Raw genomic sequence first — 72,089 nt, forward strand, 5'->3', positions numbered from 1 at the left:
GTCTTATCAGTGATTTATACTGTGTTAAACAAATGCATTTAGCTTAAATTTCAGTATGTTTCTATTTTGTTTAGAGAAAGAATATGAAATATTCTATAATATTCTACATCCTTAATGAAGTACTTGAACATACTAGTATTTTATGTACTTTAGATCTGTAGCTTCTCCACTTGTACTTGTACTTATACTTGTATTCTTTCTTACATGTTTTATATACATACATACATACATACATATATTTATACTACTGCTACTACTAATTTGAGTTTTTCTCATTCACGCTTGAATCCAATCCTGTTATGAATTTTCTCAGAAGACAAACAACTTTACCTTCTCAACAAGTCTTAGAAAACCAGTAAGAACATAGGAGTTCTGGTGTGTGTTTGACCTTTCTTACTAGTTGCTGGAACTGCAGAATAGCCTCTTCACCAATAACATCGGCAAAGCATTATTTGCACTTTTGAATTTTTAATTTAGTTTAATTAATTAATTTTTAATGCCCTCTACAATCATAGCCCTATAGAGATTTCCCATAACCATTTTTGGGATGGTAGACTAGAGTTATGGAAGCTGGCTAAGCTGTGCGTAGTGGCAATTTTTCAGAATAAGTCCGCATTACTGTAAATGGATTCCTTGTTCTGAAGGACATTTTCTTTTAATATATTTCATGCCTGTTAAAAATTGTAAACAAAACATTTTAAACTGTGCATTTGGGTATTCACATCTTCAGGAATAAACCCTCTGAGTCGCTATCCCCTTAAAGCAATGAAGCTTTCAAATGGATAGCTAAATAAATTCCAAAGTCCATTAAGCAGAGTAATTTACAGTGTTCTTAGGTTTTGTTCATGGAATTACATTAGCACAGTTTTCTGTTTGGCTTTGAGGAAAAAAAAAAACCTCATTATCCTAAGCAAAACGAATATGTTGGTAGGTGATGGTAAACAAATTGGACTGCTTGGATTTTTTTCTCTCTAAAGAATGTATTCATTGTTTGTATTCCGTGCATTAATTTTGAAAGAAACATGGATCTTTGCAAATGTCACAAAGTATTGAAAATCCTCTGAACAAAATGGCTGGAGCTTTTTTGCTTACTTGTCAAAAGTGGACTGATTGTAGATATGTTTTTGCAAATGGGGAAGATTCATAACAAAGTGGTATTATTTAGGGAGTGTTAGAAACAGAAACAATACAGAAGAAACAAACTGAATCTAGTTATGTTCCACCTACTCCTTAATAAGACACATTGTGTGCATTTCTGTTTATCTATTTTCTTACACCCACATATAGCCACACATTCATATGCATGCACAATAATTTTAGTTACGGAAACATTGCTGCATTAAATACATTGTATTGTTTTTATCATTTAGTGAGCACTTTTTTATTCCAAGGAATACACACTGGATTGGCATCTTCCCAAATAAACTGATTTAGTATCATGAATTCAGTAATAACAGAAAAGCCAAAATTTTTGAATAAACTTATTAATCCCTGGAAGACTATTTTCATCCGTCTAATTCATTCACACATTTAGAAAAGAGACCTGAGTTTTAGTGAAAATAAAATAATAACATGATACTAAATAACAAATAATAATTTAGTGAAAATAATAGCAAAATATATCAAAATAATATCAAAACCTAGCAATGTTCATGCTTTGAAAATAATTTGGAAAAAATGCTTAAAACCAAGTTTGAACATGTGCTGAGTAGCTAAAATTAACCATTAATGTTATCCTTTTTTAAAGACTTCTACAAGAGCATGAAAAAGATGTGGCTGCTTTATTTACTTGATTTTATCCCACTTTTATTAATTTTTGTCGACAACTCAGGGCAACGAATATATTAAGATGTCTTCCTCCTGTTATTTTTCCCATATCAATAGCCCTGTGAGGGGAGTTGGCTGAGAGAGTGACTGGCCTAAAATGGCCCAGTCAACTATCATGCTTATTATTATTATTATGGTTGTTTACACAGTCAGCCAACTGCTTAGATTGGATTTAGAATTTTTATCCACCTATCAAATCCTTCCCAAGGATCTGGGATAGAGAGATGTTGTTTGATGGTTTTAAAGGCATCATTACAGGATGTAATTTTTTTTTAGTAAAGCTGCCTTTTGTAATTGAATGATAGTGATTTTGTCAATGCCAGTGATATTCAAGGGGTGCATCAGATGTTTCAGAATTGCATCCAAGGCACCTGTTACAATTGGTACTATCTTTGTTTTCTTTTGCAACATTTATTCTACTTCAATTTGTAGGTCTTTGTGTTTCTTTCAGTTCTTTTTCTTCTATTCTTCTGTCTCTAGCTACTGCTACGTTCAGTATCCAGACTTTTTTTTTGTCTTTTCAACTGACAATTTGTTAAGTCTGAGGTATTATGTGTGTTTGAGCAGGTGCTTGTCTGTTTGAATTCTAAATCCCCAGGGCACTTTAGCATCTTCATTTTCTATTAATTTATCTATTTTATAGTCCTACCCATTCTTTTGCATGCAAATGTTGTTTCTTGCAGATATTCCAATGCATCGCTGTTGTTACTTTGTCATGCTGTTGTTTGTGCAATCTTTTGATTTTTTGTAGAGGTAATATTTGCTATCTGTTGCTGTCTTCTCAATTCTGACTTTGTATGCATTTGTTCTTAAAGCTTGGAGAAATAGCCCCTCTGTCTCTTTCTTCACCTTTCTTGCTCTTAGTTATTGCCAGGTCTTATTATCTGCTTTACCTGTTTTTTTAATGTACTGGACATATGACATTTTGCCTTGCGATGTCTCTTTTCTATTCTTTCTTTGGTCTTTCTTATATGCCAGTTTGGTTTCTCCAATGTTCATTAAGCCTTCAAGGTGTACTAGCTTCAATACATCTCCTTGGCTTCACTTATTCCTTCCAATATTATTATTATTGCCATTTTATTATTACTATAGCTTCAAAGCATTGTTAATGCCCCTCTTTAAAAACACATCTTTTTTCAAGTTGGCCAATACTGAAAAAAGTTGTAGTTGCTTCAATGAATGGCAGGCAGGAATAGTAGTTGTGCAAGATCAGAAATACCTACAAGTGTTTATCACAAGATGCCTGTGCAACATGCAGAGGAGAGAAAGGAAGAAAGAAAGTACAAGATCTACTATATGGCTCACTCTGCCATAATAGGACAAAGAACAAATCATTCAATACAAAGATCATTTGGAAGTGGGAGAAACTTCTGATATAATCTACTGGATTCAGAGGTGGTATTCAGCAGTTTTTGACCAGTTCTGGAGAACCAGTAGTGGAAATTTTGAGTAGTTCAGAGAACCAGTAAATACCACCTCTGACTGGCTCTGCCCCCATCTATTCTTTGCCTCTCAAGTCCCAGCTGATCGGGAGGAAATGGGGGATTTTGCAGTAACCTTCCCCTGGAGTGTGAAGCAAATGGAGATTTTACAGTATATTTCCCCTGCCATGCCCACCAAGCCATGCCTACAGAACAGGTAGTAAATTTTTTTGAATCCCACCACTGACTGGATTCCCTGCATGGGTTGCCCCTGCATGGATTGTAGGACAGATGGAGAGGAAGCTAATCATCAGATTGCAAGAACACAAGCAAGTGGTTAGATGAGGAGACCCAAAGTCATTGATAGCCTCACAATGCAATGAAACAGGATATGCATTCAATTTCAAAGCTATTATGATTGTTGCTGGGCAGGGCCAAAACAGCCAGAAAAATGATTGAAGGCTGGGAAATTGACTCCCTGTCAGTCAACAGGAGTGCTGATTTACTACCAGGTACTTAGGAGTTCAAGGCACAAGGAAGCAACAGTCAGTGACTTAACAGGGAATCATCAAAATCCCACGTAACAACTAAAAACTACACATAACCAGGGACCATATAAATACAACACCCAGTGCACATTTTCTGGAGAAAGACAAGTTTCCCAATGATGGGCCCCAGCATGAGCTTGAAAGCTTGGAAGAATAAACCTTTGGTCTCAGTGACTAACTCAGATTGGATCCTGGGACATGTATATATGCCTTCATTCGCAAGATCAGTAGAACTTCTTTTTTTTAAAAAAATCTACCTCTTTACTGAAAGAGGATTTTTAGATAGTTATTAAAATGTGTAAAGCTACAAATATTCTGTGCAACACAGAATATTATTAAGATTGTAAACTGTGAAAAGGAACAAGTGAAAAAAGTTACCTTCTGCTAAGAGTTATTTTCCTTGTGACTGTGAGCAACTTGTCAACATTCAGTGAAGCTGTAACTGATGTGACTAAAGTTCTGCTTACAGCAAGTTATTTCAAATTGGATTATAGCAAGTTTACAGCTGGACTAGATATTCATACATAGGAAGGGTGCTTAAAAAGCCTCAGGAGCTACACAGAGAAACAGATGATTCTATTTTTTTTAAAGAAGTGTCCCAGTTTCGCTTTTATTTCTGTGCATAATTTAATATGCTGGGGAATGACCTTGAAAACTGTGGAAAGTGTACAACCAGAATACTTAATGGAAGATTTTCTCCTGATAAATCCGATAATTTGCTGAGATAAACTTTGGAGTCCCTGCCATTGTCCCAAAGATTCCTTTGGTTAAGATTAGAGTCCCCATCTGGGTGAGCCTACTTGGGACTGGGATTTTCAAGAAAGATCTTCTCATGCTTTGTCACTCACAACAGATGATGAAAATGTTCCTTTTTTTTAAAAAAAGCTCATCTTCTTTAAAAAAACATTGAAGCTTTAGGGTATTTAGCTTGCTGTGATTATCCCTAGTGATTTCAGTATTACTGCTCTTCAGCGCTTTTCAGTTGCTGCTTCCTAGTTTAGTTGTGCATTTTAGGAGGCTTGTTTTATTATTTTTAAGCCATCTAGAATTCTATAATGTAGGAGGGAGACCAATATTCAAAATAAACACAATATCAATTAATCTTATTTCATGGAGGAGTAGACATTTTGAAGGTTTTTCAAATGTATTTCTATTTATATTATGATGCATATGTTGCAAAGGGTTATGCCAAATGCCTTTCTCCCACCTCTATTTCATTCAAGTGAGCTAAATATGGATGAAGTTCAAGAGACATGCTTATTTGTCTGCTTATTTGGAATGAAACAAAATTTCCGATGAATCCCATCTCTAAAATGCCTCTCTATTTCAGACTAACCAGCAGTAAAACATCGTTATAGTCTTAACAATGAATCATATTTCAACCAGCTAATGCTGACTTAATAGAAATTATGCTAATGTAGGCTCAGGTGACCTAACAACTAAAGATGGGGGCAATTCAGAATTTAACAGCTTTAATGGAGAAAGAGGGGAAGGATAGTAGAGTTCAGTGCTTCAGTTATGAAATTATTTATGTATCTATATTAATGATTTAATGGATTTATAGGAAGTTATCCGGCTCACATTTCAGGATGCTATTTTATGTATTTGAGTCTTTATGAGGGTTTTTTTTTTGTTCTGAAAAACTTTTACATTTCTGTTGGTTCTGGTGATTTTCCATAAGTGTTGGTTTGTTTGTCTTAGAGCTTGCAAATCATTTACAGTTAATTGTGTTCCATTGCAAGTTGATGGCTTGAAGTTCATTTTCACTGAAGCAAGTATGAAGATCTGGCAACTCTTCATTGTAGTTGCCCCATTGCTTAACTAAAGGCAAGGTGTCCTTTATGCAGCTGCTTCTGGAGATGTGGTATAGTATAGCACATTATATCTGGAAATTATGGTGTTTCTTGTTAATGTATTCTAGGATTATATATAAAACACTGTGATTTCATTTTAAATTTAATTTCTAAAATTATCTGCAGGGTGCTATGTTTTGTATGTCTTTCCCATACCTTAGAATATTTTTGCATGTTCCTGTGTTATTTTTTCTGTCTTCGAAATCATTGCCTAAGTTGTACATCATCTGTAAAACACATTATACCAGCTTTCTTTTACAGTGTAATGAAAAGTTGTAAGCTCAGTTTTGCCTATTTCTAAATTATGTTACTGATCTCTACTGACCAAGAAGTGAAACTTATGCATTTCCAGCAGAAGAAATTATTTGATATTTAGAGCTGTTTTCACTTAATACCTTATCCAACGTTTACCTGGATTTGACAAAATTTATGAGTCAAAAGTGTAGAGTGTACCTAAGTTTCTCATTCATGAAAATGGTTTCTTCTTCTTATAATGGGTGCTTGGACTTATTGAATACCAGGTATATACTGCTCAAAAGCAGGTGCATCGACTCAAAGCAGAAAGCAGTCTCATCTTAGGTTGAAAAGTTCAACTTCGGGATAGGTGTTCTGATAGCTCTTTGTAATATCAGATCGATGCAGAATACCTGTGAATTGTAATGAAGTTGACCAGATGGTTCCCCACTCCAAATTGAGATTCACACTCACTGTAAATCCCCTTTCATTATTAATCTGCTTCAGAAAAATTGCTGCTCTGGGGTGTTTATTATTTTTAATTTATGTGCTGCCCACCTGACTTCGATCATGTACTTTTCAAGCCTTCTTGCCCGGTTTCACATTGGTTGATGCAACTGACTTATAATATAAGCTTGATGATCTTTGTCAGCCCTTCAAAATTCCTTTCTCAAAGAAATTTTATTTAAATCAAATCTTTGTAGAGCGTATCTTAGCCATTAATAATTTAGTATATAACCAAAGCATCCTTTCTATTAAATTTACATGCATCGCTTACATGGCTATCATCAGATTGAGACATATTATATACTTGGGTAGTAATCCTTCATGTTAATTATTCCTGAATTTTATTTTGAGAAAGACCCCTAAAGAAAATTTACATGTTCAAATTATAATTATAGAAATGATTGATGATACCTGCATGGCTAATTATTTAATAGGTTTATCTCTCATAATACATTTCTCCTTAAATTGATATGTAAAAGTATTGCATATGTGTTTGACCTTAACAATTGTCTATGAATATTATTTTCTGTATTTATCTCCAAATTCTTCCTAAACATTTCAATTGTTCTGAAGAAAAAATAGTACAAACTATCATCTCACTTTCAATGAAGTAGGTTAGTATTTTTCAGTAGCATATCCTAGCATTTCCCATAAAGCTAAATCAACTCAGTCCTTGACATGTACACACCATGAATTTAATCTTTATGAATTAAAGAAATTCCCTCTTATACTTTTTCGATTCATACTTATATCCCAATCCATCTTTATGACCTTTAAGTCCTATTGCTGAACTTCTGCTGCAGTTGTGCATACTGATGCCTCATGTCACTTTAGGGGGCTGTTAATTGTATAATTAATTTCTAGTTTAATTTCAATTATATGGCTAGACACCTTGGCTTTGGACACCTGTCTAATGGCAAATGGATGATCTCTATTATTATTACTACAATGATTATTGAAATTATGCAGGATGCACATGGAGGGACAAGGTGCCCTTTGAACCTTGGAAGGTGCCTTTTATCAATTACTTTACCAAACTCAGTGGTTAACCTTTAAACACACATCTATTATTTATGCTTAAATAGCAGCTAATGCTCTGAGAATAGTGTTTGTCCTCTACTTAGGAATATTTGTAAAGCTAGATCAGGCAAGGGAAAACGAGCGCTGCTGTTGGGTAATATAAGGGGTCATCTACTCCTTCTGCTGAAAAGTGAGTCTTTCAATCTTTTGGAAACCATGAACAACATAAAGAGTTGTAGGAGGTTTGTATCTTGGGTTCTGCTCTGCATTTAGCCTGACAGTTACACTTTACAGTGCAGTTCAAGTATCTGTAACAAATCTTTTTTCTTGGGAGTTGTGTCCTTAAATTTCTGTCTTGAGAGTCTTCTAATTTCTGTGTTGATCTGGGAGACACTTCTATAATCCGATTCAATAAGAACAGGCAAATTATTCAATAAGATCAAGTGTCCACCTTAAGAGCAAGTGCCAATCCTAAGTAAATAATCACCAAAACTTGTTATTAGGAGAAAAAACCTTTTAAATTGAGATTAATAAACCAACCAACCAAAAGCATAAATACTGGCTCCCATCACAATTTACATTATTGTGCCAGAATGATTGAGCCTCTTTTCTTTCTTTCTTTCTTTCTTTCTTTCTTTCTTTCTTTCTTTCTTTCTTTCTTTCTTTCTTTCTTTCTTTCTTTCTTTCTTTCTTTCTTTCTTTCTTTCTTGGGAGGGGGGAGATGGAAGGCAGTGCTATATAAAAAGTGAATAAGCCTTAAGCTTAAGGTGTTAAAATGGGCAGTTCTGCTTCTCGGCTTAAGCAATTTTGGGGATGTTTTATATCTGAGCTTTGATGTTTAAGTTTTTGCAATTATAATCGCTGCTGAAATCTATTGCATGTTTTTGGAAACAATATGCTAGTTATAAAAATATTAAGAGACTGCTGTTTTCAATTGAATGAGAAATTTGTTCTTTAATACTCTGAAGGTCCATTTTAGTCTTGACATCACTCTGCCAACAAAAGTACGTATAGTCAAAGCTATGGTTTTCCCAATTGCAATGTATGGCTGTGAAAATTGGACCATAAGAAAGGCTGAGCGCCAAAGAATTGAGGCCTTTGAACTCTGGTGTTGGAGAAGACTCCTGTGGGTCCCTTGGACTGCAAGATGATCAAACCTGTCAATCCTAGGGGAGATCAATCCTGACTGCTCTTTAGAAGGCCAGATCTTGAAGATGAAACTCAAATATTTTGTCCACCTAATGAGAAGGAAGGACTCACTGGAGAAGAGCCTAATGCTGGGAACAATTGAGGGCAAAAGAAGAATGAGACGACAGACAATGAGGTGGCTGGATGGAGTCACTGAAGCAGTAGGCAACAGCTTAAATAGGCTCCAGAGGATGGTAGAAGACAGGAAGGCCTGTTGGAATATTGTCTATGGGGTTGTGATGGGCCGGACACGACTTTGCAACTAAGAACAAAATTTTGATCCTCTGGTGGCAAGTCTGCTATCCATGTTTCTCTTTAATTCAAAACATTGTTTTATAACTTGTATTGTTCTAGTAACAAGTGAGCAGCTTATGAAAAGAAAAAAAATAATAAAAATAATAAAAGGCGGTAAGTCTGGTATAAAGTTGACTTAAATTTAGAATGAATTACAAATGCTAAAGGCCATTGTTTAGTTTTCATGAGCAGTTGGATAAGTCCACTGAATTTCTTTTATGTGAACAATTTATTTCTTTTTGTTAAATACCTACAAAATAAGACATGTCCAGCAGAGATTTGCAAGTCAGATGATTGTCCACAACACATTAAGATCTTGTATTCCAATTCTAGTTTTTAATAGGGTCTATAAACTGCTTGACTTTATTCAGGATTTAATTAAGTTTGGGAGAACAGTAAATTGTAGCTTATGGGACAACGTGACTTAAACCCGTTTTACTTATTTTGACCTTTTGTTATTCCATGCAACTCTTTTAAAGTGACTGTGGTCAACATCAAGAAAGAATTGCATATAAATTGTGAATTTTAAAGTAGCAGCCCGATATAGCTATTTATTAATCAAGCATTAGTTATGGTAGTTAAGCATTTAGGGATAATAAAATGTAAATGTGCTTTTGGTGTAAACTATGTTACTTGAAAATATATTCTTGAAGAAAAATGGTTGCAGTAAGATTATAGGGAATATTAATCATGTGTATTTGCATATTTTACAGAAGGTTATGTAGATGTTGCTAAAATATACAACAATTTAAGGAAGTGTTTTTATGAATAATAAAATGAAATGAAAAAAAAAACACAAAGCAAGGCTTAATTTGATCACTATAATGAAAAGAACAACTTCTTTATGGACACCTTGGTTGCTTTATTTATTTTTACTATTGATAGTAATGGTTACTATCTTAAAAAGATGGCAAAGAATAAATACAGAATAACGGAGTTGGAAGGGAATTTAGAGGTCTTCTAGTCCAGCCCCCTGCTCAAACAAGAGACCCTACCATTTCAGATAAGTGGTGGTCCAAAGTCTTTTAAAAAACTTACAGTGAGGACAACTCCTGAAGGCAAGTCATTCCTCTGATTAATTGTTCTAATAATCAGAAAATTTTTCCTTAGTTCTAATTGGTTGTCTCCTTGATTAATTTCCATCCATTGCTTCTTGCCCTGCCTTCAGGAGGTTTGGAGAATAGCTTGACCTTCTCTTCTTTGTAACAGCTTAGGAACACTGCTATCACATCATCCCTAGTTCTTCTTTTCATTAAACTAGACATTCCGGCAACCATTCTTCACATGTTTTAGCTTCCAGTCCCCTAATCTTCTTTGTTGCACTTCTCTGCACTCTTTCTAGAGACTCAACATCTTTTTTATTTTGTGGTGACCAAAACTGGATGTGGTATTCCAAGTGTGATTGTTACCAAGTGTATTCCAAGTGGGATTGTTATAAAGTGGTATTAACAGTTCATGTGTTCTTGATTCTATCCTTCTGTTAATGCAGGTTCCACCACAAAAGTGCGTTCGACTAAACCACGTTCGACGAAACTGCGTAGCTGACGTCATCAACAGGGCGACAACAGCACGGAGACAGAAGCACGCTGTAAACGCTAAACCTAAAATTAACCCCTAAACCTAAACCTAACCCCCCTAAACCTAACCCTAAACCTAACCCTAAACCTAACCCTTAACCTAACCCTAAACCTAATCCTAATCCTAACCCTTAACCTAACCCTAAACCTAACCCTAACCCTTAACCTAACCCTAAACCTAACCCTAATCCTTAACCTAACCCTAAACCTAACCCTAAACCTAACTCTAACCCTTACCTTAAGTTGAATCGGCTTGCTTTCAAAGCGCTATTTAAAGCGCCCTTCTTTCTCCGTGCTGGCTGTTGTCGCCCTGTTGATGACGTCAGCGACGCGGTTTAATTGGGCGCGGCTTAGTCGAGCGCGGTTTTGACGGGTCACAGTTAATGCAGCCTAGGACTGTATTGGCTTTTTTGGTAGTTGCAATACATTTCTGGCTCATATTTAAGTGATTGTCCACTTAGTCTCCAAGATTCCTCTCATAGTTACTACTACCATTGTGCCAGGTATCACATTTTCTCTTTTCTAGGAATCCAATGTACCTGTTAAAAAGACAAAATACATTTCTTTATAAAAGGTGACTCATGATAACATTATCTAAGCTGGTGATAATATATCCATGAGATTAAAGTAAGAATTACAAATACAAACTTTGGGAAAATGTAATATTGAAAGTATTTTCTGTATAACATGGCAAATCATATAGCAACACTTAACTCACCTGCATATGTCTTTTGCACAAACTAATTCTCAGAAAAAAATATTTTAGCTTACAAAAGAAATAGGGCTGTAGCGCACTGATGTCATGACACCAATTGATGGAGACAGCCAAAATGTTTGACCCATTTTAAAGGAGTGAATTAACAACTCTCACATGGGTTAACAGAAATTGGTATTTAGCTGACAGATGTTGGTAATGCAAAGTCAGCAAAGCATGAAATAGATCACTTCTTTACTACTCTTTACTCAAGAAAATTCTATGTATAAAGTAAATTTTTGTCTTCTAGGGTTCTATATTGCATGAGGACTGTAAAAGAGGAAAAGAAGAAAAGTCTTCCTATTACATTCACAGATAAGGTGACCAGAGGTCCCAGATTTGGCGGGACCGGCACGCTTCTTCATAATTTTTCCCGCGTCCCGGGCCGTTGTCAAAAGATCCCGCTTTAATTTTGGTGCCTTCTTTGATTGCTCGCTCCCCTGCCCATCAGCTGCCACTTGCAACACTGCGCAGCACTTTTCAACTCCCGCGCAGCCGCAGTGATTTGTTTTGATGAGCACGGGGTGACTGGACTGACGGTAAGCCCCTGCCACCACCGGATTAACTGCTGCTGCCTCCTCCTCCTCTAACAGCACTTCCGGATTTGCTGCCCGGCGCTGGCAGCTGAGGTGAAGCCGGCAAAGCTCCCGCCGTGCTTTTGAGGAGCCTTGAGGCTACGGGAGCCAGTAGGAAGGCAGTGGAGGGGCGGGAGCAGGAAAAAAGGCCTGATGGCTCCTCAAAAGCACGATGGCGGCAGAGGGGGCAGGGCAGGGGTAACGCGGTGCCCAGCTCAGGTGCTCCGAGCAGAGGGGGAGCCGCCCCCTTTACCAGCGCTGGGCAGCAAACCATAACAGCGCTGGCAGAGGGGGCAGCTCCCCCTCTGCTCGGAGCACCTGAGCTGGGCACCGCATTACCCCTGCCCTGCCTACTCAGACCAGCTGAGCCTCCCTGGACATTGCAGCAGCAGCAGCCCTAAGTGCGCCAATCTTGGCGTTTTTCACATCAGGGCGTGCAGCAAGAAGAGGGAGTGAGTGAAGACCTTTTCTAGCCGGCGCAAAGGACTTCCCAAGACTTGCTTTGCAGCAATCCAGACTCCCTCTTGCAGCCTGCCCCATTTGCGCTGGCTAGAAAAGTTCTTCACTCACTCCCTCTTCTTGCAGCACACCCCAATTGAAAAACGCCGAGCTCGGCGCACTTGGGGCTGCTGCTGCTCCGACGTCCAGGGAGGCTCAGCTGGTCTGAGTAGGCAGGGCAGGGGTAATGCAGTGCCCAGCTCAGGTGCTCCGAACAGAGGGGGAGCTGCCCCCTCTGCCAGCGCTGGGCAGCAAAGCTTAACATCTCAGCACTGAGATGTTAAGCTTTGCTGCCCAGCGCTGGCAGAGGGGGTGGCTTCCCCTCTGCTCGGAGCACCTGAGCTGGGCACCGCGTTACCCCTGCCCTGCTTACTCAGACCAGCTGAGCCTCCCTGGACATTGCAGCAGCAGCAGCCCCAAGTGTGCCGATCTTGGCGTTTTTCGCATCGGGGGGTGCTGCAAGAAGAGGGAGTGAGTGAAGACCTTTTCTAGTCAGCGCAAAGGCCTTCCCAAGACTTGCTTTGCAGCAATCCAGACTCACTCCCTCCCTCTTGCAGCCCGCCCCATTTGTGCCGACTAGAAAAGATCTTCACTCACTCCCTCTTCTTGCAGCACGCCCCGATGCGAAAAATGCTGAGCTCGGCGCACTTGGGGCTGCTGCTGCTGTGACGTCCAGGGAGGCTCAGCTGGTCTGAGTAACATGAGGGATCGCCTTCATGTTACTAGTCTTCCCAGATGGGCTCTTTTGTTCAGCCTGTAATTAAGGTTCTTTGTTATGTCTTAGTCTTAGAAGATCACCTAGTTAAAAAGAAGGAAGAGGCTCCCTTGGTCCGGAGCCCATCTGCATGTTGGGAGGGAGGGAGAGACACACAGAAAGACAGACAGAGACAGACACACACACACACACACACACACACACACACACACACACACACACACAGAGTGAGTGATTAAATGAGTGAGTGAGTGAGTGACAGAAGAAGGGAGGGGAGAGAGATTAAGAGATTGAGAGATAGAGAGGGAGGGAGGGAGAGAGACAGAGAGAGAGACACACACAGAGTGAGTGATTAACTGAGTAAGTGAGAGACAGACAGACACACACAAACACAGAGTGACAGAGAGAGAGAGGAGGGGAGGGGAGAGAGATAGAGAGAGGGAGGGAGAGAGCTTTCAATTTGTAGGGATGTAACCTGGCTGTTTTTGCCTGCTCTCAAAAGGATGAGCAGGGTTGAACCTGGCTAATAATTGGAGGGGAATCCACCTGGGAATCTCAGTACTGTATATTTAATAGGAAAATATTAAAAATTGTCCAAAAGCAACCATGACAATTTCCATACTACTGCTAAGAAAATTACGACACATCAATAAAATTATAGGAGCTGAGTTTAACTCAAGAGAAACTTTTCTAAAGGTAGACAGTTATGTAACAATTCCATAATTCTGAAAGAACAAGCTTGTTCTATAGGAAATTTAATGCTACAGCAGAATGAAGTAACACTGAAGATAAGTGCAGGTCGTTCTCAATGCACGACCACAATTGAGCCCAAAATTTATGTTGTTAAGTGAGAAATTTATTGAGTTTTGCCCCATTTTACAATTTTTCTTGCCACATTTGTTAAGTGAAAAAAAAATTTTTTAACACCCCCCCCCCCCCCGGTCAAAGGTGTCCCTCTTTACCAATCTGAAAATCTGGTCACCTTATTCACAGAGCAAGTAGGTTGATTTTCATATATTTATTTGGTCATGTGTATCCCATAGAGAAATTAAAGTCAAGCATTTGCCCAGTGATACAGATAAAAGTCAGGAAATGTAAAGTCTCTATCAACATATGAGAGCCATAATTTATATTAAGAAAACCTAGGAGTTTGTCTTTCCAATAGATTGAAGCTTGAAAAAATAGGTTCCTTAATCAAACTTTGAATGTTGGATATCTGTAATTAGACCTGGAATCTTCTGCTTTCATTTCCTAGAATTTATTATACATTGCTGTGACTTACTACGTAGAAATAAAGCGATTGAACTGTCAAAATGGGCTTTAAGATGAAGGCAGACATCAGAGTTTTCAAATGCTTGTCAAAAGAATATGCAAATGTTAAGATTCTTTTATCACCTATAGAAAGCAAATAGGATCCATTAGTGTAAGTTCAAAGAATGTATTCCAGATGGAATATAACAACCAATGCAGCAATCTTAAGTAAAGTAGCATAGCTATTATATCTACATTACATTACAGAATGCAGGTAGGAAAAAAATACTCTTCTGAAAATGCAACAAACCAGCTCTGCCTTACTTGTGTAACTTACTTGTGTAATTCAAAGTAAGTTCCAGATAGTCCCATTTGTTAAGCAACCTGTAGTTCGTGATTGCTTGCTCTGTTTGAGGTTTTAAGCTCTGAATGCTCATTTAGTTTTTAGTGTCTTATGTGCATATGATAAACAGATAAAAATGGGAAAAAATGCTGTATGGGTTCTATTCTAAATATGAGCAGGCTGTTTTCCTGCCCATATTTAGAACAGCTCTTTAGCTCTTCCTTCTACTGTACAAGTGTGGGGAGAGCATAATTAACCTTTTTGTAGTTTTTATGAAAAATGGAATGTATCAAATTTATAAAGCAAATAATTTGGAAAAACTAATTTCTTTTTGATAGAAGTAATATCAAACTTTTGCCCTTTTAAACTGATGGGAATCTGATTAGAATTTATCACTATCAGGTAGGGCAAAGTAAAATGTTGAGAAGACCTTACGGCTCAAAGGGACATGACATCTGTATGAAGAATATCACCACACATGCATAAATACAGTTATACATACAACTAATAAAATCATGTATTTTTAGACATAAGAGATAGAGGTACAAATACAAAACATTAATCTGTTTTTATTTCCCCTTTTAGCATTTAAGAAAAAAACATGTTTTTTCTTCCCATCAAAGAACTCTTCAACATTTAGCTAATAGCTTTCCTTGCCTTGTAAGCAGACACATTTATGGACCCTTTTCCAGAATGCTCAATTCTTCTATGCCAGGGGTGTCAAACTCACATCGTCACGGTGTCGTCATGTGACATATTGTGACTTTTCCCCCCTTCGCTAAACTGGATGCATGATGCATCTGGCCTATGGGCCGCAAGTTTGCCACCCCTGTTCTATGCTATTCCTGTAGAGTAGAAGATATTATCATCCTTAATGGACTCTGTTATCCTTTAGTAAAGTTTAACAACTACTCTACAACCCAGTATATGTTATGTGACAGGTATAGTTGGCTTTTCCAAGATTTGTGGACTGGGATCTAAAAGTGAATTGTTGATTGTATATAGTCCTTTCTCTTCTGGATTTATGTTATTCTAATATAATTTTAATGTTAGGTATTTTAGTGGCACAAGATTTCAACATAGTCTTTTAATGATGCTTTTTATGTTCTGCTGCTGGAATTAAAATGCATATGTTAGTTCAGCAGGATTCTCCCAACACTTTGGCATCTCTCTTACAGGCAAAGAAACAATGGTTTCAAAAATTCACATATTATATACATTTAAAAGTGATTATATACTACTAATAAAAATACACAATGAATTTAATTAAATTTATTACTTCGTTATAGTGGTATTTCTTTCTATTTCTATTGCAGTCACACTTAGATTTATATAGTGCCCCACAGTGATTAGGGCAGTTTACAATGTCAACATACTGCCCTCAACAATCTGGGTTCTCATTTTACCAGCCTTGGAAGGATGGAAGACTGAGTCACCCTTCAACCCCATTAGGATCGAGCTCCAGGCTGTGGGCAGAGTTAGCCTACAATGTTGCATTCTACCGTCTATGGCATCAATTAGCAAATTAATATTATTTACATGAATACCTCATCTGATTTTACTAGTATCATAGGACACAATATTGGCCTGGATTAAAAACTTACATTTAACGTTGTTCCTTTCAAATATCAGCAAAAGTGTTATAATATATTCATTCTATATCAATACTAATGCAAGCAATTGATTGATTAAATGCCATTAGGTGGATGTCAACTCTTAATGATTGCATAGATTTTTTCCACAATGATCTATTCCCAACTTGTCTTTCAGATCTTAATGGTGCTGTAATTGAGCACAAAGTACAAACAAAAAAATATATTTTGGGTGGCATCCAATATTTCAGTGCTGGAAGCCACTCTATGTATGAAGATTTTTTTTACATCTTCTCAAATCTACTCCAATGGACCCAAATTTCTGGAGTAGGTTTTGGGTTATGTAAGAAGTACAATGGAGAAGCAGTATAACCTTTTCCTGACTCCATAGGAGAAAAATATTCCACCTCCTATATTAGGGGTGAGCAATAAAATTTTCATAGGTATTACATGAGAAACTGGGACTGTTGTATAGAGCCACTGCTCCCTGCTGCCGCTTTCCCACCATGGACCACAGAGGGACAGTCGAAGAGTTGGATGCGGGCCCTGAACCTTCAGATGCCCAGGTCTGTTCTTTATGTATAAAAAGCCTTCCTTCCTTCCTTCCTTCCTTCCTTCCTTCCTTCCTTCCTTCCTTCCTTCCTTCCCTCCCCTTTTCAAATACAATAACTTTTTATTACTTGAAAGCATAATCATGTATTAATTTTCTATTTGTATAAATGGGAATTATTTCAATTAGTGCGTGCATTTTTAATTCAGGAAGATATTTTTTTATTAATAGTCACATGGACACTTGAACATACATGCATGCAGACACACACACACAAGCCAAGTTCTCATAGTATAGTAAGCCAAGTTCTCATAGCATAGTAAGCGATTACCAAACATGGTTCGATTGATTTTAGCTTAGTACCTTACATACAATCTCAGTCATTGTGGTTCGCAAACATAAGTTATGGTCTAGCATAATGAATGTGAAAGCAAGGTTTTATTCATTCTACCAGTGTTAAAACAAATTATATATTACTATCAGTGGTAGGTTGTAGGAGGTACGCCCCGGTGCAGGTGTACCGGTGCCTGCCCGGAGCACTGGATACCATTCCGGTACGGTGCTCCGGAGGGCCCACCCATCGTCCTTACTTGTTTTTCAAGTCTTTGGGGCTTCGGCGCTTCTGTGCACGCACACAGCGCGTACAGCATCTGCGCAATGCTCCGCCGAGCAGCTGGAGCATTGCGGAGGCTTGCAAAGGCATTGCTGGAGGGTCCACCCACCCACCCACCCACCCGCCGATTGTCCTTACTTGTTTTTCAAGTCTTTGGTGCTTCGGCAGTCTGTGCATGCGCATGGTGTGTACAGCGCCTGCGCAATGCTCCACTGAGCAGCTGGAGCGTCGCAGAGGCTCACAAAGGTGTCGCTGGAGGGTCAGAAGCATGCATGTGTGCTGCACGTGTATGCACACGTTCATGTGGAGGACCTGGCCCCGCTGCAAATGATACAGGTCAGGAACCCACCAGTGATTACTATAAGATATAACCCAGCCTTGATGTAGACTGTTATCTTCCTCCTTTGTTTATCTGCTATTATTGGTATTGGTATTGGTATTTTATTATTTGTATGCCGCCCTTCTCCGGGAGGACTCAGGGCGGCGAACAATTCAAAGGGGAAAAAAAGGGGGAACATAAAAGACAAAATACAAATAATAAAAGTAGGCAACAGTCGCACAACCAAACATGTCGAGAGTGGAGGGAACTCATCACCCCCAGGCCTGCCGACAAAGCCAGGTTTTGACGGCTTTTCGGAAGGCCTGGAGCATAAAAAGCATAATAAGGATTCATGGCTATGATTCCATCTTTATTACTAGGTTTCATTATAAATACGTAGACTATACATTCTTGTGCTATTTTGGTTCTATAAGTGTATTTTTGATTGTTATACAAATACCTTACTTAATGCCCAATTGTTTGGGGACCATTCAAAGTTATGACAGCTTTGGAAAAAAGTGACTTCTGACTGTCCTCACACTTATGACTGTTGCAGCATCCGTGCAGTTTTTATGATTGTAGTTTGGTTTTTTTGTGACCATCACACATTTACAACATTTTGCAGTCATGTAATCATAATTTGTGACCTTCCCAATTAGCTTCTGACAAACAAAGTCAATGGGGATATTATCAGGGAGCCATAAGTCATGGTTATGTGAGGTCTCACTTAACGACCATGGGAGAATTGCATAATGGCCATATTAATAATGGTCAAAAACAAGTGTGGTCATGTGAGGCCTTGTTTGATGACCACAACTCTTAATCTTCTAGTCCTTATTGTGCTCATAAGTCAAGGACTACCTACATATTGTATTGGTATTGCTATATAATAACATAATGAATGTTTACAGGAAAAAAAGAACTCTTAATTAAGATTGTGTTCAAAAGTTACTGGCAATTTGTTCCTTAAAGCTAGCAAAAATATGTAAAATTTTTATGATCCTAGATTTCCAGGTTCTTTGAGGAAAGCTCTAAAAATGTTTAGGGAAATCCCCATTGCTCAAATCAGTTTCAAGCCAGCTTCAGAATAATAGAGCTTAAATTAAATAGATGAAAGCAACAACACTTTTGTTTCAGGATGAGACAATTGGCAAAACCAATTTGTATTAATGAATAACAGAGAGAAGTGTGTGTTTGGGTGAGATCTGGAGATGCTTCTTTTGAAACAAAACGTGTCAAAATGTATACTGCCCTACAATTTATAGAGTAGTTAAGCCATGGGAATTAAGCTATGTTTTCCCTTTGCCACTGCTGCCTTTTGCACTAATTAAAGTCGGAAGTTGGCTTCTGCTTTGAGGTAGGCCAGAAAGCAAATGAAATTCCTTGTGTAGGACTGTATGACTCTGATATTTGTTTCATCTGTTTTGTTGAAGGTCATCTTTTATTGACCTTCACAAATCTAGTGGGAGGCTACTCTACTGATGTAGAGTTTATTTGATGAGTGATGGCTGTGGGAAATATATCGTATCTTCTGGTACATTTATTTAATGAGCTTTGGATATTGGTCCTCCAAGCTCATCTCGAAAGTCAGCCCATTTAAAAACTGGCTGAATTACACCCGAGTGACTTTCACTTATACCATTTCGGCTCATGTGCCAGAGGGTAAGCTACACAAATTTCTGAATAATAAGAGCACTCAAATGTTTTTAAGGGGGGGGGGAGAATTGAATTCATTAATAATTAATAAAATATTTAATTATTATGCCCTCTGAGCTTCAATTCCTAGGGGCAAAATTGCAATGAACGGTGCCAAATTCTGACTTCCAATTTCCTGAAAGTTTTCTTTCCCCTGTAAAAGAAGCTGATATTTCTCTGCCTCATTGATGAGGTACTGTTGACATTGTGCTGGTGTCTTGGGCTTACCTTCATTGTTATGATATGATGGGGAGAGCTGTTGGCTTCCCGAGTTGCACATCTCTTCACTTTTTATGCTTCCTAATTGGAAAAAGTCTTATGAAGAAGTCTCCCAACTTTATTTTCTCTGAGGATTTAGTTGCACAAGGGAAGACTGTAGATTAATTCTGAACCAAATTAAAATCTTGCACTTTCAAGGTTTTTTTTTACTCCCCTTGAAAAGAAGCAGAATTTTTTTTTTTTTAAAAAAATTCAAATGTAGTTAAAAAAATATAAAGAAAAACCCAGAAAGAAGGTTCTGGATGTTGTTTCTCATTTATTTCTTCTTTTCTTTTCAGCGATTACCTGATTATACTATGGAGTCATTCTTTCCACTGAGAAGGTACAGTTGAAATTTAATGGAGAGTACTTCACATTGTTGTTGTTACTTGTGTTGTTAGTTGTGGCGTTAGTTGTGTCATGATGAGTCATGTTGATCCATCGCAACCTCATGGATAACGTTTCTCCAGGCCTTCCTGTCCTCTACCATCCTCTGGAGTACATTTAAGCTCACGCCTACTGCTTGAGTGACTCCATCCAGCCACCTCATTCTCTGTCATCCCTTTCTTCTTTTGCCCTCAATGTTTCCCAGCATTAGCCTCTTCTCCAGTGAGTCCTTCCTTTTCATTAGGTGGCCAAAATATTTGAGTTTCATCTTCAGGATCTGGCCTTCTAAAGAGCAGTCAGGGGTGATCTCCTCTAGGACTGACCGATTTGATCGCCTTGCGATCCAAGGGACTCGTAGGAGTTTTCTCCAGCACCATACTTCAAAGGCCTCAATTCTTTGGCGCTCAGCCTTTCTTATGGTCCAACTTTCACAGTCATACATTGCAACTTGAAAAACCATACTTCACATAATTGGACACATATTTAAGGTTGAAACAGTAATAATGAGAAAAGGGACCTTTTAATTTCATATCTCCTTAAAGTTTTACTGGATTTTTTCCCATAGGAAAAAAATACCATATTATGTCACTGAGACAATTTTCTCTCTCTCTCTAGTTTATAAATCAAAAATGGCTCCAAGCCCAGCCCTCCCCTTGAAATGGGCAATCAAAGATCCATATCCCTCATCAGTGAGATAAGCATACAGAGCTCCCTAAATCCCTGGGGTTGATGAGTTCCCCTCCCCTCTCGACTTGTATGGCTGTATGACTCTTGTGTATTTTAATTACGTGTATTGTGTCTGTGTCCCCTTTCCCCTTCTGAGTTGTTCGCCACCCTGAGTCCCTCCCGGAGAAGGGCGGCATACAAATAAACTAAATCTGAATCTGAATCTGAATCTGAAAATCTCAATGCCTTTGCTTGCCTTCATTATTATCAAGAAGGCAGTCTTGTTACTTCCCCTATAAAAAGAAACAATAATAACAATAAAATAATTAATTTATTCATAGCAGCTTTATAACTGGGATGCAGTTGCTCCAGATCAGTCCTCTTGCCTAGAAATGGAGTTTGTTCGACTTTTCATTTCCCAGACACAGTCAACAATGTAGCTTACCCTTTCTCCATCTTTTCCACAGGCAGTTCCCACCCACCCCCAGTGGTGGGTTCCGGATCCCGTTGCAACTGGTACGGTTGCAACGGGGCCCGGAGTCCTCCACATGAACGTGCACGGTGCGCACATGCGTCTTACCTTCCGGCGATGCCTCCGTAAGTCTCTGCGATGCTCCAGCTGCTCGACGGAGCGTCGTGCAGGGACTGTATGTGCCATGTGCATGCGCAGAAGGGCCAAAGGCTTTAAAGACAGGTAAGGGGCAGGGGCGGGCGGGCCCTCCGGAGCACTGTACCAGAACAGTACCTGGTGCTCTGGGCAGGCTCTGGTACACCCGTACTGGGGTGTACCACCTGCAACCCACCACTGTTCCCCCCTCAATTTGCTAGTGCCACACACTAGTTACACAGTGATAAATAATGGATAAAAATAATGTTCCTAATAGAGTGACTCTGTATGCTACAGTAGTCACTGCACTGCCTGTGTTTGAAATAAAATATGGTTGGGTAGCAGGTTGGATTTGATTCAAAATAACATCTTCAGAGAATGCAGGAGCACAAATATAGCACCTGGCTGAAGCTGGTTAAATCGCTGTGATGCAGCACACAGCAAACCATGTGAAAATGTTTTACATCTGAAATGCATTTGGCTCAGTGTTATTTTATATTGCTGTTTAAGGATGCTTCTTCTTGCCTTCCTCACCTTGGTTCCAAAGATAATTCCTGACACACACACCACCGACGAGTTGTAAGAATGAGGCTCTGCTCAACAACAGGCTGAAACATATGCAAAATGTATTGGTAGCCTTTAAGAATCAGGAAGGCAGCTTCAGCAAATGTTCATCTAAAACCTTGATGTTTGCTTAGTCAGTTCAGGCAACTTACCAGGTTTCTGAAAATGTTAAGCCCTTTCATTTCTAAACATAAAACCTTAATATCCTCCTATCTAGGTCAAGCTGGGAAAATTGAAGATTTAAATTCATACAATTCAGCAAGTTATGTATGCGTGTATAAGGGTAAAGTTGGTAAAGTGAAGGAATTGTACAAATACATAAAAAAGCAGAACTTCATTTGAAATGGGAGTATATAGATATAGAGTTTCTGTTCTCCAATCTATTTCCTTCTTTCCTTCCTTCCTTCCTTCCTTCCTTCCTTCCTTCCTTCCTTCCTTCCTTCCTTCCTTCCTTCCTTCCTTCCTTTCCTCCCTCCTTCCTTCCTTCCTTCTTCTCTAAATTAGGTATGATTGATTGACATACTTGTTCTATTCATGTTTAATTTGGAAATAACAATGTTTTCTGAATGACGAGTTTATGTTTCCTGCTACCTCTGTCTTATCGTATTTTTTTCAGATTTTTTTAAAAACTGAGTCAACCAGAAAAAATATTGACAGTTGTAATGCAACACATTTAAGGACTGAACAGGGGAATATTCCATTTTCGGGAGGGAAATAATCCTCATACCTGATTTTTCAGAAGCATGAGATGGAAAAAAACAAACATTGCTTCCCCATCAGGTAAAACATAATCTCCTTCATAAAAAAGCCTCATTTCTTTTGTCAAATCAACGGTTAATCAACATTTAATAAAAGCGGATCAAAATTGAATGGTAGTTATTTATTATTCTTATTTCTACACTATGTAGCTTCTAAGATTCTGGATCCAAAGCTACCCCCTCTGTAATGAATCAAATTTAAACTTTTTTGTTAATACATGGAGACTTTCATACATTACACAAAATTGATGTGAAAATAACATGAATGGAGATAGAAAGGTTCAACCTCATTAATTTGTTTATCTGGAGAATTGTGGAAAGGAACAAAAGAAATCAATTTACTGAATGGCCTAAGTAAATATCTAATAGAAAGATACATTCTGAGTTTAAATGGAAATGGTAAATAAAGGGAGGCCCAAATGAGTTCAAATATAAATAGGCAACAATTACAGTGGGCTGCTAGGCTGAATGGACCTTAATTTTCATATTAAATGAAAATGTAAAAGTAGCATAAATTAAAGACAAAGGGTAGCAAAAAAGAAAAAGAAGAGGAGGATCTTATTTACAACCCATTTATTATTCCTACCACCTCATTTATCATCTCAATTTGATTTGAAATAAATTAAAATGAAGGACTTTGATTCATTGGCATGGAGATTATTTCCAACCTAATATTCTACACCAAATATTGTGATTTGCATTACCATAAAAAGGTGGAATGTTTTCCCCATTTTCCTACATCTGTTGTAAACAATTTGACAAACAACACTAAGTGCATTAATATATGAAAGAATGTGCACTGCTAGCATTTTATTTACTCTATTTGCCAGCTTTTGTAATATACTATGGCTATAATACACTACATTGTTTATGTATAGTATATGTATTCTTTAATGACTGTGCATCTCTTATTAAATTCTCTAGAAAAGATTGCTTAAAACTCACTGCTGTCCACAAGAAATATTGTCAATTTTAGAAAAAATGGATAAGATACAAATAAATAAAATACTCTCACAAGCAAATCTTTGCAAAGGAATATAGTTGATTGTATAATATACCTTGAAGGTTTGTGATAATAATTGTTATTTGGATAATTGGAAAGCTAAGATTCCTTTAAAAATGGGAAAATACTTTTAGATTCCTCCTAATGTTGCATTACTACTTTTCATTTTCCAGTTTTGGGATGCCTTGCTGCTGGTTTGGCTCTTTAAGAAATATAATTGTCAAAGATTTTTGCCCATTGCACAAATGTCCATGGCATTTTCTTCCTTGTACAGTTGAAATTTTTAGACTTGTAAGCAATTAAAGAGTAAGGTTCATCCCAGTCGGAATTCAAGTGATTTTTAACAAGCTGGAGATTGAAAGACATCCAGTATGGAAAGATGCATCCCCATTCAGCAGCCAAATATTTTTTTCCAAGCCTGAGGTAAAGGAAGTATAGTTAAGAGAAGGTTACAAATACCATATCTAGTGTGTTGTTAGTGTTGTTAGTTACAAAGTCATGTCTGACCCATCACAACCCCATGGATAACGTTCCTCCAGGCCTTCCTGTCCTCTACCATCCTCTGGAGTCCATTTAAGCTCACACCTACTGCTTTGGTGACTCCATCCAGCCACCTCATTCTCTGTCATCCCCTTCTTCTTTTGCCCTCAATCTTTCCCAGCATTAGGCTCTTCTCCAGTGAGTCCTTCCTCCTCATTAGGTGGCCAAAGTATTTGAGTTTCATCTTCAGGATCTGGCCTTCTAAAGAGCAGTCAGGGTTGATCTCTTCTAGTACTGACTGGTTTGATCACCTTGCAGTCCGAGGGATTCATGTAAGTGGAGCTAACTAGCTCCTAAATTAATTTAGCTAAATATCATATTTCTTTCCAAGGGTCTGTCTATATGTTCAGGCCCCAGATAATCATGGCCTGATAGATCTGTTTCTAATGAAGTTGGACTGATTATATTTTATAACACTATTGTGCCATAATTTTAATTAAGTTTCAGAAGATTTGCTTTTTCACTTGTACTAATGTATTCCAGAGTACATTATAATTCTGAAAATATTTTTTTTAGTTCACTGCTTGTTGATGTCTTGGTTTTATTTCTTCAGTTCATGAAATTGAATGCTATTTTTTTGAGGATGGTATTAGCTATTAGTAACTAAAGATGTTGTTAATGCAAATTCATTCCCATCAAATAGTGAAGGAAAAGAAAAAATTAAAATTCTTGCAGGATATTATTTGGACTGATGAAAGTGAATATTTTAGGAAGAAACATTAATGGATATGTGGAATGCCAGATTCTCTTTATTGCAAGTTGGACTTGGTGACTCTGAAACCATAACAGAGAACAATTGTAAACTAAGTGGCAAGGGGAAGAAGGGCAGAGAATGAAAAATCCCCCAAATGGGAAAAAAGTATCTCAAGATACGCTAATATATGCTAATATATTTTAGCACTGAGTCCTCAACAAAAGAATTTCTGAAATACATTGGTCTTTTAAAAAAAATAATATTTTTGACTAGCACCGAAAAATTCTTTTTCCTCCTTTCCCCCCCACAAATAAATGGAAAGTTTCTATGCGGACTAACTTTTTGGAAATGTTATTTGTATCTTAATTATACTTTGTATTTAGTGATTATAATCATTAGTGATAATTATCTTAGATGGACAGAATATTCCACTGATGTCTTAAAGCAGTCTTTCCTTTGGCTATTTTATGATTACCTAAATTATTTATAACTCTTCAAAGGCAATCAGTTGGCAGCTATTGAATTTTGGGGTGGAGCTTGGGGAGGCAATGTTACTTAAGCATGTTAGACATGCTAGAATAATTGCATTTTTAAGCATTTTTACAATTAGGAAAATGTATAGATATGCATTTTCTTGCTGAATTTGTTTACATATTGTAAAACATTTACTTGCTCTAGGATAAGCATTCCCATAGGGATTCTCACATTATTATTTCCTCAAAACATGAAAATAAAATATAAATCCATAAAATGCAGAGTAGCATATTATGACAGATTTCTTCACTTTAACACTGTGGAGACTTTTGTTTCATAGGCATTCAATTAATAGACTGTGATATAGCTTTACATATACCCTGAAGCATCTGTAACAGAGGTGGGTTGCTGCCAGTTTGGCTGAACCGGTAGTGGCAGCGGTGGAAGGCTCCATCCACCTGCCCGGATGCTTCTGCACATGCACACGTGTGTGCATAAGTGAGCCAGAAGTAAACTGGTTAGAAACCCACCACTGATCTGCAAGGGTTGAAGAGAGGACTCCTCACTCAGGTCTGCAAGCCAATAAGTGAGATGAAGGACACAAAATCCAGTAGCAAAACATTGGAAGGATTGCAAGTTGGCCAAGGTGGCTTGAGTCCATGAGCCTCTATTGTTCTAATGCAATAGATAAAGATGAACATTGAGATAATGCTAAGAACTAGTTTCATTGGGCAGAAACCTTGGAAAAAGCAAAAATGACCCTAGATAGAAATGTAAGAGAAGGATACACGACAATTTTGCCCATAGATCAGATAAGTAAGGTTGATCCATCTGCAAATCTGCAAAATTCACTAGTCCTGTGAGCAGAAGTTATGACTCCCAGAAATGCATATTGTCAAGGTGGAGAAATGCAAAGCAGGAGTCATGGGTTTGAAATAATGAGCAGTTACCAAGTAAGGATAATTTAGTGACTCCAAGAAGGAAGCATTTTCAGGGCAAGCAGAAATAAATTGTGGAGACAGATATGACCACTTAATTATAACAGCACAACCCAGATGCAAAACAGTCAGATAAGCTTTTAATGAGGAATTGAAAAGGCACGTGTTTCTAATTCAAAACCACCACCACAAAACAACAATCCACAATAATATCAGTAGGAAGGGATTGGGATTTAGTCCATTTGGAGAGACAAAGAGAGAAAAGGGCTTTTTAAATTTAATTCATGGATTTTGAGAGACTTTTAAGAAAGTCTGTACAGCAACTGGATCCTCCAGATAAAGCAACGGTGGATCAGGATGTAGAATATCCAGAAGTAATCATGAAGGAGATGTGGGTCATAATCTCCCTACTCCCAAGCATATGAGGGTAGAAATCAAGGTTTTCATAGTCACCATGGAAATGCTATAACATAATGTTTTTCATCCTTTGAAAGAGAAAAAAATAACTTAAAAGAAGCATCAGAACATGTGCTGAAAACAGTTTAGTGATTGTTACCATTGTGTGTAATTCATTGTACCTTGAAAAATATGTATATCAGCACTGTTAGGTTTATATTCTTCATACAAGAAGAAGTACTTTGGACAAAATGAAATAGAAGCAATATAATCCATTCCTTAGCAGTGATAAGGGTGGGCAGGTGACACTTATGGTGATAGACCTGGACAGGATGGTACCATAGCAGCTGCTTGAAAATACCACCTGCTAATGCTTGGTTTGAGAGGTAGAATGTGATTTTAAGATACGATGTCCTCTTAGAAAAAGTAACTTAACTGGACTAGCAAAACGAAAACATACAGTGCCAATATTCTTTCAACAAGTGGTTTTATGGAAGATTGGAATCATTGGATAGCACAGGGTTGTGGTATCACCAGTATGCTGATGATATCAAATTATACAACTCCACTGTAGCTGATCAGGTGATGAGGCTGAGGTGCTAAATCACTGCTTGGAGGCTGGGTGAATCTGGATGGAAAGGGAATCTGTTCTGACTCATCCCTAGGAAGAATGTTTTTGGTTTTTGTGATGCATCAACAGGATTGCACTTTTCCAGATAGAGACAGTGTATAACCCAGTGGGGATCCTCCAGCTCAAAAAACAACAACAAACAGATGGCAGTTATGGTCAGAGGAACTGTTGCATATATTTATTTTGTGTGCCAATTGTGCCCATTCCTGATACCGAACTCTTACTAATGGTTACTCAAAGCTTAGTTACTTCCAAGTGACTTTTTCTTAAATTGGGCAATTATAACATGCTCCACATGGCGTTGTCCTTGAAGACCACCTTGAAGTTACCACTGGTCCAGGATGCAGTAGTCTGTCAGTATTGACCACTGTGGTCTGAGCTTGGATAAATTGGGTGCACTTCATGCCCCTTCCCTTAAGTGACTTAGTGAGATCTAGAAAGTGGGGTGTTATCTGCAATGGCTTGGTAATCTCCAACCCTTTTGCCTTGGCTGGCTCTTCATCCAAGTTCTGGGGAATGATGAGATGGGAGCCTATGATGATATTTGTTAGGGATCTAAGGAGGATGGCTGAGGCATCAATCTTGTGTCTCATGTTTCTTGGTTTTATTATTGTTGTGAGCCACCCAGAATTCTGTTCTAAGAAGGCAACCATACAAATATTTTAAATCTCAGAAACAAGTGGGTTGTGTTCCTTAAATACTGAGTATGCTTTCAGACGAACACCTACCAAGCATACTTTATACAACATGCCACCAAAATTCTTATCATCTCTGGTCAATAAAGATGTTTTATTGGCACTATGTTGCCTCCTTCTCTTTCCTGTGGAAAGAGAGACGATGGGGAAGTTTTCCCTGTCTGGCATCCTCCCAGGATCTCTGCTGCCCTCTGGCCTAAAAGGATGAAGCACAACTATCTTCTTCACTGTCCTGACTTAATTCCCAAACTTTCAATACTTCATGACTATTTTCTTCAGTTTGCCTTAGGGCAGAACTGGTAGAGTTAAACAATCTTAAAGCCTAGGAGAATGAAGGGAGATGAATGAATTTTGCCTGATATCACTGCCAGTTTATTCAATAGAAGAGTTCTTCTTCCACACTTCATAACAAAATTGAAAAGTATACCACATACTTAGTTAACTAATTTACATCTTACTTATTTATTCAAATGAGTGCTCAACATCCATTGGAAGTTGTGTATAAGCATACAAACATCTGTCTTGGTGGGGTGTAATCACTTTCACAAAGATATCTTTTTATTGATCAATTCTAGAGGGATTAAAATGAACAATTATAATGGCACCTAGCACCTCCTATTTTTTAAAGCATTGGGCAGAGGGAAAAATGAGACAAAAAGCCTGCCTGCAGTCTCATAAGCTTAAACCAGAGGTCAGCAACCCATGGCTCTGGAGCAGCATGTGGCTCTTTCATCCATCTGCTGTGGCTCCCTGTTGCTGGTTGGCTCCACAATTGATAGGGCTTTCAGTTAGGACAGGTAGAGGAAAAAGGACACCACACTAGGAGGAGTCTCTAGACTCTATGGTGGGGGAACCAACTTCCAGTTGGTAGAGGAAAAAGGATGCTGTACTAGGAGAAGACTATGATGGGGGAACCGGCCCTTCGGTCAGCTCCAGAATTGAATAGGGGGCTTCTGGTTAAGACCTTTGTGGCTCTTTAAGTGTTTAAGGTTGCTGACCTTTTTAAATACTATGATGTGGAAGTCACATATTAGAAGAACAAGCTTTCCAAAAGGGAAAAAACAATTGAATTAATTGCATGAGAAAAGAAATGAAGATAGGATGAAGAATTGGCAAAAATTACAAAATGTGAGTAGATTCAAGCAGACATGGGAATGTGACATGACGAAAAAATATTTTGCATAAGCAGAGACAAAAATATGCAAAAATATTCAGACAGAAAAAGAAGTTGCAGCAATGTTTTACAAAAAAATAAAAGGTCAAAAGAAAGGAATAATCATAATCATCATAATAAATAAGCCACCCAATTCTATTAATTTTCTGCAGAGCAAATAAATTGATGAATACAAAACCAAAGAAAGAAAATGAGCAGATAATAGAAGGAAAAAAGTGTCAGGAATGAGGAGCAAAATGAGAGTATGAACCATCATCTTCATTTTATAAGAGAATGTAGCGTATAGAGATCAAAACTTGAAATGGACAAGAATAAGCAATCAAAATAAAGGATGAAAAATATCATCCTAGTACAGGGGATCCTTAAGGGTTATTGATATTTTATAAATGTAAGAGTAATACTGATCCTATTGTTTTACTGATCCAGTAAAAGTAGGGGAAATACGCTGCTTGTAATTTTATCTTCATTGAAAGATGATGAAGCTTTTATAGTTAAAGATTCAGCTGTTTCATGAAGTACAAATTGAAAAAGAGGCATCACAAAAATTACTGCATTTCAAAATAGTTGTATTCATTTCTGGAACGGAGGTAAATTTGATCAAATGAGGGTGCCTCTAATTATTGAAATATGTTTGTGTGTCCTTGGCCTAAATGTTTGCTGTGCAAAGCTATTATTACAAGGAAATATCTGACAGTATGAAATATCACAGTTGGGTGTTCAATGCCATGGATCAGGATGATTGCTTAAATTAGCTGGACTTTGTGATGAATGGCAAAGGCAGATGCTTTCAGAAGAAGCAGAAAAGGCTGGCAGTGATTTGATTAGCTCAGATATATTGGATGTAAAAGAGTTCGAGCGGCACATCTTTTCTCACAAAATGGCAGAATTTGTGTGCCTCTGAGCAGGGATTAACAAGAGGAGACAACCAACCAGAAGAGAAAGTTCAGCCACTGTGATGGGTAATTTGATTGCCAGAATCTTAAGTCAGCAAAATATAAGAGACCATTGTAATTCTCAAAGAGAAAAAGGAACAGCAGAGAATTTCACATTTCTAAGTTGCTGGATAAAAGTATTTCCAATGCTACTTTCTACTTACAGTGCTATTCAGTGATGCTACCTGGCTGAATTCTATGACCGCCTTGAAAGAAGTCAGGCAAATCTATTCAATCCCTGTTTAACAATTGGTTAAAAAAAATCTTAGTTGTGGTGGATGAATTTTAACTTAACGGCAAGAGAACAAAAAGAATGTATGGCTGATTTTTCTCATTGTGCAGCATGCCTTACAGAATAGCAAACTAAGCAGCTTTAGCCCATTATCACTGAAACACAGCTAGTTCTGTGTACTAAATATGATAGGACTTCTAAGTCATAATTGGTACTATTGGAACACATTGATGCGAGAAATCTGACTTTAATACCTGGAAATTACTGTTAATGTGTTTCTTGTGTGTGTAACTGTTTGGCAAAGGAAACCTTTGCTCACTCAGAGCTCTAGATTTGTCTATGCAAAATTTATCTTGATTGCAGATTCCAGAGTTCCCATGTTTGATTACTCATCGGATGATTCAATTAGCATAGAGGCCAGTAAACATAAACAACTATTTTCTTAGTTTAACCAGCTTTCTAAACAAAACGGATTCTGCTCTGAAGACATAGGAAACATGCCTCAAAAAGTGCTATGGCAATTTTAGCTACTTAGCGCTTCTATTAGAAACCTAGATTCTTATATGTCCCAGGTATTTTCCAAGATTTATTCAAAGTCTTTCTATATAATGTTTATCCAGCATTAATACAAATTTGAATGGAATCCCTCAACAAGGGCTTACAATAAAAGTAAGCTATATTTTTGAAAAGAGAAAAAAAGACTGAATGACTTACGAACTCAAGGCAGCATGTTCCCCAGCACTTAACGTGTGTTTTCAGATCCTTTGAAAAGTTAATTTTCAAATAGGGAGTCCAACTATTCTCTAAAGCACCTGAGGGTAAGACAAGAAGCAATGGGTGAAAACTAATCAAGGAGAGAAGCAGCTTAGAACTAAGGAGAAATTTCCTGACAGTTAGAACAATTAATCAGTGGAACAACTTGCCTCCAGAAGTTGTGAATGCTCCAACACTGGATGGTTTTAAGAAAATGTTGGACAATCATTTGTCTGAAGTGGTGTAGGATTTCCTGCCTAAGCCGAGAGTTGGATTAGAAGATCTTCAAGGTCCCTTCCAACTCTGTTATTCTATTCTAATGGCTATTTAATCAATTAAAATAGAGCAGGAAGGGACCTTCGAGGTCTTCTAGTCCAAATTCCCTGCTCAAGCAGGAGATTCTATACCATTTCAGACAAATGGCTGTCCAGTCTCTTTTTAAAAACCTCCAGTGATGAAGCACCTACAACTTCTGACAGCAAGCTGTTCAATTGGTTAATTGTCCTCACTGTTAGGAAGTTTCTCCTTAGTTCCGGATTGCTTCTCTCCTTGATTAGTTTACATTCATTGTTTCTTGTCCTGTCCTCTTGTGCTTGGAAAATAAGTTGACCCCCCTCCTCTTTGTGGCAACCTCTCAAATACTTGAATACTGCTATCATATCCCCCCCCCACATCAGTCCTTCTTTTCTTTAGACTAGCCAAACTCAAATCCTGCAACCATTCTTCATATATTTTAGTATCCAGATCTTTAATCAACTTAGTTGCTCTTCTTTGCATTTTTTTCCCCAGTGTCTCAACATCTTTTTTGTAATGTGATTACCAAAACTTTGTGGCAGCCTCTCAAATACTGGAATAATTATGCCTTCAATTTTCAGCTAACAAAAGGTAAAAATGATTACATGTATGGAGAATAGCCACTTTAACCTTATTTAACTTTATATGGGATGGATTCATTTTAACTAGACTTTCACATCAAGATGAGTTAAGTTTTTCCCTCACTCCACTCATTTGCTTCTTGAATTGGCTGAACTTTTGGATGGTGGCCCCTGGTATGTTCTTCCCAATCTAAAATTGGTTTGAAAATGTCTTCTGGATAATCAGAGAAGACTAAAGATTCACAAATTCACCAAATACAAATGTTACTGTCTGGCTCAGTGTCGGTCAGTTCAGGAGGCTAAATTTATAGCTGTTAAAAAATCCCAGGAAAGTGTACTTCTTGAAGATTGGCCACTTGAAGCTCTTGAGAAGCCTGGTGTACAATATGCCATTCATGGCAACCATACAGCATCTGAGATTTTATGATGTGGTTCTGTATGAATGCTTCATCAGCACCATGACAGGATGTGAAATAGATTGGTGTATTCAGTTAAAATATTGTGAAGCTAAAGATATTGTAAGTACCAGTGGGGGGTTTCAAAAAAATTTCGAACCTACTCTGTGGGTGTGGCCTCCTTTGTGGGAGTGGCTTGCTGGCCATGTGACCTGGTGGGAGTGGCTTGCCGGCCATGTGTTTCTCTCTCTCTCTCTCTCTCTCTCTCTCTCTCTCTCTCTCTCTCTCTCTCTCTCTCTCTCTCCTTCCTTTTGTCTCTCTGTTCCTTTTTCCTTTTTTTCTTTCATCTCTCTCTCACTTTTTCTTTCTTTTTATCTTTTTTTCTTTTTTCTTTCTTTCTTTCTTTCTTTCTTTCTTTCTTTCTTTCTTTCTTTCTCTCTCTCTCTCTCTCTCTCTCTCTCTCTCTCTCTCTCTGTGTGTGTGTGTGTGTGTGTGTCAGTGGTGGGTTTCAAAATTTTTTGGAACTTCTTCTGTAGGTGTGGCTTGCTTTCCGGTTCGGTAGATTTGACGAACCGGTTCTACCGAACTGGTGCAAACTGGTAGGAACCAACCTCTGGTAAGTACATACAATTCCTGTCACCATGTCATGTAAAAACATGACAGCCCTTCCTAAATGAATGTATGTGCTGTGACTATGATAGAAAATGGTGTCCCTTGCTTGGGTCCGTAAAAGATTTCTGCCTTCAAAAAACCCAACTTTTCCAGCTCTATAGTAGTGGCAACTTTCAGCTGTGCTATATGAAGTGTGTTAGTACTGCAGTGGAGTAGGAAACTGGAAAGCCATGAGACATTCAGAGTCCTTGTCCACAAAAAATTATGGCCTGTAGGGGAATTTTGCCCCATTTTTCTCATCGGCCATTAAATCATTAAGTCAACTAGCTTATGGAGAGAAGATTGCCATTTTCCCTTTATTAATTGGATCAGGGACAAGTGATCTCAAGCAAGATTAGTTAGAAGGAGAAATAAGGGTTCTTTTCCCTGAACTAGTTACAAATCAGTAGTTTTTCACAGTTTCTTGCCAAGGAAGTTTTATGATGGTGGTGGTAGATTATTACTATTTTTTTTTCTCTTTCACTTTCCTCCAAATAATCTGTTAATAAAATATGCTGTATGTATAAGAATGGGAAAATACATACAAATAGTTTCACTTTCCTCCAAATAATCTGTTAAGAAAATATGCCGTAGGTATAAGAATGGGAAAGTACATACAAATAGTTTTGACTTATGACTACAACCGGATACCAAAATTTCCATTGCTAAGCAAGACGGTTGTTAAGTGAGTCATGGCTGATTGTGTGGTCATTATGCAAATCCGACTTCCTCCATTGACTTTGCTTGTGAGAAATTGGCTGGGAAAGTCACAAATGGAGACTACGGACCCTGCAACCATTGTAAATACATGCCAGCTGCCAAACACCCAAATTTTGATCATGTGACCATGGGGATGCTACAATGCGAGGACTGGTTGTAATTTTTTTCAGTGCCATTGTAACTTTGAACAATCTCTAAATCAGTGATGGCAAACCTTTTCGGCACTGAGTGCCCAAACTGGAAAACATGTGAGCCAGAGTCCCGAAAACTCAAAGACCAGCTGGCTGGTGCGCATGCGCACACCGGCCAGATGTTCTTCACATACGCCAGAGCCCTGGAAACCTGAAGACTGGTGTTCAGGTTTCCGGGGCTCTGGCATGCACGAAGATCAGCTGATGTGCCGGAAATCAGAAGACCAGCTGGTGACGGTGTGTATGCCCACAGAAAGGGCTCTGCATGCCACCTCTGGCACATGTGCCATAGGTTCATCATCATGGCCCTAATTAAATGACTATGTTGAGGAGTAAAATAGTTGCCAGCTTTTGATTTACATTTTGCTAAATTTCAGTGTTCCAGAATTTAGCAGAAGGAAATGAAAAACAAAACAAAAAAACACCACTAAATAGATATTTGTCTGCAAATAAATATAGTTAAATAAGAAGACATTTGAGTAATAATATTTATTTGTATTGAAGTTAAAACTAAGTGCAAAAAGTCTGAAACTTCAGAAATCTACAATTATGAAAATAATGTGTAGAGGGTTCAAAATATGTTCAGAATAGCAATGTGAAATGCACAGAATTTGATTGGAATATGGCTAAGAATAATTCCGGGGGAAAAAACCCTAGTGATTTTCAAATGAGTGATGCAGCTAGCTCTTTAATCAAAATATACTTTCATTTGAAGATTAATCACATTAATTTGCAACATGAGTTCTGCATTTACAGATAGTTGATATAACTCTTTATGTTTGTCAAGTCTCTAGGAAAATCCTTTCAAATCTGATTATATTCTTTCCTTTCATTTTGTCACTGAGCCAGGATTCAATTGACAGCCATTTTCAATAGACCTGCCTACAATGTCTTGTACATTAACATGTTTACAAGTGTGGCTAGCAATTCAATTAACTGAACAGGGCTCAAAAATGAGTTTTTTAAAATAAACCCTTTTATCATATGTAATATGAAATTCATGAACAGCTGTTTTGCTTTTCAGGTGCAGTGAAATATATACTGGATACAATTCAGTTACCTATGGCTAAATGTTATTATCCATAGCAGATTAAAAGGATTAGTGTGATTAATCGTGAAAGTAACAAAAAAAGTTTTCTAAGACTTGTAGGAATTGGTACGGTAGGAGTCCATGTGGATTTTGCTCTGCTGGTCATTGCCAACTCTGGGGGACAGTGCTTATCTCTGTTTCAAGGCCATTGAGTGAGCGCTGTCTGAACACATTTCCATAGTCATGTTGCTTGCATGACATCACAGAGCACTGTTACATTCCCACCGAAGTGGTACCTATTCATCTACTCACATTTGCATGTTTCAAACTGCTAGGTTGGCAGAAGCTGGGATAAAGATGGGAGCTTACCCCATCGCATGGCACTCAGGTCTTGAACCTGGGCTGCCAGTTTTTCCAGATGACAATCCCAGTGTCTTAACCACTGAGCCACTGTATCTTCTCTGTAGGAATTGGTAGAACATTAGAAATAGAATGCAAACAACAGAAAGTACTGCTAATACTCCTCAGTGTATTTTAGAGGGACCTATGTTTTCTAGTTTGAATGATAAATGCAAACTTGGGGACTGGTGATATTATAATCTTGATGGTCATCTATATTTACCAAGCAGTAGTTTCATTATATCACCAACATACTCAATGAAATGTCTATATGAGCAGTTAACAGGTAAGAACCTTTTTGGTGAAGTTGTTAAGGTACCATTAGAGACCATGAGTGCTAGTCCCACCTTAAGCATGAAGCCAACTGAATGACTTTGGACCAGTCATTCTCTTCATTCAATCATTCTCCTTCCTAGGAAGGAGGCAATGGCAAACCACTTCTGAAACTGTTGCTGCACAGACTTGTATGCTGGAGTTAAAACTGACTTGAAAGTACCAAAAATAAAAAGAGTTAGAAAGTCCTGGCACTTGGCAAATTAACAGCTGATGTTTTTTTCCTGAAACAAAGCAACAAGGTGTCACTATTAATATATTAACATTCTATAAAGTAGGGCAGGTAAAATAGTAGAGCAATTTTCAATGGGCTGAAACTTAGAAGGCTGTCAAAAATGTTTCTCCACATTGTCTTAATATTCAAAACATTCTTTCAGTACGTTGATATTTCACATTTACATTATATTTTTGAATACCTGAGTGTTTAATATTAACATATTTGGCAGTAGATGAATTTGGATTTCATTGTTCCTTAAACACTGATGTATGACAATACTTGATCGCTGTGACGCTGTGTTTGCAGTACTAACAACTATTTTAGCTGCATTCTTGTACCAATGTTTGTAATTTTGCTTACGAGGATGGATTCCCTTTTAATACTTCCACTGTGTAATTTTAGGATTATATGTTAGGATTTTAAAAATATTGTTATGTACTGGTATTAATATATGTTTTTGCTAGAATGTAGAATTATTATTATTGGTTAGTGCCTCTCAGAACCTACCTAGAGCAGCAGATTTGTTTTCAGGTCCCCACAATTCATCTTTAGCAATATAACAAAAAATAACATTTCTGCATTTTAAAGGATAAGTTAAGAGGGATTGTCTGAATTTTTGTTCTTTTTCTGAAAGTGTACACACAACTAATAACTGTGAACTATATAACAATGTGTCAATTTTTTTGTTTTCTTCTTATATGTTAATTACAACTAAGCACACTCATCGAGAAAACCTCTGAAGATGTTTTGGCCTGATTGGAGGGTTGACCTATTTCTTTTTTTTCTTTTATTTACAAACATGTAAAATCACATACACAAAACCTAGATGTACACCACATTTACACAATACAATATGAACAGGAGCTTCCTGTTCTTTCTAATAGCAATTGCCAATCGATATCGTTCACCTTATATTGTTTCCCCTTCTATTATATTTCATTTGTATTTCACCATTCTTAACCCTATGTTGGCTGATTACTAGAGGTAATCAGCTAATATAGCAGACAGAGGAGTAAGATAAGGAGGGTTGACCTATTTCAGACACTTAAAAAAGATCAGTGGTGCAATAGTGAAATGTTTCCTTTCTAGACACCATGAACTTTCATCCTGTCCTTTTATGGACATCCTGGGCGCAAAACTATATATAACCTTTTAAACTTTGTGTGGTTGCAAGCTCTTGAGGGAAAATGCATTTTCTATATTGTTATATCTGCAAGGTACAGATATCTGTTTGAAAGTGTCTAATCTGACACGCGGACAATATTGCCAAGTGCTGTTCTTCAAGTACATAATTCTAAACTTATCTGGCCTCCCCTAAGACCATCATATTATTGTTTGGGAATAGGTACCGTTCCATCCTCCCTCTTCCTCTTCCTCCTCTATAATTAGGTAGACCCAGTTCACTCTACTTGGATATATTAAGTATTTCACACATCTTGTATGCCCTCCTTCCCCCAGACTTTACATGAAGTAGATCCTTCCCTTAATGTAACAAGTTGCAAACTGGTTTTGAAACTTCATAGTATTGTAAAAATGATTTGCAATGATGAAAGGAAAGAATGCTCTAGTTCCTTGTATGGAAAAAGCCTTTTTTCATGGAGACTGAGCGGTTCAATTCCTGGATGCTGCTATTAGTTGTAGAGCTGGGTGATGCCCTCTTTCTCATTAAAAGAAGTATAAAATGATAGGCATAAAAAACCTGACTGGAAAAGTTTGCATTTCTTCTGATACTCCTAGGAAAAATCTTACTGGCTATCTTTCCCCAGGGTCAAAACCTTTAAAACTAAGTAAAAATGATATTTTTTTTTGGTTACACAGATTCTTCCTCCGAGCACACGATCCATAAGTTAAACTCTGTGGAAATGTTTTACTTAATTCTTGCAGATGTCACTTCTTACATATTAAGCTCTGCATTCATTCCCAAGACAAACAGATGGTCAGCAAAACCAATTAACCTTTCTCCCTCTGTCTTTCAGACTCACAGCGTCTTCAAAGCCCACAGACAAATGAGCAGATACTATCAGGAGATTTCATGTCAAAGCATGATGAATAGGAAAGACTTGGCCGACGTACTTTGAACTTGCTCAAGTGGACCTCCTGGCCATAAATGTGGAACACCTGAAGGTGAGGTCTTATAATTTGACAGAAACAGGTAACCAGGAAAAAAAAGCACTGGAACAAATGATTAATGTTTGCGTTTTCCCCATCTTCATCCCAAGAGAGAATATTTGATAGACTTATTTATTTTAACGAAGACATGCCCAAAGAGGAGAGACTATTGCTTCTCAGAACAATAAGATAAAAATAAACTGTAGCCACACATTTACAGGAGAGGGTTGATGAAATAATTTTTAAATGCTCTTTTTTACTTGAATTTTTGGGGAATGTATGAATATTTATGTTATGCTACCAAGCGGGCACCAAATTCATCTACTTGCTTTCGTTTTCCACCATTGATGTACTTGTATAATTTTGTATAACAACTCCACATCCCCAGATCAAAGTCTTTGGAGAGTAGCTCAATTTTCCCCAACTTCACCCTTGATTCTTACATTGTCACCATTCACTGGAGTATATCATGGAACTGTCACTGATATAGAGATTCCTGCTCTTATTTACACCTTTCACACCTTTACATTTATTTACACATTTACACCACAATATTCTAATTAGGAGTTCCCAAATGTGACAACTTTAAGATGCATGGACGTCAACTCCCAGAATTTCCCATGCTAGCTAAGGAATTCTGGGAATTGAAGTTACTCATCTCAGAGTTGCCAAGATGGGAGACACCTGTACTAGATTATACCAGTTCATGTGTTCTGAGAAAGATCTTAACTCTTTTAGTATAACTTAACTCTACTTCCCTTCATGTATGTATCCATTCCATTCCACAAGACAAGACCATCTTCATTCCAATCTCTTACAGCCTTCTCTTTTATTTTATTGTCACACAAGTTATCTTTTCTTTTACTTATTAATTCATGCTTTTTACCCTTCTAACATTTCAAATTGCAATTTACAGCTTGTAACTAAGTTGCCCATGGTTGGTACTGGAAAAGTCTATGAATGAATTCTGTTAGCAAGAAATACTAATAAAATGCATAATAACCAGTTCTGCCATCTCCATTGTCCCTACTAAGCCATGAGCTGCCAAATGGCTTATTGGCATGACAGGTGTCATGGCTGAGCTCTGCTGTCAATTGGCTTGTCAAATTCTGTAAAATTTAACAATTGGGCCTTACAAGTCAGTATGTGCTGGCTCCAGAACACTACTGCCTACCACTCATCAGGACTTTGACCAACTGAACAATGATCAAACAAGCATAGGAAAAATGTGCTGGAATAATATTGCCCTTTAACCTGCAGTGATGGTCAAGGACGAGGACCAGGTTGAAGAGAAAGTTATTTTTTCAGAAATCACAGGTGTCTTCTCTTCTCTTTTCTTCCATCTTTTTCCTTTCCTTTCCTTTCCTTTTCTTTCCTTTCCTTTCCTTTTTTCTTTTCCTTTTCTTTCTTTTTTATTTTTCTTGGCTATTATTATCATTGCTGTTAGCACAATGCAGAGTCATATGCAAAAATGAGGTGTTGTATAATCATAGCATGTAGATGGCATAAATGAGAATATTTGGGGAAAGTATTGGCTTTAGTTTTCTTGTGGTTATGCAATAGTCTAAGACAATAATACCTCAATATTAGAATATTAGGAAAATATTCTACAGTAGACTTTTAGCTCTGGGTAAATGCGAATGTAAGAATATTTTCCATGGGGATACTAGCAAGAATGGGAATAAGTATTCCTTACCATACTCTTTTTTTTTCTAAATAAAACCCTCTGGAATTCTTAATAAATGCATTCTACAATAGCAATAGCAATAGCAATAGCAGTAGACTTATATACCGCTTCATAGGGCTTTCAGCCCTCTCTAAACGGTTTACAGAGAGTCAGCATATTGCCCCCAACAATCTGGGTCCTCATTTTACCCACCTCGGAAGGATGGAAGGCTGAGTCAACCCTGAGCCGGTGAGATTTGAACCGCTGAACTGCTGATCTAGCAGTAGCCTGCAGTGCTGCATTTAACCATTGCGCCACCTTGGCACTCAAGTGTACATGCTGCGTTTAGCAAATCTGTTTGAAAACCAACACATATTTATATGCAGTGCACAAAGAAGCTAATAAAAATGGAGGATCAAGCATGAATATATAACCTTGAGTAAATAAGAGGAAATATTAAATCACCTGCTTTAGAACAAACGTCGAAACATTACATAAGCTATCATTCTAATCGCATTCTTTGAGAGGTCAGTGACAGTCTGAAAGCACTGTATTTATCTTGAGAAATGCACTGTACTTTTGTCAAAGTTGTATTGAATGGTTTGTAATCTGATGTCTTCACCTATAACCAAAGCTGGTAATGGGCGTGAGTCATGTCAGACATGTGGCAGAAATCAACATCTAAGAATTCTACAAAATAAGAAAGAGCCATAATTTCTTTTATAAGCCTGTCCAGAGAACAGAATCCTCAAGGCTTTCTCTGGTCTGCGGATTGGCATTTTGGTTTGTATGCAAGTAAAAAGCGCTTCAACTCAAGTAATGCAAATGGTTGCAGCAGTGGCTTATTTTAAACTCTAAGTTATATTTTATTTTAAAAATGCATATATAGTACTTCCATTCTCCATCTATTTGGCTTGAGCTCATACACCTTTCCATTTCTTATTCTACTAATGAGCTATACCAGTGCAGTAGAGTGTTTAGAGTGTTTAGAGTGTTTATTATAATTTATAGGCCGCCCTTTTCCCTGAGGGGACTCAGGGCGGCTTACAAAACACGGGACAGGGGTACAAAGACAAAAAAACATAAGACAATACATAATATTAAAAATATAAGTAGGTCTAGAGCAGGGGTGTCAAACTCACATCAGCACAGCAGCATCACGTGACATATCAGGACGTTTCCCCCCCCCCCCGTTCGCTAAACTGGGCATGAGCGTGGGCAGCATGTGATGCATCTGACCCATGGGCATCTATTGCAACTGTTATGATGTCAAAAGGACAACATATGAGAACTGTATCATCAAATATAAAAAGAAGATAAGACAGAGGAATGAACAAAGGATTTAGAATTGTCACAGAGGTTACAATTTTGCAGTATAACACTGGATGATTAATATGCCATCAAATCAATGTTAACTCTTATTGGCCACATAGATTTATTTTCTCTATGACTATCTGTTCCCAAACTGATCCTTCAGATCTTACAATGGCGCACCCATTATACAGTTGGCCAGCTGTCGATTATCCTCTTCTTCTCTTTCCTTCCGCTATCCCCAGCATTATAGCCTTCTCCAGAGAGCTAGATCTTTGCATCACGTGTCCAAAGTAGGATATTTGGATCCTTTTCTTTTGTGCCTCAAAGGACAATTCTGGGTTAGTATATTATCTGGATTAATATATTATCTATTTGTTTGTTTTCTTAATTACCCATTTTAGAATCTTTCTCAATCCCAAAATTCCCAAAAATCTCTCTACCCGCTTCCTCAATGTCCAACTAACCACTACACCAAAGTGATTCTCCCCTAAAAACACCCATTTTGGATTTTGATTTTTTTATTGGTACAGATCCACATACTAAATTGTAGTTTAGGTTCCCAGCTTGAATTGAATTCTGTAACAGATTTATTCTAGACATTTTAGATTAGAACCCTATATTTAATTCCTTTAGTGAATTTAAATATTATGCTTTGAATTGTGCTTTGTTATGATGGATGTGTTCAGAAGTACACATGAATAATATCTTCTTTGAAAAACAAGGACTTTTCATGGGGTCAGGATAAGCAAAGCAATCACCAAACATGTTTTCTTTTAACATTTAAACAAATGTTCAGTTTAATAGAGTTTAAAAAGAACATGGAAGATGTTCTCATTTCCTGCTTCATAAAATTTTAGGGGGGGAAATCATTTATTAGATTTCAGAGAAATGAAGGTCTTTGAATTAATTAATTTCTTTTATTTTTCTTTTAATTTATTAAAAGTTTAAAGAAGAAAGATAAAAACTGATCCAAATGAATCAAAAAAAGAAAGGGAGACAGAAAGCTGAAAGCTAAAAGTGCAAGAATGTGGAAGGGAATAAAAGAAAAATTGAAAATAATGCAAAAAGATACACAGAAGTGGCTTCTGATCTTCTTCTGTACAGAAGTTACAAGTTCAGTTAAAAGTTACTCTTGCTTTAAAGTTACAACATAGACCTTCTTTCTATAATCTAACTTGTCTATGAGCTGACCACAAAAACCTCAGCTCGTCTAGTCTACTAGTGAGGAACAGCCATCAGGAGTGAAGTGGGTGATCTCGCAATCTCTCCTTTATCTGGAATGATCATGCTGGACAGAATTCACCATCTGGCCTCTGATTTCTGCAGCAGTGCCATCCCTGCTGTTTCAGTCCACCATAAATCGTACTAGTAGTTCTTGCCATTGCCTCTTCTTCAGCAACTGGGACCCATCTCTTAAATTCTTGACTGAGTCCTCAATTGACTTTGGCAATGTTTTTAAATCTCATTCTTTTTGCTACACCAGAGTCTGAATGCTGCAGAATCATAGCACATCTATGGACTTAGGAAAGCTACCATGCCAAACTTCAGCATCTGTTAGTTAACAGCAGCTCCCATAAGCACCACCTCACAATAAAAGTGAATAACTGCCAGGAAGATTTATAGCTTTATCTTGCTAAGCTCCCAGTCAGATAATTTTTCAATGTCCACTTTTTTTCTGCAGTATTGCATAAAATGGAATTTTATAATTTAGAGTTCAGCAAGATATTTCTTTCTTTCTGAGCTCAGGGATAGGGCAGGGAGTATTCAGACAGTGTAATGCAGTTACAGTGAGATATTATAATGGATTGTACTTTGTAAATATTTCTATTAATATAATTTATGTTTTCTTTTCTGCAATATAGAATGGAAGCAAATGCTAATTTTAAGTTGGGACAGAAATTTACATAAGGCTTGATCACAGTTCTAAAACTACTTTGGCAATCTGGCTAAATCTGTGAAATCAACATTTTTCTGTTTTCCTCTTTTCTGTGTCTATCCTGATTTTACACTTGTTTGATATTTTCATATGTGCATCTTTCCATTACAAAAAACATCTTAAAGGTAAAAGTAAAGGTAAAGGTTGCCCTCACACATATGTGCTAGTTGTTCCTGACTCTAGGGGGGTGCTGCTCATCTCCATTTCAAAGCTGAAGAGTCAGCACTGTCCAAAGATGTCTCCATGGTCATGTGGCCGGCATGACTAAACGCTGAAGGTGCATGGAACACTGTTACCTTCCCACCAAAGGTGGTTCCTATTTTTCTATTGGCATTTTTACATGCTTTCGAACTTCTAGGTTGGCAGAAACTGGGACAAGTAACAGGAGCTCACTCCATTACGCAGCACTAGGGATTCAAACCGCTGAACTGCTGACCATTCTGATCAACAAGCTCAGTGTCTTAGCCACCGAGCCACCACGTCCCATCAAAGATAGAAAAGGAAGAGAACAGTACAGAAAAAATGATGACTGGGCAGGTATTATACACATACATGCTTTTGCTTTTTGGTATGAAGATTGAAGTGGTTCTTCTGCAAAATGACTTGACTAGAATTCATTTTGAGAGCTCACTTGAGTCTTTCATTATTTTAATACCTAATATCATAACTCATCATTATTTAGTACCATGAAGTATGTGCTAATGCCTGGGACAATAGCTAGTTCGTTAATAGCTTCCTGAACATCATCAGGGAGAAAGCTGTCATTCCAAAGGACAGGTGCCACAATAGAGAAGATGTGTTTCCTGCATCACACTTAATAACATTGCTTGATTGATTGAACCAAAGCCCACCCATTCTGCCTAGTCTTACTAGACAGACAGAAATAATTTAAGAGACAAATGTTCTCTCAAATAATCAGGCCCTATGAATAGAACCCATAATGGTAATCAGTGCAGTATGAGGAGCATGGGCATAATAAGGCACATCCATCATTGTCTGTACCGTTTTATCCTAGATCAACTGTAGCATGACCAATGGTGCCTCTTAATTGTAACCTGGTCTGAAACCCAACTGAAACAATCCAGATAATCCATCTCCTCCAACTGAAGCTCAGCCACCTTCTCCATGATGTTCCCTTAAAAGGGAAGGTTAAATAATAAATGGAAAGTGTTCAGAATTGTTGGGTCCAGCAATAGCTTCTGGAGGAGGAGGTGCACTACTGCCTCCTTCCAAGCCTGATGAGACAAACTTCTCCCCCAAAGAAACAGATTTGGGGATCAATCTCAGGCAACCTTTTGTCCAGCCTTGATCCAACAGGAGTGATCTGAATCCAACAGATCATCGAGATCACATTCTAGAAGTTCCTGTCTAATTTCTCAGGAGTCAACAGTGTAAATTTGCTGTGATAACCGTAAAAAAAAACAGGCACCTCTATTGGATCTGTACAAATGAACTCCAACTCTGAATGAATTCATGAGACTTTATGTGGCAAATAGAAGAATAGTCCTTGCAATGGTCCGAGAGATGTTCCTCTGACTTTTTCTTCCCCAGCATTGAATAAGTCATCCTAAACATGGCTATGGTAGCTAGAATAATGGTGGAGAAATAATACTATATAAGGGCATCAAGAGCGAAAGAATAGCTGCACCAAAATTCTTGATTATTATAGGATAACAGCTTATAGGATAACATAAACAGTCATGGAAATTAGCTGCTTCGAAATATCTAAAAAGATCTAGTGATACATTCTGAAATACAATCCAATTTTGGGGGTTGAAATAATAAATTGTGAAAAATTGTGAATACATGCATTTTCTGTGTATTGACTTGGTTTTTCGAATTCCCAAAGTTGGCTGGGGCACAGAAACAGATGTTCTGTATAATTCTGATAATAAACACATTTCTTTTCTGCACTGGAAGTTCTCTCCCCACCTATAAAATTGTGAAAGAAAAGAAATAACTTTCACTTACTGTATATAATAAATCTCTGTGTTGCATAACAAAAATCTTTACATTTTTAGTTGAAACGTAGAGTTTTGCGGGTTTCTTGACATCCCTGAATATTTAATGAATGTAACTACTGTAGACCTTCCATGTGGTTAAGTACAATTGTGCTTTATATAAATTTTAGCTCCTTTGCAAAAAAAATAAAGTACCATTGTGCTGCACAGTGAGAAAGTATTTGAGATAAAGACCCACTAAAAGAAGCAAGAGAGAAAAAAACCCATGTAGTTAAACATTACTGACTAACAAAATGCAATCAATTTCATCCATTCTGAACTTAGACCCTCCCTCCCCCCTCCCCCTATCTCTCATATTTCCCTCCTATAATATATGCAACCAATTATTATCAATGATCCCAATGTTTGGAACTCAATATCAGTCAAAACAGAGCTGAAAGGGACCTTGGAGATCTTCTAGTCCAATTCCCTCTCAAGCAGGAGATCCTACACCATTTCAGACAAATGGCTATCCAGTCTCTTCTTAAAAACCTCCAGTGATGAAGCACCCAGAACTTCTGATGGCAAGCTGTTCCAGTAATTGTCCTCATTGTTAGGACGTTTCTCCTTAGGTCCAGGTTGCATCTCTCCTTGATTAGTTTCCATCCATTGTTTCTTGTCCTGCCTACAGGTGCTTTGGTGCATAAGTTGACCTCCCTTCTCTTTTTGGCAATTTCTCAGATACTGGAATACTGCTATCATATCATCCCTAGTCCTTCTTTTCTCTAGTTATCAAGTTATATTTCCAAGATAACTTGACCCATTGGAGAATCTTGTGCTGGAAACAGCTTAAAGTACGTTGTAGATTTCCAGTAATTCATTTGATCGGTGTCCCCTCTGATTCTGTTCTTCTCACAATGAGAAGAAAAATGTGAAGGGAAAAAGCATTTGTATCTGGTTTCACTTAATAAAGATTTCTTCTGGTTAGATCCTACAAAAACACAAACAGATTCAACAGCATTATTAGTTTGGCAACTGACCTTAACATACCTGAAGGATCACCTTTTCCCAAACGTCTCCATTTGGCTACACAGATCAAGCAGAATGGTCATGCTACAGATCCCATCAGCCACAAAATGTTGCCGGGTGGACACCAGAAGACAAACTTTTTCTGCAGTGACTCCTGCTCTATGTGACATCTTTCCTTCAGAGACTGGAATGGCCCCAATTCTGTTAGCCTTTCATAAGGCCCTAAAAACATGGCTATATTCCTGGGCCTAGGATGTTAAGGGCTCCATTTTCTAGCTGTATTGCTAACTAGCCAAATACCTTGCTGCTATGTATATTTAATCTGGATGTTTTAGTCCAGAGTCATTGTCTGATATGGGCTTTAGAAATTGAATAAACAAACAAATACGAATAAGTAATTATTTGTCTATATTCACATGTACAGCCCAGAATATATTCTTTTTCCAAAAGAATGGATTCTATCACCTTAAAAAAAAACAGCACACCAGAAAATTATTTACTGAGATAGCGGTATGAAAATAGAAATCCTGTGAAGCAAAAAAGCTAGAAGGCATGCAACTTTGTGCCATATTAATAGGTGCATGAAAAAGACAATTATTCCAAATATTTCAATGCTGTTTTTCAGCACTCCTCCCTCCAAACCCAAAGCCCTTTATATAAAAATTACAATGAATGCAGTAAAAAATAGGGAAATGTTAAAATAGGTAGAAACATTTAAAACACTGCTGTTCAGATAATTAATAAATAACAATCATTGGAACAGTAGGCAGGAAAAAAAAGATAGGAAAATCAAGAAAAGGTAAGATGTAAATTTATAAGGAAATACGGCACAATGGCAGCCCACCTAATTACCACTGGAAGCTTTTTCTCCACAAGATGAGTGTCACTACTAAGAATGCTGCCTTCTGCACTGTGACCAAATTAACACCACCAGCTGGACCAGACGAAAATGAAAAGCCAATGATTCCCCAGATAATGTGGTTCAGACTAAAATCTGTCACGTTCCGGCGTTCACATTGCATACAAACAGAGATTCAGTTTGTTTGTTGAAAAACTTTTATCTCTATCTAAGAAACTATGTGATAACGAGCACTAAATGACAATGATACAAAGGTAATCAAATCCAAGTCAGTTCTAACCAAGTTAATACCATCACCCATATATATATATGGATGGAAGCAGTGGACCTCCTCCCATATTTGGGCATACCAGGGGTTGTAACTCTAAATACATACCCACTCCCTGGCTCAGCTGATAAGGAGAAGAACCCTGTGGCTCAATGGTTAACACATCTGCCTAAGATGACATACAGCACAGGTTCTAATCCCAGTAAAGGTATGGCTAGCTGATGAGAGCTAAATAGCTTGAAATAGATACTAGTCTCCCTTTATTTATATTGCATGTTGCTACATGTTTCAAAGATTATCTAAGTGCCACTTGTAGATTCTGGAAACCCTAAATTTAAGTTTATCACTGTTATGAAAAGAACATTTATAACAAAATTATTGAATAAGTGAAAAGATAACCTCTGACAAACTGTTTGAAACAATTCTAACTTGCTCACTTGGAAGAAACACCCATAAACCAAATCTCGTAAATTACTATACCCACATACAACTCACATCAAACTATTTTCCAAAGCACCAATAGGCAAGACAAGAAACAATGGTTGGGAGGGCGTGGCTGACATCGCTACGATACGACATGCAATCTTGGAGCTCCAGGACTGCTGTTGATATCTCTGTTGCTGGACGGTCCTTTTTGGACCTAAACCGTCCTTTAGAGACGGTGATAGAGAAGGGCACATCCTGCTCATCTCAGGGGCATCACAATGCCCCTGATCGATCCAGGAGAAGCTCTTTTTTCTGGCTACAAGAGACGCAGCCATTGAGGCTGCAGAAGGTTGGGACAGACCCCTGAAGTGGAAGCAGAACAGGAGAGAGTGTGTGTCAAAAATGGTGAGAAAAAAATTACTATTAGAGAAGAGAACACCCCAAAAGACTTAGAGTTAAATTAAAATTGAAGACAGAAGAAAGCAAGAGGTGAATTAAGCCTGGATTAAAACTATTGTGTTATCTTTTTCACTTTAATTTTGTTTCTTTCCATGGATGGAATTTTTACAAATTCCTTTTACTTTTAAATTGGACTGGTCTTTTTTCCCCTTCTTCTATTTTTCTCCATTTTTTGTATTTGTGGATTAAAATTCTCTTTCCTCTCAAGGCTCAGCTGGATCGTAACTTTTAAGCATTTTTTTCTCTCTTTTTGATCCAGAGATTAAAGAGAGAGGTAAAATCAGAGAAAAAAAAGTAACACTGCCACCTAGAGGCTGGAGGCTTGGTAACATCTGATATTACAAGGCTATTAAACACATTTTGTTTATACAGGTGCCCTTTGGAGTAAAGAGAAAGCTTTGACTTGAAATATTACACTGAATTTGTTTGAAACCTAGCAAAAAGCCTTGGATATCTTAGTGGCAGTGTATACAACCTGGAAAAATGGTGCAACGTGAAGAAGAAAATGAATTAACATTACAAATAATTATATTAGAAATTCAAAAAGTACTAAAGTACTAATAAGCACAGAGAGAATTGATAAGGGATTTGAGATTATAGAACAAAACACAGAAAGAATGGAGGGAAGAGTTGAGAATATTTACAAAATATGTAACAATGATGAAACTTGAGAACAGAATTCAAAAAATTGCAGAGAAATATGAACAAAGTGATAAGAAAATTGTTGACACCGACAGCAAACCGAGAGTAGAGGGAAATGATATGTGTGAAATACTGAAAGGAGAGATCGACGAACTGGAACTCTATCTCAGACTTCAAAACATAGATGAAGAAAGGGGAGAAAATTTGGCAGAAACAATGAGAGTAATTTTGGCAGAAGCACCAGTGATAACTAAAAGCAAGCTGATGGAAGGAACAAATGGAGGGTTTCGACTTTCTATAAGATATGGAATAAATAACAAGTTGCCAAGAGAAGTCCACATAAGACTTATCAAGAAAACACTTAGAATACAGATTCTACAAATGTCAAGAAATATTGGACTGCACTACTACTGGAAGGATACAGGATGATGAAATGAAATGTCACAATAAAATTAAATTAAACTTAGTTAAACTTTGAGTATTATGTATAAGACAAAGTAATAATAGTTATAGTCAAATAAATGATTAACAATGATAATAATGCATTTATATATACTAGATTGATAATATGAATATGAAATTGCAAGTGGGACTATATAGATGATGTTGAAAAGCTTTTTTAAAAAAATAAAAGATAAACAATTTTATATAGAATAGAATATAAAGACGTAATATCATTGGATGATTTCAGGACGATGTAATGAAATGCCATAATATAAATTTACTTTAAATTTAGTATGGTTCATATAAAAATAATGTAATAGTAGCTATAAATGAATGTTTAATAATCATAATAATTGTATACATATATATTAAATTGATGATACTAATAATGGAAAAAACTTGAAATTGGAAATTATTAGATAATGTTACCAATACTAAAATAATAGAATGATTTAGAATAGGATATAAAAATACTTTATTATTTGATATATTGAAGATGATATAATGAATTATTATAATATAAATGAATTCATATTTAGAATACCTTGTTTATAATGAAGAAACAATAGTAATTATCAAACAAATGAAGTACTATAATAATAATGTATACAAATATATTTGATTGACAATATGTGACTTTAGATAAAGTATAAGTGATGACTATGGAAAGGATGCACAAAAACCTTGTAACCAATTGACACACTGTACGTAATTGAAGATGTTTTTATATTACATGCCTTGTTTGTTTATGTTTGTTTAAAAATAAAAAAATATTAATTAAAAAAAAAGAAACAATTGTTGGAAACTAACCAAGGAGAGAAGCAATCTAGAACTAAGGAGACATTTCCTATTAGTGAGAGCATTTAACCAATAGAATAAGTTGCCTTCAGACATTGGGGGTACACTATCAAAAAGAGACTGGATAACTATTTGTCTGAAATTATATATGGTCTCTTGCTTGAGCAGGGGGTTCGACTAGATGACCTCAGAGGTCCCTTCCAACTCTATTATTCTATGTTCTGTATACTTGTATTTGTCATTGGAAGAGAAGTTTCTATGTCTTCTAATAGGTAAATATTTATGCTCCTAAGCAAAATCTGTATATAAAGATATAATGAAAGGTAAATATTTGCGGTCCTAAGCAAAATCTCTATATAAAGATGTAATCTGAATTAATGCATTTTGTAATAATTTAGCTGCCTCTTTTCCCAGAATAAAATTGGAATAAAGGAGCATCATGTAAACCTTTGGGATATTATCTAATCAAGTAAAAATAGTTCAAAAACTCTGTTACATATTCTGCATGGTAAAATTAATACAAGGAAGAGAATTGTGCATGCCACCTTCTTCCTACTATTCAGCAAATCTGTCTCTTATTTTGGATGTCTAATTATACAGGCTTCCTGATATCCCTATATCTATTCTTTCTATATCTATCCCTTCCCTATATCTATTCTTTCTTTCTTTCTTTCTTTCTTTCTTTCTTTCTTTCTTTCTTTCTTTCTTTCTTTCTTTCTTTCTTTCTTTCTTTCTTATTGAACAGGAACAGGTGCAAATGAAGAGAGGTTTAGAATTATACAAAAATCTGGGAAGAGGAACATATGTGATGCTCCAAAGAGATTTACATTTAGCAGAATCACAGACCAAGTCATTTTCTTCCTTGTACACTAAGAGCAACGGTGGCACAGTGGTTAGAGTACAGTACTGGAGGCTACTTCTGCTGCCTGCCCACTGCCTGCAATTTGGCAGTTTAAATCTCACCAGGCTCAAGGTTGACTCATCCTTCCAAGGTGGGTAAAATGAAGACCTAGATGGTGACTCTGTAAACAACTTAGAGAGGGCTGTAAAGCACTGTAAAGCGGTATATAAGTCTAAGTGCTATTGTTATCTTCTTGATTCACTTTGCCTGGTAGAACACCTAAAGGAAGTTCATAGTTCTGACAACTGAGGCTTATTTAATTCTTCTTATTCTTCCATAGTGGCACATTGCTTCTAAAGCAGGACCCTTTCTTCATTACTTTTTATTTGTTCAGCTCTTCCAGCCTCCCATAAGGCTGGCATATTCTTTTTCACAGAGAAATGGGAAAGCTCATTCTATTACTATGGTGCTGAGGGTCATTAACATTCTCTGAGCCTTTTAGGTTCTCATTTATATGAGAAATGATGCCTAAAAATAGGGGATAAGTGAAGTAAATGGCATTTTAAATGGCTAAATTTGTTCTCATTGCCACTAATACAGGCACATGCTCGTTTTTTTTAAAAGAACAGCTCAATAAACAAATGAATAAAGCAGTCTCATTTATTTTATTTTCTCTTAATTAGCTAAATACAGTAAAAGTAAAGACTGATGTCCAACATGAGCTTATTGCGGCACTGAAATATTTACCATGTGCTCATAAAAAAATATAAGTAAGTTGTGCCAATTCATTGGGAATCATTTTCTTGTTAAGAAAAACTTATTGTAATTTTTAATATGTTGCAGGTCCTGCTGTGGCCAAAATGTAGTTTACTTAAAGCAACCAAATGCTTTGAAGATACAGCATAATTATATTTGCATGCATACAAACAACATATAAATTAGATCCAGAAAAGCTTGGCACCTTGCTGAATAGCCATCTGCAAAACCAAAACCAAGGCTTGCATACCTCTGGCCCATTACACTACAAGGCATAGAAAGGCCAATGCAAAATAAAGAAAAAGACAGACCCAGTGGAAATTATAGTGTGACTTTGGAATATTTTAGACAAACTCATTTACGTATGTTATATTATTTTAGGTCACTCAGAGCCAGTTTGGTGTAGTGGTTAAGGCACCAGGCTAGAAACCCATCTAGTTTCACCTTAGTCACAAACCCGCTGGGTGACCTAGAGCAATCACTAGAAGAAGGCAATGGCAAACCAATTCTGAAAAAAAAAATCACCAACAAAACTGCATGGATTTTGCCCAATTAGTCTCTGAAAATGGGACATGATTGAGAAGTAGAAGAAGAAGGGTGGGGGGAAAAGAAGGAAGGAAGGAGAAAGTGCAGTGTGCCATAGTATTTTTTAGATATGGCCAATGAATAGAACAATTTGGTTTACTGATCTACAGGACTTGGTGAAGTTTACTCTCTATTACCATTCAGGGGTATTTCAACTTGCTGTGAATGTTTACTTAGAAAGGCACTTCAAGGAATTCAGATGTACGGGGGAAGCATCTCATAGGTTTGGTGGTCAGTGCAGTTTATATGTGAAAGATGACTAGGAACATTCTCTAAATCTGATTTCAAGGATTCAAGACTTGGCCCCAGTGGATTTGGGGATGGGGACAAGGGGTTCAGAAAAGTAGAGAACCCTATTTTTTGAGCAGAAATTCACTCATCTACCTTTGAGGAAGCTAGAAGAACTATTCCAACTGGGAACATTTTTCCTTTCACATTCTTGACTACAGTGGTCACTCACTCAGCACCTCCCTCTGATCCCCAGCTTCAGTTAATTGGGTCCCAGTCCCCCCCCCAATGTATTATAAGAATTGCTTTACATCTTAGCTTGGTCCAGATGGCCCAGTAAATTAAGATGTTCTGCTCTGGGTGTCTGTTTCCTTCAAAGAGGCTTTTGCAAGATCCTTTTTGCTTAAATATATAAATAAAGGCTTTCTAAAATGAATGGTCAAATGTGAGTTTAAAGAACTGTGAAATTATTAGATAATGGGGTGATTACCATCCCTCATCTTATGCCAGTGAAAGTCTTCTAAATGAAGATGAGTTCATGAGTTCATACAATCATTAATTACAGAGAAAATCCTATAGTTCTTCATGTCAGGCTCTTCTAGCGAGATCTTAATTCCCCCCCCCCCCCATAATTAGTTTAATTCATCTCCAAACCGTAGATAATACATTCTGGTAATTATTCAGCTTATTTTGAGCAAGAGGAAGAAATATTCCATCAGTGTTCAGAAATTGTACAATATGGGCATTGTATATTTATTTCTTTATTTAAATGTAAATACTATCAAATCATCAAATAAAATAAGATGCAGTCTCAAAGATATATTTTAAATGCCCACTAAAGTCAGGACTTTCTTTGAAAATTGCTAACACAGCTACTAGTGTTCTAACTCTGGTCAGCAATAGCAATAGCAGTAGACTTATATACCGCTTCATAGGCCTTTCAGGCCTCTCTAAGCGGTTTACAGAGAGTCAGCATATTGCCCCCAACAATCTGGGTCCTCATTTTACCCACCTCGGAAGGATGGAAGGCTGAGTCAACCCTGAGCCGGTGAGATTTGAACCGCTGACCTGCTGATCTAGCAGTAGCCTGCAGTGCTGCATTTAACCACTGCGCCACCTTGGCTGTGGCGAGTGCTGATATTTATTTATAAACCCTATATAGCATGACTATATCCATCACATTGTGTCCAAATCTCCATCAGGAGCTTACAACAGCCCAATGTTTGATAATTTTTTTTTGAACCACGTATTTGCCATACATATGATTATAGCTCGGTGGTGAAATTCAAAAATTTTCTCTACCAGTTCTATGGGCATGGCTTGGTAGGCATGGCTTGGTGGGATGGTCATGTGACTGGGTGGGAGTGGCCAACTTTTTTTTAAAACCATTTTTAGCACTTTTAAAATACCAGTTCTCCCGAATCAGTAGTTAGAAAATGCTAAAAAAGTTAAAGAAATCATTCCGACGATCGTGCGGTACAGCTGATTGTCAGAACTTTTTTTTTTAACTTTTTAAGCATTTTTTAACTACTGGTTCAGGCAAACCAGTAGCATTTTTACTACCAGTTTAGACAAACCAGCCTGACCTGGTAGCATTTCACCCCTGCTATAGCTGGAAACTCCTTGCCAAGTCTACAACTTTGATCTGAACATTTATGGAGTATCTACTCTGGATATCAAGGGAGGTTAGACTAGGACTACCCACACATTTCAGAACAGAATCCCCAACCAGCAAACTATGTTCTGCAGTCCCATATTCTACGATAATGAGAAAAAAGTTATCTTAGAACTTCAGAGACTTTTACGCATGCAAATTATAGTTTCAAGGACTTTCTATTCCCAAAGGATGGATATTTATATATTTTCTTCATATGACAGTGCTAGGATAATTTGATACCTTTATGTTGTCAAGACCTGGAATTATAATCTAACCTATCTATTCTGTATGTACTAGGAGGGGATGATGGGAATTATAGTCTAAAACGCTGGAAGGCGTAGGTGGGAGATGGCATTTACATAATATCTATTCTGCAAGTCATATAGCTTTAAAAGTACTTTTTGCACATGAGGTCACACTTTTATTAGAAATGCCATAGAAATAATCAAACCATTTTAACAGCTGTTAGAGAATGGTATATTGACAACAGTTATGAATAAGCGTTGAATGTTGGAAAGTGGGTAAGTGCCTGAAAATAAAACAGTTTACTTATCCCTTGTGTAAAATCATATTTTATTAGTGAAGAGCTTGGTTTTAACAGGGGATATGATTTTATATCTTACTGTATATCTCTATTTAATCTTGGATAATTGGTTGAAAGAAAACTTGCAAGGACAGAAACCTTTTTGGCAAAGAGCAGAAGAGTCACGAAAGGAGTAGATAAGGGCTTTAAGAGGTCCTTGAGATCCTTAAATATATCTAATTGTCTAGTTCATCTCACATTGAGCTGTATTATCCTTTTAAATTGTTATTGGCCAGTTTATGCTCAATGCAATGAGTATGGGTTCTTTATAGAAATGCTAGTTGAGGTAAGGCTTTGTACTGTAGCTAATAAAACTGCTGCTAGGCTAAGCAATGACACATAGACACATACATACGGACATATCCAAATACAAAAACCCTCAAAGTTCCCTAGGGACTATTTTAATCTGAGGCTCAGGGCACAATTTCAAGTTTTTAAAGGGAAATGTTGATTCACTTGTTGTTTGAAGGTCTATTTTTGCATATATTTAGCACTAAATCAGAATGGGGAGATATGTTCTTTGAAGTATTATAATCACACATATTCTGATAAATAAGCAGGGAGAACTGTATTTCCATTTTTCCTGAATACAATCTGTTTGTATTTTGGATTTCTGGACATGTCAGTGGGAAAAGGAGCTGCTAAACATTTGTTAATTCAGTCTGGATATTCCTCTTCTGATGAAAATTTTGCTAAGATAAGACCCAGTTTTCTCCCATTTTTTTGCCTTTATGATCTCTATGCATTACACTTTTATTTATTTATTTATTTATTTATTTATTTATTTATTTATTTATTTATTTATAGGGTTTGTATGCCGCCCACTCTCGAGAGACTCAGGGCGGCTTACAGATAAAAAGGAAGGGGGAACATACAAAAATTAAAAAACAACATTAAAATTCCACAATATTCATAGCTTAGGATGGGGCTGGAAAGATCAACAGCCCCAGGCCTGCCGGAACAGCTAGGTCTTGGTCGCTTTGCAGAAGGCCGGAAGGGTAGTAAGGGTCAGGATCTCCACGGGAAGATCGTTCCATAGGGCTGGAGCAGCTACAGAGAAGGCCCTCCCCGGGGAGTTGCCAGCCGACATTGACCGGCAGATGGAATCCAGAGGAGGCCTAGTCTGTGGGATCTTATGGGTCTCTGGGAGGTAAATGGCAGGAGGCGGTCTCTCATGTAACCAGGTCCTATACCATGTAGGGCTTTAAAAGTAACAACTAGCACCTTGAAGCATGTCCAGAGACAATGGGAAGCCAGTGCAGCTTGCGGAGGATAGGTGTAACGTGGGTGTACCTAGGTACGCCCACTATTGCTCGCACGGCTGCATTCTGGACTAACTGAAGTCTTCGAACACTCTTCAAGGGCAGCCCCATGTAGAGCGCGTTACAGTAATCTAGTCTTGAGGTGACGAGGGCGTGAGTGACCATCCAAAGGGCCTCCCGGTGCAGATAGGGTCGCAACTGGTGCACCAGGCGAACCTGGGCAAAGCCCCCCCCCCCGATCACAGCTGAATCATATACTGTATATAATTCATGTTAGAATGTTCCCAGCTGTAGAGGATTTTTTTTTTTGGTGGAGAACCTCACCTTCGAGTGTATATGCTTGTTCTTAAAAATTCAAGCTAGTCTAGTCCTTTTCCAATGGCCACTCTGGCAATGACATTTGAGTACTTCTTCATAGCTATTTTAACACTGGAGAATGTGTTCTTTTCATTCCTGGATTCTATAATTCCGCCTTTTTGAAGGAAATTTGTGGAGGAAATTGAAATGAGAGTTATCTTCTACCTCTTTTAACTCTCTTTGGCCAGAGACCTATGGTAGTTAGGAAAAGCATATAGTGTGGCAGCAAATTGCCATCTAACAAAAGGATACCGTTATCTGCCTTTGGGAAGGGTTTGTTAGGGGATAGTTGTCTACATTGTTAAAAATTTACAAAGCAAGTTGCAAAGTAATAATGTATTGTGTTTTCCTATACTTCTGCAGGAAAAGGCTATGTTTAATGCCTGCTACGGACTCATGCATAGAAGGCATAACAGCATTCTGTGATTTTGGACCAAATGGAAGAGGTCTATTTCCAAATTTCAAATAAATCACACTATATGATAGTTATTTGGTAGTGTTTGTAAATAAGGCTGATGTGATGGCCTTTAAGCAATTTCGGTGCACGGGCAGCTGTTAACTGTCTGGATACAAAAAAATGAAGCATACTTCTATAGACTACTTGTGCAGAAAAACAGCATAGTAATGCAATTTTATCTCCATAATGGGCTGATTGTGTGACAATACTAACCTTAAGTGATTTGGTAGCTTCTGATATTGCCTTTGTTGTAGTTGTTGTTATCAGCAAAATTATTATTATGACTTACACACCAACCACCTCTAGCACCCAGACACAATGCTGTAATTTCCCTTTTTTTTCTCTCCACTAAATTTGGCAGTGCTGATTCAGTGGGTGATCTTGATTCTTCAGAGCAATGGGGACTGCGGTTATTCCCAAATCAACATACAAAAGAAGGCAATTACAAGAGTCGGAACAACCAGTCAATTATGGGTGTTTACTGAGCAGTCTATGTTTCTCAACACAACACAATGGACACAAGAGGGTTGTCAATGTATTTAGGTAGAAAAGAAGAATACACTGGATATTGAACATGTTTTGACTCACTCTTCCATTGATAGAAGAAGGTGAAACAAATGAAAACATACTACTGGTTAAAAAAACAAAAACTCCGCCATTTTATGAAATCAAAGAAATCTTCAGAGAATTATAAGCTTTTTAATATATTTCTTGAAAAAGGAAAAGTAGTTGTATGGGTTTTTAAAATGTAAGGGTTAAATGTTTTTGAAAGCACTTGACAAAAAGTCTTTAAGATATTTTAGCAGAGGTGGGATAAAGTATGTGTTCTCAAAAGTGGGTTTTTTCCCCCTGCTACTTCTGATTGAATAATAGTGTAACAACTCAACAATCAAATGGAGCTCAAGAACCACAAAACTACTTAATAATTTGGTTTCTGAGCTTACAAAGATTTGTGGCTGACAGATAATGTGAATCACCAAGGCAACCAATTCTGACAACTCTTTCTAAACAGTTCTTGCCCTCATTCACATTAGTTAAGATTATCAACATTAGATAACATTATATAATTATATCTCCTTCTATGATCGGAGCCTTGACAAGACAAAGGGGCTTGTGTGGTTAAATGAAATCATGGGCTGTGTTGTTAGATATGTATCTGTCCAGAAGGGTCTCCCATAGTGAACAGGCCAGACTAACACTAATCTCATCTGCTAACTGGCACTGGACCAGCATAGCAGATTATGGTCTATTCCTTCCACATGCCAATATAACCTCAAAAATGGCCCACATTCCCCGTAGGCCCTAGGGACACTACCCATGGCAGTGGGAAGACTTGCCTGAAGGTAGAGGGTGCTAAGAATCACTGGGTTAAATCAGGCTGCCTTTCGACTTTGCACATGGGAACAGTCAACATTTGAACAATGAAAGCAGACATTTGACTAGAAGAATTGCTGATCAAACTAAAAAAATATGCATTGGTATATCATTGGATTATGCGGAACATGACAAAAAGTTGAAAATTTAGTTGAACTTGATAGGACTGAGCATTTATTCCATTTATTTATACATTTATACATTAGAGGTGCCAAAGATGGATGATGTGGTGACGTTGGTTATCTCATCAACTAAAAGCTGAAAGACTCTGTAGTAAAATTTGAATATATCAGACAGAGTAGCCCAATGCATCATTCAATTGAACAAACAATACAAGTTTTAAATCATCCAAGCTTACGTGCCATAATAAGCTATAGTGATGATGAGGCTGAAGAGTTTTACAACGCTCTACATGGGGCTGCCCCTGAAAAGTGTTCAAAGACTACAACTAGTCCAGAATGCAGCCGCGCGAGCGATACTGGGTGTACCAAGGTACACCCACATTACACCTATCCTCCGCAAGCTGCACTGGCTCCCTATCGGTCTCCGAGCGCGATTCAAGGTGCTGGTCATTATCTTTAAAGCCCTACATGGCCTAGGACCCAGATATCTGTGAGACTGTCTTCTGCCGCATACCTCCCAACGGCCGATAAGATCGCACAGGGTGGGCCTTCTCCAGGTGCCGTCAGCCAGACAATGTTGGCTGGCGGCTCCCTGGGGGAGAGCCTTCTCTGTAGCCGCTCCGACCCTATGGAATGAACTACCCACAGAGATCCAGACCCTACCCACTCTCATGGCCTTCCGAAAGGCTATCAAGACCTGGCTATTCCGGCAGGCCTGGGGCTGTTGACCTCATGACCGAGGTCCAGCCCTGATTAGACTAGGTGCATGATGTGGGTTTTTTCTTTTAATCTGTTTTCCTCCGTTTTTTTAAACTCTTTACTTTTTAAAAATTTATTTTCTGTAAGCCGCCCGGAGTCCTTCGGGATTGGGCAGCCTATAAATTTATTAAATCAAATCAAATCAACGATGTGGCCTGCCTTCAAGGCACCAAAAAATGCTGGTACAAAATACTAATGGGTGACTTTAATGCAAGAATAAGAAGAACAATACAAGGAAAAGGACTGGCCCTATGGAAGTAGTGAATGAGATAATAGAGGTGACAGACTAGTAGATTTTGCTTAAGGACAGGATCTTTGCATCATTAACTCATTTTACAAGAAAAAAGCTAGCAGGAAGTGGAAGAGTCGATCCGGGTACACAAGTGAAATTGACTACATCATGTCAAGTGATAAACCATATCCTGCCAATTGTACTATCATCAGTCATTTTTAACATTGGAAGTGACCATAGAATGGTATGAGCTAAAGTGAAGATAAGATATGTCAAAAAGAGCATATGAAAATCATAAAGAAGTCACTAAAAATAAAAATAGTGGTAAGTTTTTAGAGGAGAACAGTGATTTTAAGTTTAATCTGTCAAATCGCTTTGTTCTTTTGCAAGATTTGGAAGAGATGAACATTATGGACCAAAATGAACAAATAGTCAAAAACATCCTTGAATCTGCTACATGTATAAGTACCGTTAGAAAAACACTTGGTACAGTCAAAAATATCTGATGAAATGATTGATTTAATGAAAAAATGATGGACAATGAAGAATATCAGAAGTTTCACTAATAAACTGGAGTACGTTGAACTTTGTAAGACCAAAAGAAAACATATCCAAGAAGAAACATGTCAGTTTAACATGAAGGTTGTGAAAAAGGCAACTGAAGAAAACAAAGGGATTAACAGAGCAAAATGCAAGCTTTTAAATAGAAGAAAGAAGGTGTTTACATGAAAACACAAAGATGGCTCTGTGTGTAGAACAAGACAGGAAATATTAGAAATAATTGGAAAATTCTATTCAGAGCATTACAAAAACACTCAAAAGTAACAAACACCCACAAAAGAGGATATGTGAGATATTCTAGTGGAGGAAGTATCAAGTGCCATAAAATCAATGAAAAATGGCAAAGCTTCAGGAAATGACTATGTTACAGTTGAACTGCTGAAAACTGATAGTCACAACTGATAGTTGTGTAAACTGATAGTTTACACAAGATACTAGCAAAACTATACTTGAGATGCCTCAGAGAAGAAAAATAACCAATGCATGGAAAAATGCTGAAGTGATTCTTATACACAAGAAAGGGGCCAGAGATAATTTAAAGAAGCAATGTCCAATAAGCCTACTTTCAATCACCTATAAGATTTTCACTAAGAAAATAGCAAAAAGAATATTGAGAACATTAAATGATGCACAGCCAAAGGAGCATGCAGGGTTCAGAAGTGGCTACAGCACAATGGATTCATCCAGGTTGCTCAGAAAGTCATTGAAGGGCACAATAAGTACACCATGCCTCTGTGCATGGCTTTAATTGACTACAAAAAGGCATTTGACTCAGTATTCCAGCAAACAATAATTAATGCATTGCTCAACCAATGTGTAGACATTGCTTACATAAACTTAGTACAATCAAGATACAAAAAAAGAATGGCAACAATTTGCCTTAATGATCTTAAAGTGGAAATCAACACAGAAAAGGTGTACAACAAAGCAATACAATATCATCTATTCTTTCATAAACTAGACTGGGCAAAAGATGGAATAAAAATCAATAGTGCCTATTAAGATTTGCAGATAATGTTGATCTCTTCTCACAAGATTCAGAAGAGCTAGAAGAGTTGCACAACGTAGGGAAACCGTTTGGCTTAAAAATAAACCTGAAGAAAAGCCAGGCTATGTTTAATAACTTAACCAAAGAAATATTTTTTTTACATATCTGAAGAAGAACTAGACATAATAGACCATTACATATACCTTGGCCAATCTCAGTGGAAAGTGATACAATAGGAAGTTGATTTGCTTGTTAAATATGGTTGGCAGGTATTCGGCAAGCTAAGCATAATTTTCAAGAACAATACCTGAAGAGAAAACTTTTTGATTTGTGCGTGCTCTAACATATGCCAGTGAAACATGGACACTAACCTCACAATCGATAAAAAAGTTACAAGTGGTGCAAAGAGCTATGGAAAGATACATGCTCAGCATTACAAGACAAAATAGAAAGACCTGCACATGGATTAGAGAACAAACAAAAGTATGCAATATCATCAAGAGAGTAAAAGAATAGAAATGGAAATGGGCTGGTCACATAGCAAGAAGAACTGATGGCAGGTAGAACAAGGCAGTCATAGAATGGATCCCATTTAATAAAAAGTGTCCATGAAATAGATCTAAAACAAGATAGATTGATGACATCAGCAAGTATTGCAGGCCCAATGGGCAAAAGAAAGGTCAGGACCATATTGGTTGGAAACATGCGGAAGAGGCCTTCATCCTCCATCCTGCAATGGAGAGACAATGGCTAAAATGATGATGAATGATGATATAATTATATATCACATATATATCACACATAGCAAAATTATTATACATTATATTGCATTATACTACATTAGATGACTGGTTTTGAATAATTTTGAAGGAATGTTCTAACTTAAGTACTAGAAATAATGTACTGTATGTATTTTAGCAGACTGCCGTAATAAACCTACCTTTTTTACAGTTACTATTAATATGCAGTAGCAATGAGTGTTAATTTAAAACTTATTTAACATAAATTAGAATTAAGAGGAAAAAATATTATCAGATTTTTAAAAATGCAAGGTACATTTGTGATATGCAAATGTAAAATAGTCCTTCTGAGAGCCACATCCTAATTTGAATCCTTTGTTTGTAACAACGTCTCTTCAAATCAGTCTGTGATGAATCCTACAACATATTGGATGGGTGATTCAGAAGGTAAACAAGAGTCCTTCAGGATTGGGCGGCATATAAATTGTAATAATAAATAAATTTTAATAATAATAAACAAGGACAACTAGATCAGGGTCACTCTGCTCCTGGCCACCAATTGTTTGAACATCTACTTGGAATGGAAGGTGTGCCTTTGAAATTGCTCAACTCCTTTCTGTCCCGCTACATTTAGGTAATAAGCCATTAGATCAGCCCATTAAAAGCCAGGTTTGACCTGTAACAAGCTTGAAGTATTTATATGGAGGGAATTTGTTTTGGAACTTTTGTAGGTCTCAGTTTCAGCACTATAACTATGATGTTCACACTTTGTCATGCCATGCCATAGAAGAGGAAGCTGCTTGTTATTTCCTTTTAAATGATATTTATTCCTAGTAATTTGGTCAACAAGTTTTCAATGAGGATCTACTATGCTTGGCCTTGGTTAGATTTCGGATTTTAATAGGAGAAGGTAACAATTAGAAGTAGACTATATTAGTGCATTATGGAATCAAGATAACTGTTCTGACCTGGCTCCCAAACTTGACAAGCCCTTTGTATTTAACAAAACGTTCCCTTTATTAGGAGTGACAGGAGCTGCTCTCTCACAGTAGGCCAACAGAATCTCTAAGTCTTGTGGAAAGTGACACTCACTCCCTTTCTCCATGAAATGGTCCCAACACACCAGGAATCTCTTTCTCATCCCCCACACTTGCAAAGGAAGTCCCAGAAGATGTGCTTGCCTTCTTCCAGCACTGCGCGCACACACAGACACACACTCTCTCTCAGAGGGCGCTGCAGATTCCAAAAAGAAATTGTGATAATTTTGATGAGACAGTCAGAATTAGTGGCCGCAGCAACCCCATTCCAAGTCTACATGGATGTGCTGAGAAACATATGATTCTTGTTCTAAAGAACTTGCTTTCCAGCCAGCAGGATTGGCTCTAGCTTTCTGACCCAAATTCCATATCCCTAAAGGAGTTTTTGCACATACTGTCTCCTGCAAATCCCACCCCTTCGCCTCTTCTCCTTCCTCCTGGCTCTGCCAGTCTTGTCTGCAAAGCCCCCCCCTTCCACTCCATGCTCTAAAGCTCGACAGCCCCCCAAATGCTGCAGAGCTCTACTCCGGGGCATATTTCAAATCTCAATCTTTCTCTCTCTTCCCCCACCCTACCCCGAATGCCACTGCTCGCCACATCCACACGGCAATCAGCAGAAAAATGCAGCTTTTCTCCTCCATGTTAGGGAGGGGGAGGAAACTTCCCCTCAAGTGGTTCATGCCCTGTGGAAAGCTCCTGCCCATGAACAGAGGGACTGTTTTTATTCATTCAGAGAGTTTTCTACCCTTTCAATGTCCATGGATGTCTCTGTGATAACTAAACCTCCAGCTGCTCCGCTCACATCTTCAGCCTCATTTGCCAAAACCTCCCCATTGATAAAATGTTATCTCTCTCTTCCATTAAGCCCTACAGAGGCTCAGTCCAGTAATGCTGTTATTAATAACTCGATTCTATGGAGCGTAACTATCTCCCTGAAGCCTCCGGGGGGAGAAGAAAAGCCCCAAATGCAAACCGGAAGTCTGTTCCCGAACTTCTGGTTTTTGCGTTGGGTTGTTTTTCGCCCTCTGGAGCTTCAGGGACGCCTCCGGAGAGTGAAAATGAAGACCAAAATCAGCTGGCCAGTGTGTGCAAGTGCGTGCTGGAGCTAACAGGGCAATGCCTCGCGTGCCCTAAGAAATGGCTCCACGTGCCACCTGTGGCACGCGTGTCATAGGTTCGCCATCACGGCTCTATACTAAGTGGCTACTCAGCGGCGGCGTCTTCTTTTCTTGTAAAAGTTTTTTTTTATTTTTGGACAAACAAAGACAAACAAAACATAAAACATAAAACCTTCATCCGTTACATATCAATTACATATAGCGTGTCATTTGATTACAGTCTTTTGTGCATCACCGCTTTCAGTTGTATATAAAATCACAAATTATCCATCAGATATACATAGGTACATTTTTATCATTGTACATCATTTGTTCAGCTACAATTGTTATTCCTTCCTTTTGAACATGATATTCTAGGTATTGGGTTCATATATATACCAACATTCCATTGCATCATTCTTGGTCTATTTAATAATAATATGCCCTTATAATGTCACCTATAACATTCTATTGTTCTTACAATATAGAAAATTCTCCAACATTTTTCATTTCCATGTTTTTTTTTAATCTAACCACTGATAGAACAAATCCCATACCTTATAAATTTTTTAATCTTCTTGTTCTCTAATTTCAAATGTCAATTTACTCATTTCAGCACGTTCCATTATCTTTTGAATAGCTTCTTTCTGCATTGGTATTTTCTTATTTTTCCAGGATTTTTTGTGAATACAATTCTAGCTGCCGTTAAGACATTTACAATCAAACATTTCAGGTCTCTATTGTATATTTCCAGTATTAGCTACCCAGTGTTTTTTTTAAAGTCTTCAGTGATGAAGCACCCACAACTTCTAAAGACAAGCATTCCACTGGTGAATTGTTCTCACTGTTAGGAAATTTCTCCTTAGTTCTAGGTTGCTTCTCTCCTTGATTAATTTACATCCATGGTTTCCATCCATATAGGAGAAGACAAACTGGTCAGCAGCAATCGCTTGAGTTTTGTACTGCAGTGATGGTAGTTTTCCACTCAGATTTACTAAAGCTCATGGGGTGACTCTGTGCCAATTTCTCTCTCTCAGCCCCACCTTCTCTGATGGTTTTGTGGAGAAAAATGAGGAGAGGAAATCTTGAGAGGAAGGCAAAATGTAAATAAATTAACTAAGTAATTAACTGTCTTCATGCTTCCTTACCATTTGTACCACGAAAACCACCATCATGCACCATTGCATTTTAAAAAAAATGAACTTTGGAAAATAAAGAATGAAAGAGTAAGTGTTATAACTGAAGGACCTTGATTCTCTCTTTCCCCATTAGTCCTGAGAAAGTATTTGCATCTTTCTTTCCCATCATAGTATTGGAGCTGTATTGCTGGGAGAGGAATATTTTCTGTGTATTAAAAATGCAACATGAAATGATCTTTACCCACCAGAGATCTCCAGTACATACTGCTAATCCTCAAGATCTTACTGGAGATAATAGACTACAGCAATCAGTGCTTTTATGTCCAATAATCTCTGAAGCCTAACTGGAAAGACTCAAGAAAATCTGTTGCATCTAAGATTTTTGATAGCTGATTTGCTCTTACCTTCTTACCAAACATTGTGAAGAAGGAAAATTAGAACTAGGTGAAAGTTATCAAAAACAGTGAAGTCCATGAAGGGCCTCTTCAGGAAAAGGAACACTACTACTTTCTTTAAGGCATGTAGCTCTTTGCTCTCTACCAGGCAGGCACTGACTTTCTCCTACAAACCAGATGCTCACATTCTCCTAGATATCCAAATAACCCAGCTGTGGGTGTGGGGGCTACCTTGCAGATAGCAGAATTCAGGATCTCTTAGCTTCTGGCTCGATTAAATCAAATGAATCCTCAATATGGCATGAGACTTGTCTGACTGAAATCCAAATAAGAGCAGCTATAAGTGACTTTGTCTTCCAGTAAACCTCCAAAACGTTTAGGGATATTTCAATTCAATACCAGTAAAAAGCATACATCACCACATCCATGATTAATGTTACAATAATTCATGGTATAATGAAGGAAAATCTATAACTTCCAGGATCGGGTCAGACAGTTCTTCACAATTAATCCAGTCCCCTGACTTCTTCAAATCTTGGTCTTCTGTGTTTTCTCACTATTAGTGTTTGACAAGAGAACATAATTAGTTTGGCCCAATTGGGCTACTTGATTTTGTGGTGGTGAAATCCTGAGCAATATAATCATAGAAACCACTTTCTTCTTCTGTTTAGGTTTTTATCTTTTACCGCTGAAAAATGTATAACCATTTCAGAGAGGGATTTAGATTGTTATTGGGTGGCCTCTTCCTCTCAGGCATTTAGCCAACTTAAAGATTTAGAGCAGTGTTGTTGAAACATGGCCACTTTAAGACGTGTGAACTTCAACTCCCAGAATTCCCCAGCCATATTAAAGTGGCTAAGGTTAAGAAACACTGGTTTAGAAAGATCCTAAAAACAAAGGGAAATTTATTTGATCTAAGACTTCTTAAGATTTAGAGTAGAAAATGGCAATGGGGTTGCTGCTCCCTGCTATAGGCTTATTTCCTTTATAAGCTTTTCTGATCTTTCAGAGACATACAATTATTCAAGCTTTTGACCCAGAACTGGATTATAACATTGTCATGAATATAAAATCAAAGGTTGAGATTTGAAGATCAATGCCAATTGAGTACTGTAGATACTATTGTATTCCAAGTTGTGTGTTACAAGCTTTTAATTTTCAACATATTTCTTTTGTCCTTATTCTTCTGCTTCTTACTGCAAAAAAATGACATCTTTACTTTTCAGGCAGCTGTCTTAAGTCTTTCTAATTCCTGAAGTAAAAAAAAATAGAAATACTGGTAGTTTAATGACAAGGTATCTGAAAAATAAAACTTTCAAATAAATATTCAGATGACACTCTCCAATTTTTAAATGTGCATCTTTTGATTTACTCTTGATATCACATTTTTGAAATGCCTTTCACTCAGTGAAAAGCATGCATGATTCATACTTCATTAGGTTTTCAAGCGAAATGCTATGGAAAAGAAAAAGTCTAGCAGCCTGCTATAAATTCTGTTCACAGTGACAAAATTAGCACCTTCAGTATTTTCATTTAGACATTTCTTAATTTCTTAGCATGGCTTACGAGGATGCTTGTATGGATAATACAATTAAACAGAAGTATCACTAATTTTCAGCTAATGCTAAAGAGATCATTTTCAATAATACCCATTTCTTTTTCCATCAAGTCTGTGTCTCATTAAATCATGAGTAGGTAATTTGGACGATATTGATCTCACTCAGAGAGATAGATATGAGGACTAGGAAACAGGAATTGCTGTGCTTTCTAAGAATTATATTTCTTTACATTTCCTTTACGGGTTGGGAGGGGCAGCAAAAATGTAGCGTTTATACTTTAAGCAGATAAAGGCGATCCATGCTGTAGACACTGCAGATTGTGATTATATTGGAACTGAATATTTTTAATCATTAAGTTGTTCTATTGAAAATGGGTGAACACCAAGTTCACCAGTCTTAAAATGATAACTATATGCACAAATGCTCTCTCACTGTTTTTACTGTTATTAATACATGCCAAAATATATTAATGAGCCTGACCTGAGATTATCAAATGCTGATCTAAGGATAATAAATGATTGCTGGTTAAATGTTTTCAGTGTTTTTTGACCTCCAAGTTTATATTGTTGACTTTTTGAAATAAATTATAGCTTCTCGATGAGAAGGTTTGACCTTGGGCATGGACACGCATTATTCAGCACTTAACTCATCCAAGGCAATCAGGTGAATCTATGCATCGTTGGTTTATACTTTCATTAAATAACCTTTGTAATTAAAAACAAACAAAACAAGATATTAAAATCCAACTTCCATGTGTCGGAGGACTTGGAGTAAAGGCCAGTTAGCAAGCACATGCCCTGAAGAACATTTCAAGTGTGAAGATCAAAATCCAGTGACATTCATGTTTAAGCATCTCTGACATAACTTTATGATCTCCCAGCAGAAATAGCCTAGAATGTATATTGATCATGCTGAACTGAAATATGTGATAATGATGAATTTTGGAGTTGATTTAATGGAATTATATCAGTCCCCCAAATCTCCTGGGCATTGGGTGCAAATAGAATACAATAGTATCTATTGCTGGTAGTGAACAAAAGGCAAGAATACTTCAAGTTATGTAATAAACTTCAAGGACATCAGTGTCTAGAGGAGCACGCGTGCGCACGCATGCACACAAACACACTCATACACACACACACATATATATATTTGAATAATTGAGAGCTAATTAACAAAAGCAAGTGATGTTCTGATTCCTCTGACAGAGCACTTCACAATGTCTGATATGTTTGACAAAATATAGAAAATATACATAACATTTCAATTTCACCCAAATGCATATTCATTTGAAGCCATGCCTTTGATTATGAAAGCATTCATTCATTTCTATCAAAGTTTAATGGACTTTATTTGTTAGCTGGCTTAAGTAGGCTCTGATTATCCATCCTTTTCTAACTCCTCAGTTAGTATTTGGTCTATTTTAACAATGGATATATACACACATGGGTATTGCTTTAAGTAAGCATTGTTGTGTGTAATTTGTCTTAATATTAGTATTTGGTTTATCTGTTAAGTTGTGACCTAATTTTGCTGGGTTGATTTTTGCAGTTACTGTCTTTTTCTGAATTCTACAACATCATGGTCAAGCATGTCATCATCATAATTGCTATTGCTGGTCTAAACACTCAGAATAAAATGCATAGGATATCTGTCCATCTTAATTGTACTTTCATGGACTTCTAGGGGAAGTTGGACTTCTTGTGCACAATTAAAATCAAAACACAACACTGTGAATTAATAAATCAATGCAATAAAATCAATAACCAATTGGTCATGTCTTGGTATTGACCCTGTGGAATTTAAAGCATTTGTGTAAGATTTGAACTCTAGGCTTTAAAAAAAATAAAGGCAACCAGAAAGTGAGCTTATGATGCATGCATTTTTTAAAATAGTAAAGCTTGGCATCCATTGGTATTTTATAGGGCTCTTTACATATATATTGTATATAGACTGAAGAATACAATGTAGAAGAAACAATTAGCCATCAGCTATACACTGTTTCCCAGGTAGCTTTGAGAGTTTAACTTCTTCAAGTTTTTGACAACATGACTGTTTTCTCAGGCCTTAGGTTAAGTTGGTTGTTGAGTCTATGGCTGATTTTTAAAATCATGTAATGTACATTTTATCTGAGTGCATATATTCTTCTTTTAAAGTTTTCCTCTTTTAAAATCATGGAAGCCATTCTAAATCAACCAGGAGTGGGGTGGCTTTCTAAGTGTAATAAAATAAAATAAATTTTAATTGCCCATGAAACATATCAATGGATCATTTTATTATGTTATGTTTTAATTATATTTCTTGTAGTATAATCCATTTTTAAAAAACTCTTCTACTGGTGATGCTGCATGGTTAAGCAATGAACATTTGAAGCCATATGTATTCTCAATTAAAAATTAAATATTTCCAGTACTTTGCATGGATAGATAGAAAGAAAGAAAGAAAGAAAGAAAGAAAGAAAGAAAGAAAGAAAGAAAGAAAGAAAGAAAGAATCAATCATTGCAAGGAACTGGATCATCTCCTGTGGTACCATTATCATTTCCACTCATCTTGGCCAGTAATCTGCAAGGCAGATGTTTGTGACAGATGATGAGAGACCTTATTGTGATGGGACACTAGCGTTATACAATTTTATGCTACCCCTACAAATACATTATACAGAAATGGGATGGAATTTGGTCCCTGCTTGTTTTTATTATTGTAGCTTTACTGCTTGTAAAAAAAAGTTTTTAATATTCAAAATATGTCTTTATTCTTTCCTATTGTTTATGCCTGCTTCAATTCCTGATAGACACTAAAAAGCTGGTTAATTTGGTCCCATTTTCCCCCAGTAGAGGAAGCTATTTATAATTACCACTCAGCTAAAGGTTACTTGAACATGTGTAGCTGCTAAAATGCTCTGCATAATAATTAGTTAATTTTTAATGCTCAAATAACATTTCATACAAGAACTATAGTCTTAATGGTCTTGAAAACATTTAGGAGAGAAGTTCATCAAGTGGTAAAACATAAGTTTTAAATAATGTACTAACTCAACATGGTGTGCTAATCTACAGCAGTAGATTCGATGCAGTATAATGTCTCTTTGAAGCAATGTTCCCAAAATCGAGAAAGTTAAGATAAGGTGGGAGCAATATGGAGAAGCAACACCCATGGCTGCTACCTAATGGCATATATGTCTTGCCACCATGATAGAAATTACTTTTCAGAAAGAAGTTGTAAGTGAGTGAGTGAGTGAGTGAGTGAGTGAGGGAGGGAGGGAGGGAAGAAGGAAGGAAGCCTTTGGCCTAGTTTTGTATGGCCCTCAGTTGACTTTCAAAATTTCAGGAAGAGGAAAAGACATTGAAAGAAAAGGACCAGCAGGACAAATTGAATAAAGAGAAGGAAAGAAAAGAAATATCAGGAAGAGAAGAAGGAGGAAGCCAAGGCCATATCTACACTTACTACTTAAGTTGTGTGAGAGAAGTATCTGGAGAAAACCAACCTGGCACCTTTCTCCCTTCTCTGCCACTAAGTCAAGACATAGATTAAAAATCTCCAAAAATTTATTAAGAGTCTGCAGAGTCTTTGTCAGACATGGAAGACACAGGTGAGTTCCTATTGGTTTGGCCCAGTTCAGCCGAGTAGGTAGCAACTCAGCCTGCCAAGCCACCGAACCGCTTCTCTCTGTGGTGCCATAGGTGCCATCATCTTGTCTTTTGCTTCTGTGTATGCGCAGAAGCATTTTATAAGTACTGCACATGCATGCATAGGGCGCCCCTGAGCAAACCGGCAGTAGCAGCAGCCGGAACCCACCCCTGATGGAAGATCATGTTTAGTAATGATCCCAGATAAAGGATCTCATAAATGTACAAGTAAAGTTATATTGTTAGTTTCACACAAGGCCTTTTAAATGGCACAATTGCATTGGTAATCCATATTTGGCCATTTACAAATTCTCAGTAAATTGGAAATCCCTAAGACATTTGCACATGTGTCTAATAGTAGCATACCTATTTTGCAGCATTGCAACTGATTGCTTATCTGTTGTGTGCTGTTTGCATTCTACTAATGAAGTCTGTTTGGTAAAGCTTGAACCTTTTCATTAGAACTAAGTTGCTTACAAATCCCACAAACTCCATCTTCCATATTGTGTCATTTCATATTGTTCATCCATCTTTTTATATTGTGTCCATGTCAACCTGACTCTAAGCCAGTTAATAAAATTTTAATTTTTCTCTTGGTGAGTCTTACTAGATACAGGTTTGTGTGTGCATGCATGCACATGCTATATCAACCACAGATTTCCAAAGCCCCCACTTTGCTGGGTGCATGTTGTATTTTATGATATTATGATATTGGATAATTCCTAGGCTTTTCACTAAGAACTCCAATCAAAGTAGGGATTTTGATTTGTACTGCGTTGTTCTTTGATAAATAAAAATATACAATGACAATACATTTTGTATTGTTTTAACTGCCCATTTTTCTAAGTGTCCATGTAACTCACCTTCCAGGTCAGCTTCTGCAAGAACTTATTTTTACAGTATGAATCATAATTGATCCAAGAATTGTACAGTTCACACCCTTGCCATGTGGAAAGGAAAATGCCAGATGTTCAAAGTGGCTTTAGAAAAGATGGAAGAAGATACTTTATTGCAGATGCATGTTGGATAACTGAGAAAGCCAAAGTATATCAGCAAGAAGTTATGATGTGCTTCACTGATTACAGAAAGACCTTCAATTCTGTTGATCACATCAAACTATGGGATTTTTCTTAGGAGAATGGGAATTTCTCATTGTTTTCATGCAAAATCAGGAAGCTACAGTCCAAACACAACATGGTGAAACAGACTGGCTCTGGCTATGCAAAGGAATGAGATAAAGCTGTATACTCTCTCTATATATTTATTAATGATAACCCATTGCATATGCTGAATATATATTAAGGGAGTTTAGATTGATAGAAGATCAGCATGGCTTTAAAACTGGAAGCAAAACATCAATAATCATGCTATGCCAATGACACTACTCTGATAGCTGAAACTAAAAAATGAGCTGCAAATTTTAGTAATGAGAATCAAGGAGCACAGTGAAAAAACAGACTAAGATTAAATATGAAGAAGGCTATGTGACAAAAGGTACAGCAACTGACCTTACAATTGTTAATTAAGAGACTGCAATAATGGATAGCTTATGACATTTAGGATTGACCACCAACAGTAAAGAAGTTTACGGTCCAGAAATACACCTCGGATGAGCTTTTGGAAGAATAGCAATTGTAAAAGATATTCAGCTGTTGCAATATGTCTATACTTACAAAGTTGTATATGGTTAATGTTTTTCCCTGTGACATTCTATGGAAGTGAAAGTAGAAACAGAATAGAAAAACAATATTCACATTTTTGAACTTTTCTGAAAATACTATGGGCAACTAAGAAAAAGAATAAAGGAAACATGGAGCGAATCGACCCAGATTTTTCATTCAAGGCAGAAATAACCAGACTCAAATTATTGTATCTTGCATAGATGATGCAAAGATCCAGGTCCCTTAAGAAGCTTAAGAAGAGGACAATGAGTAGCAAGGTGGATGGATACCATCAA

The 72,089-nt window shown here is 37.3% G+C and overlaps 1 long non-coding RNA gene across 3 annotated transcripts; it reads left to right on the forward strand.

Moving 5' to 3' along the window:
• Positions 1–5,561: 5,561 nt before the first annotated feature.
• Positions 5,562–57,097, forward strand: LOC106542660 (uncharacterized). 3 transcript variants are annotated; one of them, XR_015695961.1, is made up of 4 exons: positions 5,562–5,660; positions 19,932–19,975; positions 37,864–38,011; positions 56,410–57,097. It is a non-coding gene; the product is annotated as an uncharacterized LOC106542660 (long non-coding RNA). The 3 variants fall into 3 exon arrangements; XR_015695962.1 differs by lacking the exon at positions 56,410–57,097 and adding an exon at positions 22,473–22,636 and having other exon boundaries at positions 37,864–41,189; XR_001313067.2 differs by lacking the exon at positions 56,410–57,097 and having other exon boundaries at positions 37,864–41,189.
• Positions 57,098–72,089: the final 14,992 nt, after the last annotated feature.

The sequence above is a fragment of the Thamnophis sirtalis genome, unplaced genomic scaffold (genome assembly GCF_051295495.1).
Source record: "Thamnophis sirtalis isolate CommonGarterSnake01/CBP01778 unplaced genomic scaffold, rThaSir2_p1.2 scaffold_3, whole genome shotgun sequence".
NCBI lineage: Eukaryota > Metazoa > Chordata > Lepidosauria > Squamata > Natricidae > Thamnophis > Thamnophis sirtalis.